Here is a 72,089-nt window from a genome sequence, read left to right on the forward strand (position 1 = left end):
CATTTGCTACTAAGACGCTATCCAGAATTCCTCTACCCTCTAGGAACACAGACTGTCTGGAATTTATCACCTTGTGTAACACTTTTTTCATCCTGAGAGACAAAATTTTTGCCACAATTTTCTATAAGCATCTGACCAAAGAAATTAGTCTAAAGTCATTCAGATGTTGTGGATTGTCGACTTTAGTAATTAAGGTAATAAAGGATGCATTTGTCCCACTTGGCCATCTTCAAAAAAATGGATTGCTCTTATGATGTCATCCTTAATCTCTTCCCAACAAAATTTGATAAACCCGAAGTTAAAACCATAAGGACCCGGGCTTTTATCACTATCACAAATCCACATTGCCCTTTTCACTTCCTCTTCTGATATCCTACCTACCAACAAGACATTATCTTCATCTGAAATACTATTGAACCTTGCGTTATCTAGCCTGACTCTCTGACTGTCATCTTCAGAAAACCGTTGTTCATAGAAATCTCTAACCTTCTCCTTCACCACACTTTGCTCTTCATACCATTGACCCTTGTTTCTCAGCCCGTACAAACCATTCCTTACTCTTCTCCATTTGATAACCGAATGAAAGTATTTTGTGTTCAAGTCCCCCTGCTTCAACCATCTAAGATGAGCCTTCTGCCGTAGAATAACTTCCTGACTATGACTATTTCGTCTTTGTTCCGCTAATAACCACTTTCTCTCTTCCCTTCCTGTTTCGTCCAACTCGCTTTCATCATCCTTTTCATCAAGCTCTTGTATTCTCCTATGAAGATCCTCCCCTTGCTGGAAAACATTGTCGAAGACCTCTCTATTCCAGACTTTTAAATCAGACTTCAACCTCTTCATCTTCTCTTTAAAAACATAAATACCACTTCCTTTCATTTCGTAACTGCCCCGTTTATTTCAAACGAAATCCTTAAACATGTTGTCTTTAAGCCATACGTTCAAACACCTGAAATAAAAAAGGATATAGAAACACTTAAACAAAAAATTGTTACTTAGAATCAAATTGATGATTAGGAAAGACTTTTTTTTTCTTATAACTTTTTTCTTTATTTGTATTTTTACAATCCTGACAAGGATGCGTGTCTTAATAATGAATTCATTAATTTCTTTGCGCCCTAAATTTTTTTTCCATTTCGTTACTTTTTTTTTTCATCATGATATTTTCTTTCATTTTTCCTATAAGTAAATTGTAATGAATATAAAATTTTACAATAGAATATAAGTTAGTAGTGACTTTTGAGTTGAAAAAACTAAGTATTATCATAGATAAGATAACTAGCACAGAAGAATTTCTTAACAAAACTCGTTTTTAGGACAAACTATTATATAATTGTAACACTCCAAAACATATTATATATATATATATATTAAAATCACAATTTCAAATACATAATTAAAAGAGTGCACTAATATTTAATTAAAAACAAAATAATAATAATTAATAGATGAATAATGTCATATAATGTACATTAAAACATTCACATATAAGTATAACATATGACTATTTTTGGAAGAATAGTATTAAGTTGAAATTTAAAAATTAATATTTGCTACCAATTTGGATGACAATTCAACATTTTGGTATAGACTTTATTTGACATCCTCTCATAAGAGGGTGATTTCTATACTTTTAGTAGAGTACTAATGATTTTCACTCATAACTTAGTTCATGAAACATTTATTGACTCTTTATCAAAGAATATCACCCTCTAATCTAGTCACCAACTTTTTGTCTAGTAACTAACTACTTTGATATAGACCTGAAAACCTCCCATGACATAGTGATTTCTATATTTTTATTTGAGTATTAGTAACTTTCACTTTCACTCTCATAATTTACAAAAAATTCAACTTTTTACCACGTGATATCATTGTTTATCTAACTCCGTGTATCATTTAGGTTAATCAAATTCCTTAACTTATACTTACACTGCATCTCAACATTTCAATAGTACATTCTTGACAACTATTGTCACATACAAGTTATATTGCGATAATACCTATCAAGTAAGTACTCACATCATCATTTATCATATACTCACTCCTAAGTCATTATGTAACTTCCCAGCATAATCATATCTCACATCATTCAATACATAAATCTTTAAACATTTTTACCTAATAATGTTCAAATATATTATCAAATCTAAAACATTTTAATTTATTATATGGGATCACTTCAGTGGGACCTTTTTTGTTTAGGTGAAAATCAATTCAAGAAAAATACAATTGACTTGTTATGATTTTTTATTAAGCTAAAAAAAATTATTTAAGCGAAAACCACATGAAAGAATATGTTTGTCTCAACTTTTTTTTCACTTGTGCAAAAAGAAAAAAGAATGTAGAAAATAAGACTTCAGTAGAATCTTAAGCAACTATCCAATAATCCTATTTTATTTATTCTAAGATGTTTTGTAACCTCATTACAACCTACAATTGTAATCAAAATCCCAATTACATCATGAAATCAAATTGTAGTATACTAATTCAATAATTCAATAATAACAGTATAATTTACACTTAAACATGTAGTTTCAACAAATCCATCAATCTCTAGCATAAATAAGCTAAAATATAACTTGTCCATCTTCCACATCTATTCAACACACTACTTTCTTCCAAGTTATTCAACTAAAAAACTTGGTTGAACTATAGAACTCCCCATGATTAAGACTCGTTTTCCCTTTAAGTCAAAGAGATGTCCTAAGTAAGGAAATAATCTAAAACTATTCCTAAGAATTTTGATGACCTATAAAATATTTAAAACATAAAAAATTAAATTGATGAAACTTCATCTTCTCAACTCATAAACTTGTGAGAATCTAAAATTTATACATGAACATAGAACAAACTAGATAAAGACTTTATAAAGTAGAAATGAACTTGCTCTAAAATAAAGTTTGATTGCTCATAATTGATCCTCACTCCACCATTGTCTCACTTGTACTGATGCAATACTTGGAAGGATAGTAAGATCTTAGTCAACTCAAGAGGTTTTGGAGAAGTCAATAATCGAGGGAAGACATAATAAACTTATGAAAGCATGAATTGGATTCAAATACTATATTGATTGATTGCAAAGTATAAATAAAAACTATTTGCAAAAAGGAAATAAAAGATGGATTAAGGAAAGGAATGGAAAGAACGTACCACCTTTAAATGAAATTTCGGAGGATAACTTCAAGGAGGATTTGTCACTTGAAGAAACTCTCCAAGATAAGAATCAATATTACAAGTAAATCACTATCAAGACACTCAAAGTTGCCTCACAAAATCAATTTGTGTTTAATCATTCAACTATATTTTACAAGAGAGTTTAAACCTTATTTATATATGAACAATGTAGCCTAAGAAGAGAATAAAGTAGTTTCAAGTTGGTTACAAGAAATGGGAGCATAAGAAAATAAATCTTAAGTCTGAACACAAAATAACAATGACACCTAATGTAAAGACAAGCCTAATTAAGCAGACGATTACATTTGTGTCTTATTAATCCTATGTTTAGTACTTAGTTAATTTCTAATCTTGATTATCGCATGGATCACCCTTAATTAAGGAGAGGCACATAAGGCATCACTTTCATAAAGGATTATGCATTAGAAGTGATTGCAACTTTTACATACAATTGAATGTGACGTGTACAAGTACTTACATAAGTAAGTGACTTTGAAAGGGACACGTGGAAGTTAGAAACGCTTAATGTTTCTTTTGAATCATCTAAGTTTTGTCAAAAAAACATCTGGGAGAAACATGTGAAATAGTTATAATCAATACATGTTGAAAATAACATGTGAAGGTAGTACAATCATCATATATGTTCAAAAGTGACATGTGAAAGTAGTTAACTCTTGCATATGTATCTTCATGTCTCCAACCAACCCTTTCTTCAATTTTAGAATATTATAGAATATTTTGTTATACTTTTAGAATATTATATAATATCTAAAATTTACAAGCTATCTTTTTTTTTATACCTTTCCAACTTCTTTTAAAGCCTTATTTTTAATTTATACACTAGATATAACTTAAAATTTTATTAAACAATAATCACTTTAAAAAAACTAAAGTAATATTTACAATTTTAACTAAACCTTTTTATGATTAACTTTTGGTATAATATTTTCTTTTCTTTAATTCAATCTTCATCACAAATTCCTTCTCCAGCTTAACACCTTAAGTTAATTCACGAAACAAAAGTATCAGTAGTCTTTATATATTAATTATACTCTTCATAGTTCATACTACTAAAATTTGAATATACAATTTCAAACAAGAAAGAAACTATTTTTAGAAAAACTAACTCACAATAATTTATTATAATAATAAATCTATTAACTAGGTATTACTGTTTAATTTTTTTATTAAAAAAAACACTCTTCTTAATAAAAATAATCATGTATTACAAGTTTTTTTTTTATGTTTAGAACTTATTTTAACAATACAAAGAAATAGTCAGAAGACATAAAACTATTTTGTATGATTTATGAATATATAAAAGAACTTGGTTAATAATTTGAAATAATTTTTTTTTATTTAAATAAAAATATTGTTTTTTCATTTAAACTTGTCAATATTAGAGTGGGGAAACCTGGGTTAATATCACACTTGTTTAACCTCTCTAGTTGTGATTGTAACTCAATAAGCAGCTTCAGTATGCAATATGTTCACTTTAAGAGTGACTTTTACAACATTTGGTTTCTTGTTTGGTAAGAAAAGGCATGTTATTTTAAAGTTGACTGAAACACCCATACACTGAAGATGTTCTGGAAAATGGTTGGTATCTCTAAAAGGCAATAAAAATCCTACAAGAGTGATTACAATATACCAATTAAATGTCCATCAACAATGCAACAATGTGTTTAGCAAATAATAGAAATGTTCAATTTAATTTTTTTTATAGTAAATTGATGATGAATTATTACTTCTTATAATAATATAGGAACACAAATGAAGAACACAAGAACATGAAAAATAACCACATACTGATGAAGAAAGAAGTCAGTAAAAAATAAAGTCTTTGTAAGGAAGATGTAAAAAACTAGTTTACAATAGAAAAGGAGATCTATTTTCGATATAGAGTGTGAAATAACTTGGTAAATTGAAAACACAATTTAATGTATTTATTTTATTTTTTATATTCTTACTTGTTATTAAGAGAGTTACTTTATTTTTTATCAAAGACTTTTTTTTTTATCTTTACCTGGTGTAAACCACCTTAGAATTCTGTCTATTGTATAATCCATTATTAAATAATGGATTATGCTTTAGTTTTTTATTCTTTGTAATATATATAATCTGTTACAAAATTATTTAAGTTTATAAACATTATTAAAAACTTGTTTTTTACAAAACAAAAAAGTTATTTTTTTTAAATTTATCCTACTTGTCAATTTGATATATTTTTAAAAAGTATACTGCTTTTATATTCTTTTTAAAAACTACTACATTTTGATTTTTTTTTTTAAATAGGAAGATCAATATTGAGTGCATTTTAAACTAGTAACTAATCTACTTTGTTGTATGCTTCCTGCTTAAGGTGAATATAATTGACTCATCTAAATTTGTTTTCTCTTCAATGTTATATAAACTTTAATAATAGCAAATCTACTTTAAGAAAACAGAGAATTTATTGTCCATATTTCTTAATCTATACAAAATATAATGTTTAACATTAAATTTGAATATTATTGAATGATTCAGGGATGAACACTAAAATTGGCAGGTAAACAAAACACAAAGAAACATCTAACCAGATAAGTCAGTTTGGTTAAGATACAAAAATTATTATTTTCTTTATCACTGAGAACCAACACTAGGAGACAAACAAAATACTTTAACTTGTAGAAATTCTAATAAAAAAATAAAATTTTGTAATGAATGTTAACTAGCAAATAATTTTTAACAAGCAAATCATAATAAAAATAATTCAAAAGATTGAAATATATTTGTTCGAAATCTTTTCAAAATACATTTTTATAATAGTGAAGTAAGGAGACTGTATTCTCTGTTAGAAATAAAATAGTCATTTTTTCATTAAAATTATCTTATAACATATAGTAAAAAGATTAATATTTCTTAATTTATATATCTTGATATAACCTTTTGAGGTCAATTTATAAGGTAGTTTATGAGCTCCAAATCAAATAAGTGTTGATTGTTATATCTTTATTGAATATGAAATGATTAAAACCTAATTTAAAAAGAAAAAAAAAATTTCAAAAAACAAAATAATTTTTTATTAGATCAAACTAAAAATAAAAAAAGAAGACTATGTATGTATTGTTAGTTGTTGAAGCAATTAATTAAACATAATGGCAAAATGACTAATATAACTAAAAAATAGTAATATAACTAAAAATAGTGAAGGTTCATTGTTTCTCCCATACATTTCACAAAGGATATAGTATATGCATAAAGTAAATTGACAACAATGTCTGAAATCTTTGAACTATGTGTAAAATTGAAGCCACAATGTTGAAATCAGAAGTATGAATATGAAACTACAAAACTTACACTAGTTTTTGTGAATTGATTTAACTAATATTATTTTGAGGGAAACCACCAAAATATTCAATATCTAAGAAAATGTCAAATATTAGAAGTTGTTTATATACTAATTTATGTTATTACTCATTTAAAAAAATGACAAATATTAGAAGTTGTATATGACTTTAAAGTGGCAACTTTCTTTTATCAGCAACTAAAAAATAATTGTAGGACATATTTGAATTATCAATAAGTACATTTATATAGATAAAATGATTACTTTTCATTGTTTAAAGACACTACTTTTCATTTCTAGAAAAATATGTCACTTTTTATCCAACTGATTCTGTTGATATCAGTTCATATTTTTTCTTTTTTGCAATTTTGATATATATTAGTTGAAATATTTATATTAGTTATTTTCAATCTCAAATTTTGTTTATTAGATTTACAATATTTTGAGAACAATTAATTTATAAACTCCTTTTTTTTAGATAAGTTGATTAATGACCAGCCTGGAAGGAATATGAATATTTATAATTATAAAAAGAGTATTTCATATTACACCAATATTTTAAAAATTGTGTTCAATTTTTATAATAAAAAATATTTGTGTATTAGTGAACAATGTTTTTCTTATATTTCTTTCAAAAAAAAATACTAAATAATAACTAAATTTAAAAATAAAAAATAATTAATTACTATACTAACTAAATTAGATATTATTTTAAGAATTAAAAATTTATTAATATTTAAAATTGGTTATATTATTAATAAAAATTATAAAATAGTTTCTAGTTGATATATAAGGTAGCTACCAAAATTTTAGTTACTAATATTTTAGATTCTAAATTAGTTTTTAAAATTTAGAAATGATTTGATAAATTTTTATTAAAAATATAAATTATTTTAAATATCAATAACTTTTTTATAAAATAATTTCTAATTTAGTCATAATTACTTATTTTTATTTTTAAAATTAATTTTTATTTAAATACTTTTTTTAGTGTTTAAAAAGTACACTACAAGGAAATCTTAAAATAGAAACCAATTTTTAGAAACCAAAATAATTAGTTGCAATAGTAATTAAATTAGAAACCATTTTAAAAACTAAATAAAAAATTGGTTTCTAAATTAGTTTCTACTATTAATAAATAGTTTTTAAATTGGTATCTAATTAGCAACCTAAGTTTTAATTATAAGTATTTAATTGATATAAAGTTATTGTTAATATAGTAGTATACGTTATATCATTTAACATTTATAAATACAATATTTCAGACATTGAATTTATCAAATATTATTCTCTGCCAGATTATTTATAAATATGAAAACATTGTTTTTTAATAGTATTTTTTTATTGATTGTTTGTAGAAGAAAATACCTTCAATAAGTGAAAGGATCTATAGACAATTATTTAGGAAATAATCCTAGTAATCTGAAAAACAAGGTATCACATTATAGTTTGGGTATTGTGTTTGATTTTTTTAGTTTGAAAATTATTTTGACCAAAGACAATTACAATATTACTATTGTGATAAATTTCAGATCTAATTATGGAAAAATAACTAGGAAACTGAAACATCTAATAGGAGAGGAGTAATAAATAAAAAAACAAAATACATTTTTAGATATTATTTAATTAAAGTTATGATGTATAATAAATTATGTTTTAAAGCAATATAAAAATCATAATTTTTATTATCCTTTATAATTAACTGATAGTGGATAATAAACATTTTAAATAAAATTCATATTACAAAGTCAACTCCATTTAAAATATAGTTAAAAATAATGATAAATAAGTTGTCAATATATTATATTATTGACTAATGATAGAAACGTGTTGTTAAGTGAAAACAACCGAGAAATAAATTATTTAAAATCTGAATTTCAGTTGATTCAAGAAGATAACCAAAACAATAAAAGAACAATAAGAGTCTAAAAACAAGAGAAGGAGACAAAGATGGTTGAATGAAGGAAACTGCATAATACCCAAAAGAAAGATGAAACCCAAAGAAAAAGAGTCAAAAACATGATAAAGTTTTTAGTTCTTAGCATAAACAGTTAAAAGTGTTCTTAAACAAAGATATGGAGACAATGTCTTAAAGAATGATTTGGATGAGATGATTTGTTCAGTATAAATAGGAATGATGAGCAACTCTAGAAAATATGGCAATTGATCTATTTTAATATAATTAATTTTTTTTTTAAACTTTAACAAATAAGTAATGCCCAAGAGACTATAAAAGAAAAGAGAATGAAAAAATAAATTATTTAAATTATAAAAAAAAGTAAAAAATATAAGTGATAAATTTTTAAATTAATTTAATTGATGTAAAAAGAGAAAATAATTCACTTTTATGCACTATACTAATTATCTTAGGCGTTAATGTAAATTTAAATATGTGAAATAGAAATGATCTCTCCTACTAGTAAAGAACAACAAGTATGTTAGTTTTGTTGCATGAGTAATTGGTTATTTCCCTAAATAATTTATTATATTTTTAAGTAATGAATCATTTTATAAGTGCTTTTATTATAACAACTCCCGACATTTGAAGTTATATAACCAACTATAAAAGAATCATAATAAATGTTTTAGCTTTAAATTGACCATAATACCGATGTAAAGCAAGAATAACAAGATTATTAATGTTCATTCCAGTACAAATAATCTGGTACCAAGAATACAATGTTATATCATCAAACCAAAGCAGCAACAGAGAGTAATTTGAGAAATGAGAAACATCAATCTGACTTTTATCCTATTTCAAGGTTAAAATAATCCTCTCTTCTGTGCATTTCAGTTCAAAGTGAGTAGATCCCTTCACAGCATTTCTCTTTCATCTTCCTAAATAATATATACATGGATTTTAAATCTTAATTTATTTTGTTAGTTATTATGTATTTGAGTGAAGCAGTTGTACAGTGAGTTGAGAGAGTGTTGGAAGAAAGTTGTTAATGAAAGAAGGCAATTAAATTAATGTAAGATAGGGACGTTAGGATCTGAAAAAGCATGTAAAATAGAGTATTAATTATGCAGAGGAGAGGAGTGTGATTAATTTAGTAAAGTTGTAAAAAATAGTAATATTGTTGTGCATGTTGGGTAGGGGTAACAGAGAAAAGAAATTGATGGGTGGTTCTGAAAATGAGGGGAAATTGGTGTGGAGTGGTGTGGTGGAAGAGTGGCGCCCAAAACAGAACCATTTCTCTTTCCTACGCAGCGGTCACGTGCGGTCTGAGGTATTTCCATCGTGCTTTTCGCTTGGTCTCTGCAACACCACCCCCACACTTCTCACTCTCTGCTCGCTGGCTGCCTCCACTGCACCACCACCACATCCCAAAACAAAACAAATAACATTAAATAAACAAAACTATTTCACTGTGACACTATCACACTCACACACACAGCCATTGCATATTTCATTTCATTTCATTGCCTAAACGAAACCTCAAATCTCAATCAAAGACTCAATCAAGACCCCTCCAACTTTGCTAAATAGGTTCGTACACAAACTTGCAGTGGCAGGCTTTCCCTCAGCCGTCTTTACTATTTATAATTAATACCCTTTACCATTATTATTTCCTTACACACCACACCATGCACAAAAGATGTGCCTCTCTCCATTCTCACCCTCTCAGATTCTTCTTCCTTTTTTTTTTTTTTTTTTCCCCTTCCCACTCGTGCCCTCTCTGTCCACTCCACAATAATGACTCTCTTTCTACCCTCATTATCACTCTTCTCAGTTACTACTCTTTTTTTTTCCTTTCCAAATTCAATTCAGCTCAAACCCCTCAACTCAACTCAAGTTTGGATTTTGGTTTAATTATTAGTTTATTAGTATTTTTCTGGGTTCTGGGTGTTTCTTAATTATCCCTTGTCAGAGGCCCTATTTACTGCTCCTGCCACAGTCTTTTCGTATGGTATTCACACCTAACCTCATTTGCCGCTTCTTCTTTGTCACTTACCATTACTGTTACTTGTGCCCCCTTCCTTAGTGCATCAACAAGGACTTCTATTACTGCCTGCTACTCCTGCCATTTCTTGTTCTGTCCATTTCACCTTCCTCTCTCTCTCTCTCCCTCTCTCCTCCTCTCTCTCTTCCATGGCCACCACTCCCACCCTGCGTTCTTCTTCCCTCCCCTCTCTGCCTCCTCCCTCCCCCAAATCCCCGCCGGAGTACCCAGATTTGTATGGAAAGCGCCGTGAAACCGCCAGGGTTCACATGCTCGAGAGGGAAATCACTTTTCTTGAGGTGGGTTTTTCACTTTTTGCTTCCTTTCCAAATTCCACTCCCCTCTCTTACACACCCTTCTTCTGTAACTTCAGTCTTCGCTCTTTGAGAATGTGAAAAGGAGGGAGTGTAATGTAATGCAACATGTTTTCTCTAACGATCTTTGATGACAAATTGGCATGGCATTTTCGTGATTGCCTTAGAGCACGAAACAGAGTAATTAATGTGGTGATCTCTGTCAGGGTTTCTGGGTAGTTTTTAGTAGTTAGGTTACATGTGAATGTAACTTTATCTTTAAAAGAAGGAGAGAAGGTTTTGAATCTTTTGACAAATTCATTGCCTCTTTCAGTGATCTTCTACCTTTGATGTTTTCTAACGGTTTGATCAATAATTTACTCTTTTACTGTGGTTAAGGTTAATGTGATGAGGTAGGTAGCCTTACTAACTTACACAAAAATGCTGTTTTTGCTTGTGAAATCTTTTAGCCGTGGACGGTGATTGATTGTTTGAAAACAATAATGACGGATGAAATGGGTGGTTTGAGAGCATTTTTGTGTAATTATTTGCCCCCCCTTCTTGTTAGATGTGGTATTAGAATAGTATTAACAACTTGTAACATGATGGCACCATTATTGTACAGTCAAACTTGCCAACTTCGTTTGAGTTTTTGCAGTTTCTTTCTGGCACCTTTTGGTGTTAAAATCAATTTACTGACAATTTTGCATCTAGCAGGAAGAATTGAAATCTGTTGAGGGCCTTCAACCAGCTTCAAGATGCTGCAAAGAGTATGTTTGTCTGTGGAGTTGCTTGAATGTCATTTAGATTATGAAACTTGAAAAATTCGTCCCTGATGTTTCAATTATTATAGCTGATTGAATGTCACACAATATTACAGGGTTGCTGATTATGTGATGGCAAACCCAGATCCTCTGTTACCCACGTAAGAACTGCTCTCATCTTTCATCATTTGTTACTGTGTCAAAGAGATCATGATTCTTATGTCTGCTTTTCTTTCAAACAGAACCAAGAAGAACCGCCGGTCATGTCGTTTCTGGAAGTGGCTCTGGTACCACATGTTTATCCCGTTCTTTATGAGTATACCAATCTTAGAAGTAGAATAATTTGGTTTCAATGCAAATAGATTAACTGTCTTTTTTTACTAAATGGTTTGTAGGATTTTTTGCATTTCTTGATATCTATGTGATGGAATACTTTTTAGTTTGTTTTCCCACACATGCAATTATTTGTTAAAATGAATGCATGACAAGGAAGAGGTTAATCACAATCTCAAGAAAAAAAAAAATTCTCTTCCACTCTTGCCCCTTTATAAAAACTTTATCTTATGTATATAAAAAACTAATGACTAATGAGGAGCACCCTTTCTGTGAAGACTGTGGTTTAGCTTTAAGGAACAACACACTTGTGCTATTCCGAACTTTTAAGATTATTTCATGTTATTTTGTCTTCTTTTTATTCTCTGTATCAAACAAACAAACACGTTTGAATGTTGCTGAATCATGCATTCTGCTAAGGGTAGTGTCTGTATACCTGAGCTGAGATAAATGGGAGTTGTCATCAGAAAATGATTGATACGCTGGTTAAATTTCATTTATCGAAGCTGCACACCCTTTCATAGCCTTATTTGATAACTATCATGATTCCTGAATAACACAAGTAACCTTTTTATGTGCAGTGGCATGCCCTGTTTTAACCTCTCTTGGATCTGCTGCTGCTGTTGCTGCTGTGAAGGATTATCTTTACCACTAAAATTGCCACGCTGCTGTGGTGACTGCAAACCATGCAGTTGCAGTTGCAGTTGTCTTCCATCCATCAAATGCTGCTCCTTACCAAAGTGGAGCTGTTGCTGCTCTTGCCCCAAATCATATTTCTGTAAAGAGAGCTGTGGTTTTGGAAATTGTTGTACTCTTCCACGTAGTTGCAATTTTGGGTATCCAACTTGTCCATCTTGCCCCTCTTGCTGCAGTTGCAAATGCACCTGCACTTGCTCTTGCCCAAGCTGTCCAAAGGTAAGCTCGTGTTGCTGTTGTACAAAGTCATGTTGGAGACCATGTTGTTTATGTTGCTAGTATACTCTTTCCAAAAGGAAAAGCAGAAAAAAGAATCTGAAGCTTTTGTTATCAAAATTGCATTCATAATAGCTAGAGTATAAATTTTGGAAATATAAAGGGTTATAAATGTTGTAAGTTAGATTGTGCACTATATGGATACTCAAAGCAAAGTAGTAGCTCCGTTTGTAATTGTGGGTCAGATAAGTTCGATCCTTTGCTGTTGTCGATCTCCAATGTTGCGCGAGTGAAATGAAAGACCCAATAATAGAAAATGGCTATTGATTGCGTTTGCCTGCTTTGATAAGCTTAATCCATGTTTGTTCCATTTTTTTAAATGCAGAAAGAAGTATAAGTGTTATATATTAATCACTTGTTTTAATGGACCTTGATAACTAAGCTAAGGGTGTAAGGGCTCTTGTTACATGTTGTAACCCCTGTCAGCTTCCTGAAAACACATAAGGATAAAGCGTTTTATCTCAGAAAACAGAAAAGAAAAAGTGTTTTCTTTTTTGTCTTATTGATTTTTTTCCCTTCAACTTTCAATCTCTGTGGTCCTACCAGAAAGTTGATGATCGACTAAATAATCAAATGGCACAGCAGGAAAATAAGTGATTGCTGTGAACTACCTTTTTCTGCATAACTGACAGAGGACACAGGACACAGGAAATGTCTTTTCATTCGGTACACCGATTAGTAGCCATTCATGGCCGAGATCGTTTGGAATAAGACCCTTCGAAATAACTAGTAATTAGTAATTCATAGGAAGCGTTAACTTTGAAATGACCGTGTGTAGTATGTACTGCGGTAGAACATGCCACCACCTTTCACTGCACGCCTGTACCAAACAGGAAGAAAAAAAAAATGCATCAATTGCACATGGGGTGCTCAGGAGCGCAAAATTGTCCGTGATCTGTTACCATATTTGTGAAATCGGTCACCAGATCCCGGGATCAGTGAAAAGCTCAAAAATATAGTCGTTACTTACATCTCTCTCTGCCTTTTTTTACTCCACCTTGTAATTAATAAAGCTTTAGTAAAAACTTAAAACACTTAAGGGAATTTAGAGTGAGATGGTGAAAATCTGAAACTTTGAAATTAAAAGTGGAAACCATAGTTGCATTATGACACGTGATGAGGTGTTATGTTAAAGACTGTCATGTTGCCAATAGCTTTTAGAATCTGTTATTACAACAAGTTCAGTCTGGAGTGATGGCAACAGCAATGTGCCTAAAGACTAGTAAAGTCATGCAGCTTCTTTCCTTTAAACTCTACACCTATGGCCTATTGCTGTTGGGCTATAAATAATAATAACAGTATGCAGTCAACAAAACCTCAAAAATATGTCCATGTGAAAGCAACCGGGCTCCTAACTTCGTGTTCTTCATTACTCCACATGATGCTACCAAATTCAGACGCAACCGAATCACTAACACTCCGATTCGACACAAACGTCACCTTGTATGTTTGGCATTCTCCCACCTCTGCAAACGAAACCCTGTTAGGATTCACTGTTATCTCCACAGTGGACGGCGTACTAACTACCACGTCATACACAGATGCCGCCTTCCCCACGTTGGTCAACGTGCGTGTGTATTGTACAACCTTATTGCTTCCGAAAACAACCGAGAAAGATGGATAATTGAGGTCACCCGGGTCAGCAAATTTTGTAGAACAATTGGCATCGGAATGCTTAACAACAAGTCTGAGATGGTCCAGGGTGTAGTTGAGGGAACACAAAAAGGCAATGTAGTCCTGTGTGGAGGCATCATAAACAAGTCCAGGTGAAAGGGCTTTTTGTGGGTTCACATGACCGGCCCCATAGGCCCATGGTGTGGAGAGTGCTTCTTCACCCGTTGCATCACGAAGCGGAGATTCTGTGTTATCGTGGGTATAAGCCGTTGTCATGAGTGCAGATTTGATCGCACTTGGACTCCAATCTGGATGCGCCGCTTTCAACAGTGCAGCCAACCCACTTATGTGAGGACAAGACATGGAAGTACCAGACATGATGTTGAACCGCGTTTTGCGAGTGTCTTCGGACCCAGATGGCCCAACAGCACCGGACCAACCTGCTAATATGTTCACTCCAGGCCCAATAACATCCGGTTTGAGTATCTGGGCCGTCACTTCATTGGGCCCACGGGAGCTAAACGCTGCCACCACAGGCGAGGGCCTCACGTTCAACACGGTCCCACCGAAGCTGAGAACAGCGGTTGGATTAGGATCCAACGAGGCATACTCTTTAATCTCATCACCCGCGCTTTCCCCCACTGCCACGGCGGCCACAAGGTGACTGTCCGCCACCAGTCCCTCCCCGCTCATCCCCGTGTTCGCGAGTATCATTCCCAGCCCGCCCGCGTCGCGCACAACTGTGCCTTTTTCCACGCGCGCGTTAAGCCCTCTGTCACAAACCACCACCTTCCCGCGCACTGTCTCAGGGTCAAGTGAGCCAGGCATGCAAATACTGCTCGACGAGTTCGACCGGTCGCTGAAATAAATCAAACCAACCGGTTTGTCTCCCATTCCTTCACCGCTGTAGAGCGAAACGCCGGCAAAACGTTTCCCGTTGCCAAGAGTAACATACGCCGGAAAATCACGGTCCAGTGTGCCGGCTCCGACGGTCATGATCCATGGAGCCACATTAGCAACAGAACCGCTCCGAGGTCCAGTATTCCCTGCCGAACACGAAACAAATATTCCTCTCTCCATTGCTGCGAAGGCTCCGATAGCGATGGTGTCAAAGTAGTAAGGAACGGAGGAGGATGAGCCGCCGAGGGAGAGCGAGAGGACATCGACGCCGTCTTGGATTGCCTGATCCATTCCGGCGAGAATGTCGGAGGCGAAACAGCCGTCAGTCCAGCAGACTTTGTAGGCCGCCACGCGCGCCTGCGGAGCCATCCCGCGCGCGGTGCCAGTGGCGTAACCGAGAAGCGTGGCGTTGGAGACGGCGGAGCCAGCTGCGATAGAGGCGGTGTGCGTGCCGTGTCCGTTACCGTCACGAGGCGAAGCAAGGTCCCTGGGCTTTCTGGCGTTACCAGAAGCCATGCGGTAGCCCTTGGAGAAACTACGAGCGCCGATGAGCTTGTTGTTACAAAGAGAAGGATCGAAGTCAGGTGCGGAGTCGCAGCTACCCCGCCAGCGCGTGGGGATTTGGGGCATTTGGGAGTCGTCAAAGCTTTGGGATTCTGGCCAGACGCCAGTGTCAAGGACCCCAATAACGACGTTGTGTGAGGCCTGGTGAAGGTCTTCCCAGAACTCAGAATGGGCCTGGAGGCCCAAGAACTCGGGGGTGCGTGTGGTGTGCAGCGTGTAAAGCGTGTCTTCGTAAACGCCCAAGACGGAGTCGGAGGTGCGGAGCGCGTGGAGTTGTTGAGGGTCCAGTGTGGCAGCGAAGCCGTTGTAAACAGAGGTATAGGCATAAATGAGAGAGTCTGAAGAGGAAAGGAGCGTGGCAGTGTACCAGTCAAGGTGCGTGGGGTGCACGCCAGGATCATGGCGCTCTTTCATGTGTACTATGTAACTCTTCTTGGCAGATACCAGTGTGAGTTGTTTGAGAAGAAGAGGGAGAAGAAGATACAAAGAGAAGACGGAAGAACGCCAAACTGAGAATGATTCCATAACTTCCTATTCTTTTTCTTAAATCAAAACCATTTCATCATCTCTTATACTCATCTCTCTTGTTTAAAAATCCCGGGCTTTTCAGTTTTTTTTTTTTTTTTCAGTTTTCCCAACGGCTTTGCCCCTTCAACCATCATCATACAAAACTCTTTTTTTAAGTCTAAGCTTCTGTGGATGAGGTCACTCGGCGGATGGAGGAACAAATTCACGTCTTCACACAAATACGCGGATTAGAGAGAGGATTACACTTGGGAACCTACGTTTTTACATTGATACCTTTATCTTAACATGTGCATGCATCACATATTTATCAGATTGAACACTTTGCAAGGAATCAAAAACATTTTGAAAAAGGTAAAATCGATTTTGCATGGAATGTGTAAATTGATTTTGTCATACACAAAAATCAATTTTTGTTGATTTTGTATGGAAAGAAGAATTGATTCTTATTTAGCTTTTAGTCATGAAAATCGATTTTCGAGACTTTGTACTCATGAGAGAATTGATTCTCATGTCTTTGTAAAACACTCACAATCGATTTTGCTCTCTTTGATGCCATTGATAATCGATTCCTCTACCTTTGTAAAACACCCACAATCGATTTTGCTCTCTTTGGTGCCATTGAGAATCGATTCTCCTTGCATTTGAACTGTATAGAAAATCGATTATCTTACTGTGTTTCTTTTTTTATTGTTTTTTTTTTTTAAAAAAAAATTATATTTATATTTTCTCTTGCTTTTCATGTTAGATCTTAAGTGGTTAGAGTTGTGTAGTTGAAACCTAAAAAAAAATATTTGATAGTACTTCAAACCTAAAAAAAAATTATCATAACTATTTTTTTAAAATATTTTTAATAACAAGGGTAAATTTGTAAACTTACATTTTACATCTTTAAGAAAAATTATAAATTTCATTTCAACTATTACATCACTCACAAATTTCAATCCAAACAACTTCATAAATCGATTCTATCATCCTTCAATCCAAATAATCTCACATTCTCACACATCTTCTCTAATTTTCACAAATTCACTCTCTTCCATCCTCACAAATCTTTTCTCTAATCCAAACACCCCAGTATGTTTTCTTACAAGTTCATTAAGGTTGTACTTACTATACAAGTTTTTACTCTTTCAAATAATCACAACCTTTTTACTTTTATATAATTTTTGGATAATCATTTTAAAATAAAAAACTTTATATATGAAAATATATAATTAAATAATAACATAAAAAAATCTTTATACAATAATATATATTATCTATTTATTTCATCAATATTTTCTTTAAAAAAATTAATACACAAGTATGTTCATGAATATTAGAGTTAAAATAAAAATATGTCAAGTATAAACACGTAAATAGCAAAGTTTATTCATGGGACTATTATAATGAGAATTTAAAGATAGAAAAAAAATGGTATTTCTATTTTTTAACTTAAGAGATTAGTGTTTGATCCAAATAAATACTAAGATTGTAATTATAAAATCAATGAATTATTCTTTTTTAACTTTTATTTTCAGACAAACCATAAATACCTACAGGGAAGAGATAGAGAATTAAACATTCAATATCAACATCACAGTGTCCATCTCACTATATCAATATATGTCTAAAAAATTTAGGTTAAATTTTTTTTTTGAATTATATTTTCAAATTCTTTTCATATTAATTTGTTTAAATTTTTTCTTGTAAAGTTAACTTTAATTTATAAAAAATATCTAAATATTTGTGAAAAAGTAGCTTATTAATAGCCATCACATTCACTAATCTTTGGATGCTACGAGTTGAGTTTGTGAAGAATATAGATTTGGAGAATATATTTTTGTCTTTATCAAAGCACAAACATGTATGTATAGATGAGGACATGAATTTCACAGCTGGAAACGCGTAACTCCTCGCAATTCTTTTCAATCTTTTGCTCATCCAAGAGAGGTGTGTTTTGTTTTACTTTAAACAAATTAGATAAGATAGATTATGTAAGTAACTCTTAAAGCCATTAAGTATTTCCTATATGAAAAATTACTTTTCAGAGTTAAGAATGTTTAGGATGTCTTTATTTCTCAATTCATTAAATATTGGATCATGAAAACATTATATAATAGGTAGACCAATACTCACTTATATGTTTTTTACTTGACTTCCTGATCAATCTGACACTATATTTGGTTGAAGATCTCACATCGATTAAAAATAAGAATATTTCATAGTATATAAGTATGTGCAAATTTTATTTTAGAAATTGATTTTATAAGGTTGAATTATGTTTAAACTTCACTTATAATAAATATAGTATCAGATTTATTTAGAAGATATTTTAACGAAATTTTTTGCACAAATTGAAAATCTCGACGTAAAAGAATTTGAGGTTAAATTAGAATTAAAATACATTTTTTAATACACCTTACAAAATTAACATGTCATTTGACAATTATTACACGATAATAATGTGAAAATCTCAATCAAAAGATAATTAAACTTTATTGAATTATGTGTGCATAATTTCGTACAACAGTAAGCCCAATCCACAATTAGATAAATCCCCTTATAACAAAATAATAAATATTATATCCAAAATACTACTCTATTGCACTCATATTTCTAATTGACTTTAATGTTGAAATTTTAATGAAAAAATATTGGATGTAGGGTTGAATATTTTTTTTTCATTTGTTTTTAAATGTATGATTTTACATTTCATTCCAAACTGATGAGTAATATTTAATAAAAGACTCCCATGTTTTTCTGTTTTTTCTCTTCTTTTGTCCTATCCATTCACGGACTTGGTAATAGAAAACAGCAATATAACAAAAAAAATTATAAAATGGAAACAAAACAAAAAATGGCACTACGACAAGGATGATCAATGATGTGTGTGCATATTATTAATCTGTTCCAGTAACAAGTTCCTTGTTAGACAGTGGACATCCCACTCACGTGTTCTACAGTGTACTGGTGCTGGATTCAAGTTCAATATTCCTTTCACAAGTATTCACGACAAAACAAACAAGGAGATAAAAAAAAACAATTTTTTTATAGGCTTAAAATTGAGCTGTGTACTTTAATTTTTGGAAAAAGTGAGATATGAAATATTTCCCAAAAGTTAACATATCATATGTATTAATTTGACGATTTGTTATAAACATTTAACTAATTATATACGTTTTACTTGTGTTTATGTTGTGTAAATAATATTATAATTATACCGATTTAATTTGGATTTTAAAGTATAGAAAAGAAGGAAGAAGGATTAAGGGAGAGAAAGGAGATTGCCTCATAATTGAGACAACAGTAATGTGATTGATTGATTGATTTTGTTGTTGATTATGCTGGAAAGTTCAAGGGAATCAGGATGAACTAATTTGCTGAACGGATAAGTCAAGTGTATGATTAAAATGAATTTAGGACTTTTAGCAACCTGTTTTTTTTTATAAAAAAAAAATGTGATTTTTAGTGATAAATATTCAAATTTAAATTGTATATGAAAGAATATAATTAAGAAATTTAATAATTTGTTATTTATTTTTTAAGCTATTATATTTTAGAATTTTTTTATCTTTTTAACTCTTTTTCTAGTCTTTTGAAGTAATTTTTTTATTTTAAAAGACATTTTTATTTTATCCTTGTAGCTATGCTTGTGAGTGTTTTGTGCTTTCATAGTTTTAATAAGTTAAAACAAATTAGTATATCAATTAATTAAATTCTTATTAATGATTTGATGTGTTAGGTGATATTTTATAAGTCTTTATCAACTTATTGATATTGGAAACTAAATTGAATATTTTTGAAAACTGAATTTTAGATGTATTGAATAACGTAGTTAAATATGGGTGGAGACTCTTGAGAGTAAATTATCAATCCAACTATTTTTATATAAAGTTTGATTTCTAACCGAACAAGTATCATAGATGTATTGAATGACATAGTTGAATATAGTTGAGATTTTTGAAAATAAATTATCAATCCAACTATTTTTATATAAAGTTTGATTTTTAACAGAATAATTGTTATGGAAGATTATTGCCAATGATATCAATTCTCTCATGATAAAAGGTAAGGTGAGTTCATTTTCAAAACTAAAGTATGACGTTTGGACTATTAGGTTCTTAAGGAGGAAGAATGGTACTCTAACCATTAGTTATAACTTTTGACCTAATAGTAAGAATTATATCCAATAATTTTGATTAGAAAACAATGAATAACTAAATATGATTTTTTTAAAACCATTTATGTTATTTTGACTTATTTTAGATTTGAATAAGGATAGTTGGAATGGACTAACACTCCAAAGTAATTATGTACATATCAGCCTTCATTTGATACTCAAAACTAGTTAGAATGATTAGAACTAGTTTATTTTTAAATGATTTTTTTTACATGAAATTTTCCAATTTGCTAATTTTGCATAGTTGAGCTACTAGCTTGAGTGATGCTCAAGCCGTGTGTTTATTGTAGTTACAAAAATATTAAAAGTTAAGTGTTTAGTTAGTCACTTAAGCAATAACAAGTTATGACTTGAAGTTTGTGTAAGGGAGATGTCAAAACAATTATCTCGTTGAATTTTGATTGCTCAAGCGATAAGTGATCATTCAAACAATGAAAATTCAGTAACTTTTTAGAAGTTTGTGATTTAATCAAGAAGTCAAATTCTTCAAACGTTGGTTGAGCATTTGGGTGACGTTGTTTAGTGTTATTCTCTTTCCATTAGGAGTATATTGTTCAAGTGTTAGTCTTTTTGCTCATGTAACAAGGACTGTCACTGAAACGACATACTCAAAATTTTAGCAAGAAATAAACTAAAGCTTTATTTATTTTCTAGAAGGATGACACTCAAACAATAAAGCTTTGCTCAAACTTCATTTCTATGTGAGTATTTTTTTTGTGTCGTTTTAAATTAATTATTTTCGGTTGGTTAATTTAACCTAATGTTTTATTTATTTATTTTCCTATATTTTAAAATGTGTTGATTTAGTAATATATGATATGAGATTTTAGTAGTAATCGATGAGGTTCTACTACGTGAATATATTATAGGGAGTATGAAATTAGAGAATTCAACAAGATATTTAGGCTATAGGGATACACATTGAGTTATATAAATAAAAATGTCAAGTGGAGAGAGTTGATGAAAATTTTAGGCTACTTAATTGAGGATTACTACGCTACTTAATTGAGGATTACTACGCATACCAAATATTTAATTATGAAATATATTTTTTAAATAATTAATTTAAAAAATATTTTTATTAAAATTCATATAATGATATACTATATTGATATATAATTTACTTTATTCCCTCACTTGATAATTCACATGGATATTATGTATAATCTCTCACTCTACCTCATGCCTTATATAATGTAAATTATAAATAACCTAAAAATAATGTTTAAAATTCTAGCAAAATATTAAAACTTCAAAACTACAAAATTTCAACACACATAAAACATGCATTATAAAAAAATCATTAAATAGCAACAAATCTAGAAAAAAAAAATTAATCATTCACTAGATAAGAAAATGATAAAAAATGGTAAGAGGAAGAGATGTTTCTTATTCTCTTATGTCATCACTTCATGTATAGGATATATATAGGGAGTTTCTCTCCCCAAATTACAATATAATTAGGTAGGATACTAATCATGAGATTCTATAATTATTAAATTAATTGCATATAATTGGGTACAATATCGTCAAATATTGCATACAATAATTGCATATAATTTGATAAATATTATTTTCTTAATACTCCCCCTCAATTTGGTAGGTGAAGATCAAGAATCCCCAACTTGTGTCGTAGCGTCAAAAATCGTTCCTTGCCCAATGCCTTCGTAAAAATATCTGCGAGCTGATACTGTGTCGGTACATATGAAGGACTGATTATCCCAGCTTGTAATTTTTCTCGCACAATGTGGCAGTCTATCTCAATGTGTTCTGTGCGTTCATGAAATATTGGGTTTGCTGCTATATGTAATGCCGCTTGATTGTCACAGAAAAGTGGAGCTGGCAAGTTACATGACACCTTTAAATCCTGCAACAGATATCGCAACCAAACTATCTCCAAACAAGTATTGGCCATTGCGCGGTATTCTGCTGATGATCTTGATACGTTTGTCTGTTTTTTTGACTTCCATGAGATAATAGAGGAACCAAGAAAAATGCAATATCCAGATACTGATCTCCGAGTTGTCTGACAACCTCCCCAGTCTGAGTCGCAATAAGCTGTCAATGTCAGATTGTTTTCGGATGGCAATAGCAATCCTTGTCCTGGTGATCCTTTGATATACTTTAGGACTCGAATTGCGGCATCCCAATGAGGTTTCCGTGGATCCTGTATATATTGACTTAGGGTCCGAACCGAAAATGCTATGTCAGGCCGAGTAACCGTGAGGTATATCAGTCGTCCCACGAGTCGCCTGTATTTGACTGGATCCTTTAATAGCTCTCCATCGTCTGGTGTGAGTTTTAGGTATTGTTCCATTGGAAATTTGTCTGGACGAGCACCTGTGAGTCCCGTATCCTGCAAAATATCAAGCGCATATTTTCTTTGGGACATGTAAATACTAGCTTTGGAACGGGAAAATTCAATCCCTAGAAAATATTTTAGGTCTCCAAGATCTTTAATGCGAAATTGTTGTAATAAACAATCTTTAACACGCTGAATTTTTGTCAAATCATTTCCTGTCAAAAGAATATCATCCACATAAATCAAAAGGGCAGTAAATGATGAGTTATTCTGTCTTGTGAATAGAGAGTAATCTGTCTTGGACGGTTGAAATCCTACAGATTTAATCACATGAGAAAATGTTGAAAACCATGTTCGAGATGCTTGTTTGATACCATAAAGGGATTTGTTGAGTCGACATACAATGTTCTCCCCCTGTCGATGATGCCGGGTGGCAAGTCCATGTAAATAATTTCATGCAATGTGCCATGTAAGAAGGCATTTTGCACATCTAGCTGGTGAGTAAACCAATTTCTGGCTGCTGCAATGGTGAGGAGACACCTCAAAGTTGTTAATTTTGCTATTGGTGAAAAAGTTTCAGAATAGTCGACACCTTCAATCTGAGTGTACCCCTTTGCGATAAGGCGCGCCTTATATCTGTCGACGCTACCATCTGAGTTGTACTTTTTTTTATAGACCCATTTGCATCCGATGGGTTTCTGCCCAGCGGGTAACGGTGTCAAGGTCTACGTTTGATTTAGCTGCAAGGCGGAAAGCTCTTCGTCCATTGCTTTTTGCCAATTTGGATCAAGGATAGCTTGAGCATAAGTGTGAGGTTCTTTGGTGGCTGTGATGTTAGCAAGATATGCACTATGTGTAGAAGAAAATCGTGAATTAGAAAGAAAATGATGCATAGGATACTTGGTTCCATTCGGTCGGTCTTGGGCAGTGGTCGAATGATTGACTTGGGATCCCGTTACGTAGTCTTGAAGCCAGGAAGGTTGGGTTGATGTGCAACTGGATCGTCGAACAGGAAGGTCGATTGGAGAAGGTTTGGTAATGGGTGCTAAACTTCTTGGCATGGGAGAAGAAGGTTGGTCTACTGAAGGTTCAGGTGTATTATGACGAGTAGGAGAAGAAGGTTGGTTTGATGGAGGTTCAGATGCATTGTGACGAGTAGAAGAAGAGAGTTGGTTTGATGGAGGTTCAAGTGTATTGTGACGAGTAGGAGAAGAATGTTGGTTTGATGGAGGTTTAGGTGCATTGTGATGGGTAAGAGAAGAAGGTTGATCGAGTGAATGTTGGACAGGAGTGGGTAAGTCAATGTCAATACTGGGCAAAATACCTTGTAATGGAGGTGATGATTGTGTCTGTGACTGTTGGCAGAATGGGAAAACACTTTCATGGAAGATGACATCCCGACTTGTAAAAAAAGTGTCTGCATCTATATCAAATAATTTGTATGCTTTTTGACTCTGAGGATAACCAATGAAGATGCATTGTCGGGCACGCGGATCAAATTTTTGCTTAGGTGAAACAACAGTTGCGTAACAGAGACAACCAAAAGTTTTTAGGTGAGAAAGTGAAGGTGGTTGATTATATAGTAGCTCAAAAGGTGATTTATTTTTTAGTAAAGGTGATGACAAGCGATTAATGATATATGTGGTGGTTAAAACGCATTCTCCCCAAAATTCTAATGGTAAATTGGACTGAAATAGGAGGGCTCGTGCTGTGTTTAAAACATGTCTATGTTTGCGTTCTACTACTCCATTTTGTTGAGGAGTGTAAACGCAAGTGCGTTGACATTCAATACTTTTTTGAGAAAAAAATCATACATTGAAATAAATTCCAGTCCGTTGTTAACGCGGATGGTTTTAATAGATGCCTGAAATTGATTTTGTGCAAATGTAATGAATGACTCTAAGAGATGTTGGGTTTCAGATTTGTGATTCATAAGAAATAGCCAAGTACATCTAGTGTAGTCATCGACTATAGTGAGAAAAAAACGTTTTCCAAAATGAGTTGGGGTTTTATGAGGACCCCAAATGTCACAATGCAATAGATTAAATGGAGAATGAGATTTTATTGTGCTCAAAGGAAAGGGTAGCCTTGTCTGTTTAACTTTGGGACAAATACTACAATGATTATGAATGGGAATGAGATTTTTACTGATAGGGATAGGTAGTAAGGAAGATACAAGTTGTAGACACGCCGGAGAAGGATGTCTAAGGCGCTTGTGCCATAAATCAGGATCGGTCGATATTTGAGATGTGTGGGCTTGGTTTGGAAGAGGGGACATGTAGTATAAGCGTGCGTGTTGTTTACTCGAGCCAATCATCCTCCCCGTAGCCAAGTCCTGTAAAACGCAACCATGTGGAGTAAAAACGACACAACAATTTAGTGAACTGGTTATCTTACTAATAGACATGAGATTTAAATTAAAAGAAGGAACACAGAGAACATCTTTCTTTGAGAGTGATTTTGTCATTGAATTTAATTGTGCCTGTAGATGATATGGGCGCAGTTGAGCCTGTGGGCAGATTAACATTTGAAATAAATGATGATGAAATGTGTGTGAAAAATTGTGAATCAGATGCAATGTGATGGGTTGCTCTGCTATTCAAAATCCATGGTTTCGTAAAAGCATAATTAGAAGAGGAGTTATGGGCAAGCAGACCTGCAGAGCTAACAAACGTGTCACTTTTACCGTTATTGTTGAGCGAGTAAATAGCCCTTGCCAATTGCTGAATTTGCTCGGCACTGAAGCGTTGTACGAGGTTTCTATCGGACTCGTTACTGGTGCCTTCTTTGCCAGACATGATTTTTTATTTAGGGGATAAAAATGGAGAGGCTGTCAGGGCACAAAGATTGGTGCTCTGATACCATATAAGAAAATGATAAAAAATGGTAAGAAAAAGAGATGTTTCTTATTTTCTTATGTGTATATTACATCACTTCATGTATAGGAAATATTATATAGTGAGTTTCTCTCCCCAAATTACAATATAATTAGGTAGGATACTAATTATGAGATTCTATAATTATTAAATTAATTGCATATAATTGGGTACAATATCATCAAATATTGCATACAATAATTGCATATAATTTGATAATTATTATTTCCTTAATACACTAAGTTACTATATTATTAACTAAAAAAATTATTAGTATTTGAGATAATTTTTATTATTAATAAAAATTTATAAAGTAATTTCTAAATTTGTATCTAACATTAACTATTAAGATTTTAACTACTAATTAATTTATATTTTAAATTAGTATTTAATTATAATTTGATAATTAATTTAAAATATAAAATAGTTAATAACTAAAATCTTGAAAACTAATAATAGATATTAATTTAAAAGATAATTTATAAATTTTTATTAATAATAAAAATTATTTTATAAACCAATAATTTTTTAATTTATAAAATAATATTTAAATTAGTTAATATAAAAACTAGTTTACAAACAATAATTATTCAGTTTATAATATATAAAAAAAACATAGCTCTAAAAAATATAGAGTCCATTTAAATAAACTTTTAACAGACTAATTTACAAGAGAAAAGAAAGAATATTACAATCTATCTATACCAAAGTATAAATTCATGATATATCATTGTTAAAAATTCTAAATCAATATTCAACAATAAGGTATATTTTGAATACTTCAACATTTGTTTACTGCACAGAAGATAACATTCAATAAGTTAAAATGTCTACTTAACATACATAAAAAATCAAAATCAAAATGTATCAAATCTATATTATTAATCTTTTTAGATATATTATCTACTTGACTAATACTCACTAAATAATTGTTTTTCTACAATTAATAATTAACTATAAGTAAAAATTACCTTAAAAATAAATTATCAGAAAATGCCCCTTCTCATTTAATAGGAATTTTACACTATATGAAGACATGAAAAAACAACTCTTCGTCGTCTCACCCTAAACTCTAAATTCTAAACTCTAAATCCACTAAACAAAACAAGATTGTACAAACTACAATTCATCTACATTTCTCCACCTCATTAGTTTCTCCTTAACAATGGAATCTGAGTATATAATAATAATAATATATTATTATTATTTTATTATTATATTATATTATTATATTATATTATATTATTATATTATTATTATTATTATTATTAGCGAAAACACATACGCTCATGCGTTGTGTGTCTGCATTTTTTATTTTTATCATTAACATTTCCGAAGCTATAATATTATTAATAAAGAAAAGAATGATTCAATATTTTATATTTATTAATAATTCTCAATTTAATGGAACAAATAAATGAGGCTCAATTTCCTATCTAACACCATTTACACTTTTATTTCCCCAACTAGCACCCTTTTGTTTTTATTTCTCTATCTAGCACCCTTTTGATTTTATTTCCCTATCTAGCACTCTTTTGTTTTTTATTTTCATATCTAGCACCATTTCAAAAATAAATAAATAATAATTTTTTTTATAACTTTAATTTTGAATGCATTAAAAAATAAATATTTTTAATGTTTAAAATACTTAGAAATATAATTAATGAATAAAGAAATGAGTTTTTACAAAAAAAAAGTAATAAATTTAAAATGTTTAGTTTAAAATTATTTTTTTTAAAATGAATAAAATAAAAAATTAAACCCTACAACAACATAAAAGTTGAATCTATAAACATAAATTAGTATTTATTTTTATTATTATTGATGATATAATCATGTTAATTTCAAGTAAAAGTACATGACATAATTATAAAAAAAACCAAAGTCAATTAGTATTAATTAATAGTGGACACACAAATAATATTGAAGTGTCTACCTTAAATGCAAAATCCTAAAAAAAAACTAATGCAAATGTTACACTTAATGTTTAAAAATGAGAAGAAAAAATGCAAAAATAAATAAGTCTAGAAACTAAAAACAGCAACAATAAAATAAAAACAAATAACAGAAATAAATAAAGAATGGCAGAAAAAAAATAATAACTAAAAATATAAAAGATAAAAAATAAAGGCAAAACAAAATAAGATAAAAATAAAAGATATCAAAAAATCCAAATAAGATAAATATAAGAGATATAAGAAAATACTAAATAAGTATATGTTGATCATAAAAAGGAAAATAAATGAAGGATGATCATTCATTTAATATTTTCTTCAATGGTACATTAAATACTTTGTGCAAAATGAAACATAATTAATGACAAGAAGTGCACAATCCAGTAATGTTGGGACGAGTTTTTTATGTGTGTCCCTGTGTTTGACAATATGAACATTTTTTTTGTTCGTTGTTCTCTTATGTCCATATCAGTCTTTATTCAATTTTTTTTTTATAATTATGTCCTGTATTTTTTACTTGAAATTAACATGATTACATCATTAATAATAATAAAAATAAATATTAATTTATGTTTATAGATTCAAATTTTATGTTGTTGTAGAGTTAAATTTTTTATTTTCTTCATTCTTAAAAAAAATAATTTTTAAACTAAACATTTTAAATTTATTACTTTTTTATTTTTATTTTGTAAAAACTCATTTCTTTATTCATTAATTATATTTCTAACTATTTTAAACATTAAAAATATTTATTTTTTAATACATTCAAAATTAAAATTATCAATTTTTTTTAATTTATTATTTATTTATTTATTTTTGAAATGATGCTAGATAGGGAAATAAAAAATAAAAGGGTGTTAGATAGGGAAATAAAAACAAAACGGTGTTATATAGGGAAATAAAAACAAAACGGTGCTAGATGGGGAAATAAAATTGTAAATGGTGCTAGATAGAGAATTTACTCAATAAATGAAAGGAAATGAAAAAAATGATCAATTTGATAAAAGAGGAATAAAAAGCGAACCTGTCAAGAAGAGGGTGTGCACACCGCCCCAAACAATGACTTTAAAGGTCTGGCTGCAAAAGGCAGGACAAACAACAGGTTACCATTGCAAATCCAAGTTACAAAGATACAATCTTCCATAATAGTCGTTTCTCCATAATGCAGTGAACATCTTCCCTGCCTCGTGTTAGAAAGATCGCGTCATTTGTAATGAGAAGAATAGGTGTTGACGGAGGTCACGTTCACATATTGAGTCATCGGTGAAGAAACCGCTGCTGCCATTCATTCATATTTTTTGTAAAAATAGAATAAGAAACCAGATGATAAGAAGGATAACAACTATGATTTTTAAGAGAGATGAAGACATGAGAAAACAATTTTTCTTCGTACAAAACGTTTAATAAACTGGTCCACATTTAAAATTTAAAATTGGTAATTATTTTTTACAAAATGATAGAATATTAGTTTTAAAAATAAAAAATAAAAACAGTTTTAATTAATTATAAGAATAATTAGTTATTTATTAAATGCTTAAAATAATATTGAAATGACTAAAATGTCCAACATAAAACAATAAAATAAATATTAATATAAGAATAAAATTGATAAACACCAAAGAAGCAGTTAAAAAGGAGAAAATCCAAGACCTTTTTTCGAATGGGAGAAGCCTTTGGTGGATCAGTTTTTGCAGGTTTTGCAGGTTTTGCAAGATGTTAGATTGGTTTTGGGAGAGGCGGATAATTGGATTTGGAAGGTCGGTGGAGTTCAGACGTTTTCAGTTAATTCTGCTTATACTCATGTTAGAAGGGATAGTGAGGTGAAAGGTTCTCCGATTTTCAGTAAGTTGTGGAGGTGTAAAGTCGTGCCTTCTGCTTTATTTCCTGCTTGGAGGGTTATGGAGAATAAGATCACTACTAGGGTCAATCTGGAAAGGCGAGGGGTGATGGTTGAAAATGCTTTGTGTTGTCTGTGTGGGAAGGAGGAAGAGTCTTACCGTCATTTGTTTTTCGATTGCAGTTTTGCTTGGCGTGTTTGGTGTTTTTGCTATAAGTGGCTTGGAGTGTCGTTTGTGTCTCACATTGATCCTATGTCCAACTTTGCTCAATTCAGGATGAACCAGTCTTCAGACTCGGTTAACATTGTGTGGAGTACAATTTGGGTGAGGGTTGTGAGTGAAATCTGGAATCACAGGAATTTTATCATTTTCAAAAGGGGTGTGGCTGATGTGTCAGAAATGTTTGCAATGGTGCAAGTAAAGGTTTGGTCTTGGATTTCTGCCTACAAAATCTCGTTCTGCTTCGTTTTCCTATTCTGATTGGTGTTTGGAATCTTTGGCGTGCATGAGGATGGTTTATTGATGTTTTTAGATTGTTTGTTTGGCTAGTACTTTTGTTAGTTAGATAGACAAATTATAGTTAGAAGTTGGTTATTGTGTAATTTTGTATAAGAGTTGAACCACCCCTAGTTCTCATTTATTTATTGTTTACTGCTGATAAAAAAATCATCTTTATATATAGGTATAAATTATTATTATTATTACTATTATATTATTATTATTATTGTTATTTTATCTATACTCCTATATTTTAAATTAAATTAGGATATATATTTTTGAAGAAAAAAAATATTTTCTAACATAATAATCACTTTATTATCTTATCTGATAATGTATTTTATATATTATTATTACACTATTTTTCAATAATTTTAAATTATAACTTATTTTATGTCCAATATGGATTGCAATAGTTTTAAAAAATTGTTAATAATTAAAAATGACATTAAGTTTTAATTTAAATTAGATATTATAACTATGAAATATAGCACTTATATATTTGAATGTCCAATGAGAAAAATTACAAGAATTAAGAAAAATATGTAACATAAAATAATAAACGGATTAGTCTATTAGTCTACTAGCTAACTTGAACTTATCCCATGTGGCCATCAAATCAAACAAGTTATGCTAAAAAAATCTACTTTTATTTAGGATATTATTTTGAAAAGACTACCTTGATTTGAATTATAAATTAGAGGGTTAACTCATACAGTGAATTTATTTTATTAGTGATACAATTTATTACAAAATCTTAATTGATTTTCTTCAAGTTTGATTAGCTATGATATTTTTCAAGTTTAAATCTTGCTATAATCATTCTCTTTAACTTCAACATCTTGTTCCATCAATTTTTATCCATTTCATCTATTAACGATAGATCACGGTCCACCTTCTAAAGAAATTTGTAAATAATATATAACTTGTTGAAACTATATTTCTCATTATCTCAAAACTATAATAAGATTCAATTCTACTAGTTATAATGAGAAATATTTTTTCAACACACCAAATGTTATGACATTTGTAATAAGTAGTAATGAATGATGATGATTAAACAATTCTTGTAGGTTTTGTGAATCTTTTTGTGAATACTCTTTATAGTCGTATTCAACATCGTGATACAATGTAATTCTTTAACATAAATCTAACATCTCCAATGTAGTATTTTCCTACATATATTGAAGTTATATTGATTAGAATTTCATAATTATGTCAAAAGTCATGACATATATCAAATTGAGATAAACTTACCTTCAAGTATTAATTGATTATTTGTAATAATGACATCTATCAATATTCTCAAATCAAATGTTATCCATTCTCATTAAGCTAAAACATACATGATTTTCACGTCGAAATCACAAACTAGAAAACATTTTGCATTGGATAACATTTTCTTCCATGAAAGCAAGAAAAATCTACAATGAGGACCTTAACTCATACATGAGTTCCATTTATGACCCGTAAACAATCCTAAATCGTAACAAAATGATAGTTATTTGTTATAATCATTCTTTACACAATATATGTATGTCAATTAACACAAGAGGTTGTCATGATATTACCTTAAAACATGGGTAAAATCTATTGTTGTTAAGGATATGTGATTGCACATCTTGTCCTATGATTGAACTAAAATTTTTCCCTCTAACATAATTATCCCATCCATTCAACACATTATGTAAGTGTCAACTAATTATTTCTCCTCATTGATGGAAACAAATGATACAATTACTTTATGTCTTATTATATACAAAAATTTAGTCACTTTTCTTTAACTGTTGATCTAAACACATATTTCACCACATCGAATACCCTTAAGTGTTCACCTAGGTTAATGAAAGTATCTGATCTCATGCAAATAATATCATAACATTAACATTGTTCATGTTCAATATAAAAGAGGTACGAAATAAACTCTCACATACATGATTATCTAAAGAAACAAATTTTCTAATATTATTAAACATACGTAATTCATGAGTTATCCACACAAATATTATAATTGTGCGTACACATTTTTTAAATGTTGCTGTGGTTATGAAATTAAATTTAAGTTATCCATATCTTTTTCTTTTAAATTAATAATCTAGTTTTTTCCTCTCATGTCAAAATTCCTTCTACATATACAAAATTTTATAATATTTAATTCCTAATTAAAAATCTGATACACAATTTAATTCAATTTCCATACTTAAAAATTATTAATTCTTAATTTAAGATAGTGCATTAAAATTAATTAATTTAACCATAACTTAAAATTACAATTCATTCATGTTTTCAAACAATTTAATCCATAATTTTAACTTAATAATTTGTACTATAAAATTATTAAATCACAACTTCAATAAATCAGTCCAAATTTCATTATTAAATATGTAATTTAAATAACTCATTACAAACTAATTTTTTTTTACACATTCATATGTATACATATAATAACATAATTTATCCTATCATCTACCACTACCATTCTAGATTCCAGACATACAAATAATAATGTATAAATTAAATATCTGAAATATAAATTAATTAAATTTAAACCCTAATTTCCATATTTGATTTATAATTAAAACTTACACAATAATGTAATAATTTATTGTTATTAATCCTTTTTTAATTTTTTATCATTAATTTATATAACATAAATAAAATTACAATTATACCATATGTAAATGAATTACATACAGACTTAAAAAATATCACATTCATAATATATAATCAATTATGATTAGAACTATAATATATAATCAATTATGACTATAACCTTATCATACTGTACGAAAAAAAAATACATATATTAATTATAAAGTAAATATAATATATTATCTTTAAAGAAATATCACATCATCAAATTATGACAAAGACTTTAATAAATTATATTAATAAATTATGTGACTTTTTTTCATCAATCTTTCACATATATAATAACATATACCTTTTAATCAAATGATTGTCATCCAATTTATATAACATAAACACATGTACAAAAATGTTCATTATTTAACCACAATATTGTAAGAAAACATAATATGTTTCTGCCATACAATCATTAATCAAAAACACATGCATGTAAACCAAGAATCAACATGCATGTATTTGTGAGTTCACATTAAACCATCTTCTTAGTCCAATTAAACCATTACTAAAGGAAACAACTAATCTTAAAGGAAAGGAAACTGCAATACTGAGAGTGAGAAAAGCAATTTCAAAGTAAAGAGACAAGGAAGAAGGAATCAATGCAAGTGTGAAAGGAAAAACAAGGATTTACTACTTTTTAATGTCAACCTCCAATGGTTTTATTAGTTTGCCATCATCAACATGAGCCAGTGTTTTTGTCATGCACAGAAAAGGAATAACATCCCGTGATTTTGCAGTGGACAATAGAGCAGAATAATAAAACCAAAGATAAAAACGCAAAACCAAAATGTCCAATGAATTTTTGTCTGGTTTCTCTCATAGTTGTGGATGTCGGGGAAAAACATCTCTCACAAATCTTATAATAAATAAATGAACGGATACAAATACTCATCATCTACACTTTTCTGTGTGCTAACTTAGTACTCATACAAAAACAAACAAAGATTTAAAGGTTTGTTTCAGTGAATTAAAAAATAAAACTATTAAAAAAATACACAAAAACTATTTTATAATAAGGGTATGATCCAATACAAACCTATTTTAAATAGTCATAATTTTAAGCAGAATTAGTAAATTTGAGTCTGAATTCCACCATTAGTAAAACATAAATAACATAACCATTTATAAATACATCAAAAAATAAAGGTGTATTTAACCCTTCCTGATCAATACTAACACCATTAAACATCCTTAGCTGAATATATGTTAGCATACTAACTCTCTGTAACAAGCAGATATGAATTCAGTTGGTCTGTCATCTCATATTGAATAAGGTATAAGAAGATAGTCTCAATTAATTAGAAGTTTGAATGCTTCTATTTGATTGTGATGATTAATAGGAGAATCACTTAATAATGAATGGTTAGTGAAAGAAAAAGGTAGGAGACTAAACTATCCTTTTTGATTCCCTTCTTCTTATGAGGTGATATATGAGAGAGTGTGTTCCCCAAAGATTGTGAATGGAACAAAAGAAGAGGGTGTTTCATGGACAGTGCTTAACCGAGGGAGCCAGATAGAAGTACCAATCACAAAGTTTGCGTGTCTGCATGCCTTGTTGCTGTTAGCTACTTCTGTGTTTCATCTTCCACATGCACATGCTATTATTCCAGTTACTTTCTTTTCATCCACATAACTCTCTTTTCACTTTATCAACACAACTGTAATAGAAAGACAACAATCATCACAACATTCTTGTAACATCACCACCACCTAAATAATAAATAATATTTTATATTATGCACAGACTAAGTCCAATACCAAAGGTGGAAGCCTGTTATATCATTTTGATACTCATTTCTTGTATAAGCACAGACCTAATATCAAATCTCTAATAAGACACAGGATTATGCCAATTGTGTCATTCTTATGCATGCTTCTATTCACGTGTACTGTGACCAGCTCTGTATTTTACACAGATGCATAATTTGAATCTTACATGTTTAACAGATACAGATAAAAATAATAACAGTTTAAAAATCAAGTATATCATTAACATTTTCATTCAATGTTATGTTCTTGTCCCCTAGCTTGTACAATTATTCATTGACATCTTTTTGTCTGACACATAGTCACGGGTTGTTTATATGAATTAACCAAAGTTGTAATTGTCTTAGATGGATCTAACTCTTAAAACAAGATAATAAGTTAATTATAAGTGATAAGTTAACTTCTAATCAATAAGTTTTTAATTTATAAATTCTAAGCTAATATATTAATTTATTTGATTAAAAGAATTTAGTTAAGTAACTAATAAATTAGTTAATAAATATAATATAACATAAAAAATATACCAAAAGATATGTATATAGAAAGTATTAGGACGCCTGAAATTCTTTGGCTTCTTCAATATACATTGGTATTTCTTTTAGAGGAATAATGTGTCTTGGAAGACACTTTCAGAGTTAATTAAGTGGGTGTTCATGAATCAAAGTTAATATAATAATAAATGAGTAATAGTATCAATAATAAATAATAAATAATAAATACCTGAACGTAATTGTCTATTTTTATATTATTCTTAATGAATTTTTCTTTACATGTATTCTCTGTGACTCATATCATTCTTAATTTTAATTTAGTTGCTATCTGAGCATGATTATTAGGTTTAGATATGTAATATGATTTGATTACTTACTTAAATATTGTACCAAAACATTCTCAATCTCATCTAATATTTCTAAGTTAGGAAATTTCCTGTTTACTACTAGATCCTTAGGTTATATAAGAATTCCTTTATTATTGAAAAATCTCTAAAATATGTTTGGAAGTTGGTCAAACACAGATTGAGTGTGAGAAGTGAATTAGAAAAGATAGTGGTTTGAATGGAAAAAATCACATGGAATTTATAACATGTTTGGAACAACAAACCCTACATAAGGATAAAAAAAGTACTTGATTTTGGATAGGATTTTCTTTGTAAAATCATATTAAAAAAAATTGACTAGTCCAAGGAGGATGATTAACAACCCAAAATCATTTAACATTTAGTGAAAATTAAAATTATTACCATATATTCACATTACGTCTATTTATTACTTGACAAACTACAAATAGAGTTTGAAATATTGTAACTCTTGACTTGGAATTACCTCGGTTCATCAAAACTCTCTTAGGGAACACTTTAACCAATTCTACCGTCTATGCTTTAACAAGGAGAGAAATATAAGTTATGGAAAAGTATGTGGGTATATATCATTTGGTGTATATGGAAGTAGAGAAAAAAAAATATTATCTTTAATCAAGGTTGATGCAGAGGAAATACTAACTTTGACACAATTATAGATTTGGGCTTGGATGAAACGCAAGGTTCCTCAAGTAAGTTTTTCTTACTCAGATTGGATCTTGCCCTATAAATTGACAACAAAGTAAAAATACTTATCTTTCCATCAGATCTGGATACAATTTTGTCAGTTATATTTTAAAGTATTCCCTCTAAGTTATTTCATCCAGGTACCTCTATCTGAATGTGATGTTATTTTTTGTTCTTCTGACTCATTTATTGTCTTTTATGATTGTGTACAATTATACTTGGTAAGGATAATTTTTCCATAACATTCCATCAAACAAATTTGTCTAGATATTATTCTTTGCAGGATAAGTTCTTCATGGGAAGTCTGTTGGATTACTTGGGACACTTTCAGATTAGTGAAGAACGACAAAGGTTGCATTCCACATGGTTGTTGTTGTTTTTTAAAATACACCTTTAAAACAAATTTACAGATTGAGCACATTTGAAAAGCAAAGGTTTTTTCCCCTCTTTATATACTAATACCCTTTTATTTTAAGGAATGAATTGGTAGATGAGTAGGTTTGGAGGTTATTCGAAGGCTCTTCCAGTAGATTGTAGAAATTTGATGTTTATTATTGTTTTCATATTGTCTTTTTACCTCGATGTGTTTCAGTTTGAAGGATGTTTGATATGTTTTATTTTTTTCATTTTTGGATTTCATGATTATCCTAGAAATTCTTTTTTATATAAATGTTAAAACATTTCTCTTTAATTTATTTTATTTTTTTGTCGATTAAACAAATATAATATTTCTAGTATTTATTACTTTTCCATAAGACTATTTAACTTAATTTAAATTTGTAAGATACATTGTACTATGTGTTTGTTGAACTAAACTTTCTCATATTACAAACACTTCCCTAATGAAATAAATAACCTATTATACATTTGCTCCATCAATTTCAAACCTGAAAAATAAACATGCTATGATTATTTTCAAATATCATTAGCATGAGCGAAAACATATCAACTTTTGTAGTGAATATATTACAACTATAAAAACTAAAGTGAAATATTCTCATTTAATAATATTTGAGAAACATTCTATCCTTTAATAATGTGATTTCTCTTATTTAGATATACTTAAACCAAATATTAATTTTTTTTTATGTTGGAGATATCACATTGACTATAAGTAAGGATATTTCATAGTATATAAATGGGTGCAAACTTCATCTTACAAGTCAGTTTTATAAGGTTGAGTTAGACTTAAAGTAATTTCTTAATATGGTATCAGAGTTATTTAGAACCTATTATAGCGATAGTTTGTTGGGCTTATCAGGTCACTCGTTTTCGGATCGCTATCAGACCACCCATAAATATATAGTCTCACACACAAGTTGACAGTCCCAACGTGGAGGAGAGGGTGTTGGAGATCCCACATCGATTAGTGATAATGACATTTCAATTCAACTCAATGTTTTCCACAAGTATTCATTATATTATTTTGATTTGATGATATTTTGAATTAATTTGAGATGACCATTTTGTTGGATTGTATTGATCCGATGTGATGATTGTTTATTTTGAGATAACTTTGAATTAGTGAGATAGTGATTTAATTTCAAATGACTTCATACTATTTTGTATGATGTAATGATTGTTTATTTATAAATAATTTTGTACTATTTTGATTTGTTGTAATAGTTTACTTTCAAATAATTTGGCGATACTTTATAATCTGAAATTTATTTAAATTTATTTTTCTAAAATGTATTTTAAATTTATGTATAAATTTATAAGAAAAATATTTTATATTTTTCTAAATTTTCTATAAATATTTATAAAAAAAATCACCTAAGTATACCTAATTCGAGAGTATGGGTAAATTTATTTTCTCAATTAAAACTTTTTTATATGAAAAATTAGTTGGAAGTTTGGAACATCAACTTAAATTTATTAAAAAAATTTGAAAAAAAGACTTTGAAGGAACATTTTTAATAAATTTATTTTTCAATATAGTTTTTTCTCTTTCAGTTCAGTATATAATAATAACTAATTATATGTAGTCAATTATTAAAATAATACAATTTTCGCCATAATTAGAATCCATTATTTTATGATATTTTCATTTTTCTCACTTTGTGATTTTGTAAAAAAATAATCTTCTTTTAATAGTACACTTCACACACGATCTATATAATATTTCTGTACAATATTTATATCAACTATTAAAAAATACTTATCTTTATCTTAAAATTAAATTTCACAAGTTTTAAATAGTAGTTTTATTTAAGAGTAAATAGTCAATTTAATATTAAATTTGGTAATAATTTTATCAAATTAGTTATTTGAAATAATAAATATGTTCTAAAATTACACATGATCAATTATTTGTGTCCGTAAAATTGTAAAGAATAGTGAAATAGAAAATTTATCTAGAATAAACAAATTGATTACTAGAATTATAATAGTTAGTTCTTAAAGTTATAATGGTTGAAAAATAATTAATGATTATAAAATATAATTAAACTTAAATCTTTATAATTTAAGTTCTAAATATAAATACGTAATTAACTTGTTAAAATGTGAGATTAATTTATCTCGCTATATATATAAATCGGGTGCTTGAATAGCAATGAGGGCGTGCAAATATAAAAAGGCTTTTATGTTTCTATAAGACAGGCCCATGATTAATAAACTAGATTCTTTATTGACTACAGTTGTAACACATCAACAAGTCGCTTTGGCCGAGTGGTTAAGGCGTGTGCCTGCTAAGTACATGGGGTTTCCCCGCGAGAGTTCGAATCTCTCAGGCGACGTTTATTCTTTTTTGTTTTAATTTTGTGACATTTTTTTAATAGTAAAACATACTTAACAATAAATATACCACAGGACGAGAAAACCAAATTGTTTTTGTTCCTTTTTTTTGTACATTTTAAAACAGTTTTATTTCTTCTCAAAATACCATCTCAATATTTCAAAATAAAAAAACTTCAATTCTCCAAGCACCCTACTTAATTAAGATCCTTTTTTTTTCACTGTTAATTTAAGTTAATTTTTTAATTTCTAATGAAAGATTTAAATCAAGAAAGTATAAAAAAAATTAATAGATTACAGAATTATGAGCATTTAATCAAATGAGATAGTAAAATTGAGCATTATTATGTCATATTTTACAAACGTGATCGTAAAATATGTAGAGATTAAAGAATATTAAGATAAAATATTTAGTCTAAATCTAGAATACTAAAATCTAAAAAAGTCGAAAAATGGATGAGATAAACTATGAAATAGTGAAATAGGGAAAATTGTAAAATATCCAAAAATTATATGTATTAATAAAAATAATATACCGAAAAAAAATGCAGTTCCACTTTCATTACCGAAATTTGGATAAAGAAAATAATGTACTATATATTAAAAGTTGAACTTTTACCAAAAATAAATTGTTCCATGAAAATTAATTTTACTCTCAATAAATGGGTTTTTGTGTAATGTTAATATCTTGATGTATTTTTAAAAATGAATTGTATTGATTTATCTTACTTACTTAGAGGTTCAAGCAGTGCCAGATTGGGTTGAATCTATTAGAAATTGCTTTACATCTACTTAATAATACGACATGACATAACTAATTGCTGAGAAGAAACACATTAATTTAGACTATTAATGGACTAGAGCATAACAATCTTATTATAAAAATTAGTGATGGTAAAATGCATTAACATTGCCGACCAGAAAAAAAACGCTATACTTAATTGAATTATATTTTTTATTGACGAATTTTTTTTAAAAAAATATATTAAAGGAATGACTTAACCAATGTACGTATGGTCAAATTCTTTACAATCGACTATATCATGGGAAATCCATAAATCATTACTAAGTTTCTAATCTCACTGAGTTTTAGTTAGGTTTAAACTTAAATTCTAAGATAAATCATTACTAAGTTTTTAATCTCAGGCACATAAGAACTAAGAGAACTAGAAAATTAACAATGCTGCAAAGAGTTACCTATTAGCCTATAAATAAATAAATATATATATATATATATATATATATATATATATATATATATATATATAAAATAGCTTCTGTATTAGAGAAAAAAGAATAGGGTGTTATGCAAATTCAAGGAAAAATACTCCTTAAACCTTTTACTTCTTTACGTAATGTTTTGGTTTCGTGACCTTGAGCTTCTTTTAGCTTTGCTGGTTAATTATTTTTTTAAAGAGTTTGTGATATTTTATGATAAAAAATGTTATTTAGGTAATTATTTTTAAAAAATTGAAATTTTAGAATTTTATTAGAATAATTAAATCGCATAAATTTCTATAATTTTAAATTTCACTTAAAAAATACAAATTTAAAATTATAGTAATTTATTTTATCAATAAATATCAAGAATGATTTTTTTTTATTATCTACAATTTTTTTAATCGTATATTATGATTATTCTTTTATCGATATAACAAGTTTTGTCATAGATCATTGTTTAATTAATTTTTACTATTACTTGCAAGAAGAATGACTTCAACATGTTGTAAATTGTGTTGCATGCCAATATTTTATGCATGTAATTGCAAACTATATACCTTCTTCAAGTATTGCACATTAATTCTTTTTTATGCCAATAAATAAATTAAATAAAAAATATATTTTAGGATACCCAACTCATAAATAAAATATCTGGTCACACCATAAATGTAGAGAAAATAATTTTATACAGAAAACACAGACTAATATGCTCAATTAGTAAAAAAAAAATGAAAAACACATTATATTGCTTTTGTTTGTTTTTGGCTAATGGTCTTAATTGGATGATGAGAAAGGAAAGATACCTTGTTTTGAATATGAAATGATCAAGCTTTTAGTGTCCATTGTTAAATTTAAATATCGATTTGCAGTCAAAGACACAAACCCTTTAACAATGAACTATTTCTTCACATCGTTATTAAAATGTTCACAAGCATAGTGTGGTATTGGATTGCTGCAAAGTCCCGCGAAGTTTATTTTTCCTATTCCTGTTGGGTTCTGGATCCTTTGGTTTGTATACGGCTGATTCGGTAAAGCTAGTTAGCGCTTGGTTTGGTTGATCTTTTGACCGGCGGTTTTGGGTGTCGAGTTAGGAGTTAAATTGTATGTGTATTTGTAAAAGGGTTGGACCACCCCTGAAGTGATTCTCATTTATTGATTTTTTATTGCTGATAAAAAAAAAAATACCACACTGAAGGTGTTTTCATATGTGAAGTTATAACGGTAATAAATTTTCCTTATGCTCTATATTTAAGGCTCTCATTAATAAATAAAATATCAAATTCTTAAAGTCTTTACAAATATATGGGGAAAGATACAATATCAACCACATCAATTTTTTTTTTCTAGTACATCAAATTGTTCTCTTAAAAAGACGCAACAATCTTTTTTTTAATGAACCCAGAACTCGTAATGAATCCAAAGTTTAACTGTTTTTACAATATGAAATTTACAACCAGTTAAATATATTGAACTAAAAGTTCACAAGTAATTAATTTGTATTATCTTGAAATTCATAAGGTAAATTTGACTATGAAGTTTTAATAAAAGTTTTAAATATAAATTTATTTAAAAATCTTAAACTAAAATCAAATTTTGAAAAGACAATAAATTTTAAAGTTAAGTATATAAACTCTCCCACGTACAAAATCAATGTCCCACATATATAAAAGTCTAATTGAAAGGCTGAGTTGTGACTTATATCTCATAATTGAAGATATCTAATTAAGTGCATGCATGTTAAATATTTCGCTAGAATCATGAATCAGGTTGAAAATTAATTTATATTGTTTAAGATAAATATTTATATGATTTTTAAATAAGAAAATGAAACAAATGATAAAAAGGACAAGAAAAAAATATTTATATTTATTGATTTTAGTATCAATGTGACTAAGTATAAAAATACAACTTCTTTTCATAAGAAGATTAGTAATAATATTATAGATACGTTGAATGGTTTTTTCCAAAATACCTACATGTAGAACATTAATATAGATTTAGAAACAATGTATGTTACAATAAACTCATCATATCTCAAAAATTAAACATAACTAAATCAAGACTTATTCTCTTGTAGTTTAGCTCTATAAACAATGTACTTATAGGTGTACAAAACTTATAAAATTATACATTCAATTGTTTATATATTACAAAATTTAGAATTAGTTTTAAACTGAATAAGCTTTATGTAACTTTAGTTTAATAAATATCCATATCAAATTTTAGTGTTGGTGCTACTTTTACAAAAGATCCATCACCATAATTACTTAAAAATTAATTTTACAGAATGAATTATGTGAACGTTATCTTAAATACGCACTGTTACACATTGACTTAGGGTTAGTAGGTGGTGTCGGTGAATTTTGTGTCCATTTTCTTTCCTCATCAACAAATAAGAGTGTTTGTATTTGTATAAAGCTTTTGCAACCACTCATTAATTTAGGCAACAAAATTTATTGAATTTGGCTTTATATTAGTTTGCTAGCTAGATAACGTCATAAGTTAACTCATAGTAGAAATCGAAAATCATCGTAGTCACATTCTGAGTAGTAATAAAAGGAATGAACATGCTGTGTGTACATTCTTAATTAATAACCTTTGAAGACACATCTGGTTACAATTTTATGTTTTGCTTAAGCTTGGTCAAACTAGTCTGCACAAATGTTTCAATTGAATCCAATTTCTGTAAACATAAACCTTCAGCATGGATCAACATAAACGCGTAACTTGCAAGTTGAAACCACAGCTATTATTTAAAATTAACTTTTTTAGTTCACTACAAGAAGCAAAAAAAAAAAGTGGTTGTCCACTTGTGGGACTAAATAGTGTCAGCTAAGCCTTCACAATTAAAGAAAATAAAATAAAGTGGGAGAAAACGTGGATTATACTCACACAAATTTAAATAATAATAATAATAAAATTTTAATTTTTTTGAAGGTTAAACCCATGCTATTTCTACTTAAATTTGAAGGTTAAGCCACGCTATGACTACTTTAAATTTTGAAGGTTAATCCTCCGCTATGCATTTCATTTTAAAATTAAATTTAAAATGAAAGTCAAAGTACGTTTCATTTTTTGGGTTTCATTTTTGGGCGTAAACTCATAATGTGAGCACTGAGCAGTGGAACGTGAACTATTGAGCTTGAGCTTGAGCGATTTGAATGTGAACGATTGAGCTTGAGCAATTTGAACGTGAGCGATTGAGCGAATGAGCGATTGGGCGATTGACCGTGTCACAGTGAGTTTCGTTCTTGATTTCTTTCTTCCTTTCTATGTTTTTGAAGTTCTTTCGGATTGTGTTGGATTGTGATTTCTAAAACCCTAATAGTGACTTAATTAGATGTTAAGGGGTCTATATGGATGTTAATGGGTCTTTGTTAATTCATTGATAAAGGTTGAAAAACCAAGCTGTGTAGCATCGTGACTTGTGAGTGGCTTGTTATTTTAAGACTATAACATCGTGACTTGTGTAGCATTGTGCCTTGTCTTATTATTTTTTTCATTCCTACTCTGCCAATTCTATAGAAGATAACTTCGTGATGATATATCAGAACACATTGAAGAGAACTATTTATATAAATTTTGTTTGCTTAGTTTTAAGAAAAATGTGATTTTGTTTGCTTGGTTCATTCAAGTTTCACATGTCACCTTTCTCACTGAGAACATTTTTATGACCAGAAGAACATCCTTGCATTCACATGAGACTTTGAAATTTTTTATGTCAACAATCCTCATTTGCTAAAATATTGAACAAATTCACATCTATGAGGCACTCTTCCTATAAGATAAACTGCATGGTTACATTCAGCATATAGTTTGCTTCGAAGTGGTTGAACTTCTATGTACTAACTGGTATAAAATAGAGTACAACAAAATATACTATGTTTGAGTTTTTAGACATTGTATGATCTGCGTTTTCAGACATTGTATTAATCTGATGCTTGGAATTGGGATAGCTCATAATATTATGCATTATATTTAATTTATTAGCTTAGAAGAAATAAATATTTTTTAGATGGTTCAAAGAATTCCATTAAAACCAGTTTAGAGATACACATCAATTGTTCAAATATATTTTATTGAATAATTTCTACCCAATTTTAAAACATAGAGGCACGTAGTTAGTGGCATGTTGACTTTTTGTTGAAAAGTTACTCAATTAGAAGTTTATGTTTTCTTATTCTGGGTGTAGATTGAAGAGCTCAAGCTTTGCTCCTCTACTGAGGTAATTATTGCATGAGGTACCTGTTGGGTAAGAAGCCAGGACCAATTGGGTTGGGCTGAGTAGACACCATGTTTTAGTGAGTGAACTTAATCACTGTGTCCCTTTATTATCTTTATTTATCTCTATTTAAAGAGATCATTGTACTTGTAATTGGTGTGCAACAGGATAAAATGAAAACCTAATAGTTGCCCGTATGGATGTAGGTTGTAGTTGGCGACCGAACCACATTAAATTATGTGTTGTTTATTTTCTCCAGTTGATTTGTGATTGTGTGTGTTGCTTCTGCGTGCATTTTTTCCATCAAGTGGTATCAAGAGCCTTGGTTCGTTTACACACCAGAGATCCGATCAGCACAAATTAATCGACGAGACGTGAAAATTGCGGCTGCAATAGCGTCCCAAAGCTAGGGTTTTGCAGAAGCAACAACAGCTTCCCAAAGCTAGGGTTTTGCAGGGGCTTTAGCGACATCCAAAGCTAGGGTTTCACAGAGGCGACAATGACATCCCAAAGTTAGGGTTGCATGTCGCTCTGCAGGTGTGCTGGTCTGAGACGGCACGAAGTGTAGTGCGACGGCGGTGACCAACGACGGTGGTGGTGCGGAGAGCGAATAGCAGCGGTGCGCGTCCTGGAAGTTGCGGTCTAGTGCGGCGAAGCGCCAGTGCATTAGAGACTACGACCAGGTTTGTTGGTGACTGATTTTGGGTGGTGCAATTTTTGTGGTCTTGATTTAAAAAAAAAATTGCCAAGATCTGAAATTAGTTGTACCGAGTATCTCGACTAGTTGTTTGAGATGGTAGAAAATGGGAAGTTCCGAATTGAAAATTCGATGGTACAAATTTCAGTTGGTGGAAAATGAAAATTGAGGATTTGCGAGTTCAGTTACTGAGCACATCAATATGATCTTAGCCAGACTTACGTCAGTGGGCATTAAGTTCAATGATGAATTTCAAGCTTTACTACTGCTATTGTCTTTGGCTGACAGTTGGTCCGGAACGATTACAGTAGTTACCAGTTTAGCGGGATCTGATGGATTTACTTTTGAGAAGATTCGTGATCTCGTTCTTGGCGAGGACGTCAGAAGAAGAAGTTTTGGGGACTTATCTAGTGAATCGCTATATGTCATCAGAGGTAAGAAAAATACCAGAGATAGTGGGAGCAAGAACAAAAGAAAGAGTCAGTCAAAGACTCGGGATTGCTCAAGTGTAACATGTTGGAACTGCAAGGAGGTGGGGCATTTCAGGAATCAATGCCCAAATGATAAACAAGTCAACATTACAGAAGACTCCGCGGACGAGGACCTTTTAATCTGTTGCATGGATAGCAGTGTGGATTCCTGGGTCATGGATTCTGAAGCATTGCAGAATCTAGTTATTGGAGACTTTGGAAAGGTAAGACTAGCGGACTACAAAAATCTTGATGTTACAGGCATGGGTGACATAGTGTTGAAGACACCAGTTGGTTTATGGACTTTGAAGGATGTCAGAGTTGTCCAAGCTTGAGGAAAAGTTTGATTTCTGTTAGGCAGTTGGACGAACAGGGACATGAAGTGAAGTTCGGAAATCAACAGTGGAAGGTTGTCAAGGGAAATCTTGTCATGGCCTGCGGAAGAAAGAGATGTTAGTTGTATATGGTCAGATTACCGCGTCTGAGGGAGTGACCATCCCAGTTCAGAAGATAAACAAAGTCTGGTTCACAGAATCTCTTGGGCAGAAGAGAGTTATCTTTACAAGAGAGAAACCCAGAGCCACAGGTCAGATTCAGGATTAGCGAGCATAGAAAGGTTCAGGTAGACCAGTCAGAGGTACTTGTGGCAGTGGGAACACGGGTTGTGCTTCAGCTAAGGTTCCTAGACGATAGTGGGTTAGGAGAACCAGTATTCCAGCGGTTGAAACTTCTCCATAAAATTTCTTGTTGAATATGGAGAGTGTTTGTTCTCAGGTTGTTACAGGATCCGGTAGTTCCTGTAAGTGGGAGTCGGTAGGAATAGAGAACGGTTCAGTGATTGACGTGTTGAAACTCAGGGGAGTTTTAACGAAGTCTTCAAAATGATTAAGAAGACTGGTGGCAACTAGAGGTGGAACATTGAGTTTCGTCGACATATTATAGAAGTACATGTACACAGTTGAAGCGCAGGTGAACATTGTTCTGTGACTTCAAGTGGGAGATTGTTGGGTATGAAGTCAAGACCAATTGGGTTGGGCTGACAAGACACCATGTACACAGTTGAAGCGCAGGTGAACATTGTTCCGTGACTTCAAGTGAGAGATTGTTGGGTATGAAGCTAGGACCAATTGGGTTGGGCTGAGTAGACACCATGTTTTAGTGAGTGGGCTTAATCATTATGTCCCTTTATTATCTTTATTTATCTATATTTAAAGAGATCATTGTACTTATAATTGGTGTGCAACAGGATAGAATGAAAACCTAATAGTTGCTCGTGTGGATGTAGGTTGCAGTTGGCGACCGAACCACGTTAAATCATGTGTTGTTTATTTTCTGCAGTTGATTTGTGATTGTGTGTGTTGCTTCCGCATGTATTTTTCCCATCAGTACCTTTTGTGAACTGGAACTAAGTTGAGTTTTTTTGGTTATATTTGTTGATATTTCATGGATTTGTATGTGCTGCTGGATTCTCTGCAACTTAAATGTATGGCTAGTCAAAAGTGTGATTTGCACCCCTGTTAGTTGCATCAGCCTCTGATTGCCACGACTAATGCTTGTTTGTTTTTCCAAACCTTATAATTGTATAGCAATTGAACAGTGAGGCGTTCCATAACAACATATATACGTTATGTATTATTGAAATGGACCCTACTGCAATGGAATATGAAATGCAGATACAACCAAACTAAAAGCTATATGGAGCCTGCTGCAATGTAGCAGCCTTCATGTTATGGACTCATTAGTTCAAAAATCTTGCCCTCTACCTACATTTGATCCTATTCAATCTGCAATATTTTTTTGCAATGTGCAATATTTTTCTATTTTAAACTTTGAATATTAATAATTATGTTAATAAAATGATAAAGGTTTTATCATCAATAAATTGTACAAGTAGCATTTTTTTCTTTGAATTTCTTTTTGAATGATACAATATAATTTTGTTAATTTTCATTAGAACTTTAACTTACAAAATGGGAGATGTCATATGACAGGACGTTTTATATTCTAGGATCAATATTCCATTGATGAGGAATTGAACTTATCACACTCAAGATACAGGTTGAATGGTTATTTGTGATTGGAAAGTACCTACTTAGATCAAAGGAAAGTTTGATTGTATTGCTATATGTTTAACAATACTCTTTGGTAGTGAATTGCTAAGTGTAGATGTAGGAGAAATGAGAATGTTAAGACAAATGTGTATACAAGAAAGGATGGGATACAAAATGAATGTATATATTGTGGAGTTAGTCGTGTGACTCCAATTGAGGACAAAATCATTGACAAAACGTTAAAATGATTCGGACATGTGCATAAGGTCACTAGTGGGGAGAGAATACATCATATATTCAGTCTTCTGAAAAGGGATAGAGGAGGACCAGGGATATTAGAGAAAATTGTTAAAATTTAAAAGAGATCTCATGGTGCATAACATTCATTAGAGTTTGGTCCTTAACTAAGCCGATGACATCATGTGATTTATGTAGCCAAGTTCACATAGTATAATAAGGCTTTTGTTGTGGTCATTAAAGCTTTATGTTACCCTTTGAATGTAAGAAAACATTATAACAAATGTAATGCTATGATTAATGGAAATATAAAATTGAGGAGTTTTCAAATATGAATGTGGTTTTCATAATACTAATGCTTATTTTTTTAATTGTTGTATCTAATCACTTTAATTATGTTTACTGATATGTGGAACATTTTGTTAGATTGGTATTCATTGTGTATAAAAGAATTATTTGGAGTTATTTAAGTACATCTATTTATCAGAGCATATTTGATGCAGACCATTCTCCCTCTGAGGGGTAAGATTCTGAATATTGAAAGGAGGGATGAAGTAGTAATGTACAAAAATGAAGAGATCCAAAATTTAATTCTGAGTCTTGGTCTCGGTGTGAAGGTTAAAATACTTCCTGTTTCATTAATTTGCTATTAACGAAGGAGCTAAAGCACAAAATGAACTGATAAAAACGCAAATGAATAAATATACATGATTGAACATTCTGAAAAATAGGCCACAATGAACTGTAAATAAATTATAAAATATTACTAAATTTTGATCTCTTCAATTGCTAAATTGTTAGTTCTGTCTTATTTATTTTCTTATATTGAAACTAAAGTTATCGCCAGTGATATATGATCCATCCAGAGTCTAGTGAAAGAGTGACTTCCATACAATTTGCATAAAATTTAAATTTTAGTAAATGCAATCTTTAAACTGTTGAGATTTCCAAATGGAGGTCAACAAAACAACCAAGTTAACAACAATTAATGTGATTTTCAAAGTGAATTTAGAGTAAACAAAATATAAATGCGAAGGTGAGCAGAAAGAGAATATGGTAATTAGGGGAGACAACAAAAGCATTTGGTATTGTTGTCATGTTACAAAGGAACCCAAAGTAATCTTGATTCCACTTTATACATAAAAGTGTCATCTAGAAGATCTGAAATATACATAATTAAATTGTTTCCACTTTCTTTTTTGTGATCAAATTAGGATAGGGGTTGTTGAAGAAGGCTTTTGAGCTATCAGTTATGTGTGATGTTGAGGTTGCTCTCAGGTACCATTATTTCTCCTCCTTCAACTTTCCCAAAGAATTTGATGCATGTAAACAAATGCATGGTTATTGCACAACTAACACATGGTTGTTGATCAGATCTAACTACTAGTTTTTAGAGGAATGCAAAATGAATTTTATATATCTTGTTTATGCTTACAGGTTAGCTGGTGCAAATTTGAAGTGACCGTCGACTCTCTTAAACACATAAGGACTTCAACTCCTTCAAAAATCACTTAAAAGATTCCTCCAGTGGTAAGCCCTTCAGGTCAATTTTGTATTTTTTTTTTCTGTTGAGATAAGTATTTAGGTTTTGTTTATTCCATCTAATATATTATTGAAGCAAACATACAAATCATGTGGTTTCACAAGACCGTCCAATTAAAAAAAACTGGTTTACAACCACTTTTTGACTAATATTTTGAGTTGAAAATCACTTTACAAATCAAAACTGATTTCACACCATTGTGATATGGTATGATAGTTTTGTTTGATAATTCTTATATACCACTACTCATAGAGCAGTGTTATATTGGCTAATAATTTCTTCTCTACTATATACATATATTCCATGTAGAAAAATGGATCGAAGTTGGATGTGTGAACGACTTGATCCTTCAAGAAGACTTTGCAAACAATTCATTATTGGAGTGAGTGAATTTGTTTCAAAGGCAATGGATCAAACTTTTTATACTTTAGAAGGAAAGATAAGGTCTCCTTGCATTAAGTGTGTCTGTGAGAAAATTCTTCCACCATCTCATGTGAGGGCTCATTTGCTACAATATGGTTTCAAACCTAACTACAAAGTTTGGGTTCAACATGGAGAAGAGATGTCAAGTGAAGACAATGCTGGTTATGCATCCAGTGGCCATGGAAGAATGAAACCTGTTGATAACATTGGTTCAATGACCAATATGGTGTATGATGCATACATGCAAGAAACAAACATAACAAGTCATTATGGTCACATGGACAACGAAGATGAATATGTAGAAGAGTCACCTAATGCGGAAGCCCAAAGGTTTTATGATATGTTAGCAACTGCAAATGAACCGATTTATGATGGTGCCACTGAGTCAAAATTATCAATACCCATCAGACTACTAGCAGCTAGAACGAATTGGCATACACCTGAAAAATGTTTAGACCATTTCATAAAATTGTTAGTTGATGTAGCTCCCAAAGATAATTGCATACCAAAATACTATTATGAAGCTAAAAAAATTGTGTCAAGTCTTGGATTGAAAGCCCAAAAAATTGATTGTTGTGAAGTTGGATGCATGTTATATTACAAGGATGACAACCATTTAACTGAATGCAAATTTTGTCATCTTCCTCGATATTTTCCTCCTAAGGGTGACAAGGGAAGATACAAACAAATTCCAAGGAAGAGAATGTTTATTCGCCAATCATCTAAAGATTACAAAGACTGTATGCATCAGTAGAATCTGCTAAGCAAATGAGATGGCATTTTGAAAAGAAAAAAAAAAGATGGCATACCGCGACATCCATGTGATGGGGAAGCTTGGAAGAACTTTGATAAGATATATCCGAATTTTGCTATTGACCCACGACATGTGAGACTTGATTTATGTTCCGATGGGTTCACTCCTTATGTCCAAGCTTCAACATCCCCATATTCTTGTTGGCCTGTATTTCTTACTCCTTATAATTTGCCCCCTGAAATGTGTATGACCAAACCATACATGTTTCAAACTTGTCTCATATATGGCCCAAGTAACCCAACTAAAAAAATAGATGTCTACTTGCAACCTCTTATTGATGATCTTAACCAATTGTGGAATGAAGGTGTAATGACATATGACATCTCTACAAGAGAAAACTTTGTCATGCGAGCTTGCTTGATGTGGACAATCAATGATTTTTCAGCTTATGGCATGTTGTCAGGATGGGAGACTAAAGGGAAATTAGCATGTCCTCATTATATGGAGGACACAAAAGCTTTTACATTACCACATGGTGGTAAAAGTAGTTGGTTTGACTATCATCGTCGATTCTTGTCTACCGATCATCTATTTAGGAGAAGCAAGAGTAGATTTACGAAAAACAGGATTGAGTTGGATGGGCCTCCTAATTTCCTAAATGGAGAGCAATTGTGGGAATTTATTCGAGACTTTCCAAAGGTGACTGATGGTCCATTTGATACCTTATTAGGGTATGGACAATATCATAATTGGACAAAAAGATCAATCTTTTGGGATCTGCCATATTGGAAACACAATTTGATAAGACACAATCTTGATGTCATGCACATTGAAAATAACTTTTTTGATAATGTCTTCAATACTGTGATGGATGTCAAGGATAAAACAAAGGACAATCACAAGGCAAGAATGGATGTTGCTTAATTTTGTGGACGTGGTGACTTGGAATTGGTTCAATTACAAAATGGGAAGTTAGGAAAGCCAAAGGCAAACTACACTTTCACAAAAAAAGATGCAAAATCAATTTATAAATGGATTACGGAATTAAAAATGGCTGATGGATATGCCTCTAACATTGCCAGGTGTGCAAACATTGATAAAGGGAGTATGCATAGTATGAAAAGTCATGATTGTCATGTCTTCATGGAGTGTTTACTACCAATTACATTTCGTTCATTACCAGAATTTGTTTGGAATGCGATAGCTGAAATAAGTCGATTTTTCAGAGATTTATGTTGTAACTCTTTGAGGATGGATGATTTAATTTGAATGAAGTTTAGATGTGGCTGAAACATTAGTGATTGATGTTATAAAATGATCAAAAAGTTTATTTTCCTTTGGTGGGTGATTAGATAGTAGCAAATACTTATTTACATGACATGCTTAGTATTCATTAGGATTCGGATATTTGAGACATCTCTTGAACCATCATCATCTTCATGTTATGTTCATTTCTTTTTTGTTATGTAGTTACAATAGTAGTCTTCTTGTTTCTTTTTATAGTTCAGTTGTTGGCTTGCTTTATGGAAGTCATCTATTTTTGTTAAAATTTATCTTTTCTCATTTGCGTATACAAGCACTAATTAAGTATAACAAAAGTAAGTATTTAAATGAAATATGCAGTATTGTTTTCAACCTTTCTACACTTTCAAATCTATGCCTCGATACTTGTGTTTTATAAGAGAAGTTGTATAAACAAAAATTATTTATTATCAAAAGTTAGTAACATATGTCATATCATTACACATTTTATTTATAGAAATTGACCCTTTGTATATATTAATAAAGTATGTTTACAAAATTATAATTTTATTTAATATATGTATTTATTAACTGGTAACTAATGCTTTTAATAGTGAAATAATTATATATCGTTAGTTGTTAATGAAACTGTTAATAAATATTTTTTAAATGGACTATTTTTAATAAATTATTTGTATTTCTAAATAAAAGATATCAATAGTGTTTTTTATTGTTAAAATTTATGTTAGGAATCACAATAAGTATCAATAGTGTTTATTAATAAATCCTATTATATTTTTTTTAGAGAAAAAATGTTATTTCTATAATAGTGTAGTGTGTAACCTAAAGTAAGTTAAATATGAATTCTAATGAATTTCCAAGTAAAAAGTATAAAGAAAATTTATAAATAAAACTTTTTTATTAAGAAAAACATTTCTTCATCATATTATTCCTAAAAATAATTGTATCTTTAATAATTAATTATTAAAAAAAATGAAAAAGGTCGGATAAATGCAATAAGAAAGAGAGAAATAGAGTAATTTTGAATTTCACATTAGTTAATGTAATTTTAAAATTGATTTATTTTAATAAAACAATATTTCTTTTTTAATTATAATCAAATAAATTTAAAATATTTTTCAATAAAAAAAATTGCACCCCTTCTTTGTGTGCTAGGCTAAGCATACACTTCTTCAAATAAATAATATTCGTGGACAAGAGAAGGCTTAGCCCACACTTATTTAAACTCACCTACTTTGTGTGGACATCTTGAAGGTCAAACCCACGCTAATTTATGGTCACCTAGCCTACGTTTATTTGTGGTTTTTGTGGGTGATGAGCATATATATTTATTCACACACAATAGTCTTAATCATATAATAATAAATAAATCCATTGTTTTAATTAATATTCATATAATTGGATTTATTCGGGCCTTAAGTATTATCTTTGGTAATTTTGTGTTTTTAAGGTAAATTATTTGAAGCATCGACCTTTGTAAATGGGCCAAACATGCAAAAGTCCAAGTTGCTTCTTTGAATCAAAACAGAAAACAAATTCTGAGGAGAAGAAAGAGAAAATAAAAGCTACAAGATTCCAAAAACAGAATTGGAAGCCAATCTTCTGCAAAATAAAAGGAATTATGGAAAGTGGAAACTGTTTACAAAATCTAAACTGCAATATTTTCCCAAGATCCATGGAGCAGAAAAACCTATAAAAGGACACAAGCATCAAGGAGAAAAGGGAGAGCTTCATAGGGTTTTCTTAGTTTATTTTCTTCTTTTTAATTCTTTTGTTTTGCCTCCGCATGGAAGGCTAAACCTTTTTGGTTGATTCCTTTGTAATTTCCCATTGAGTTCTGAGGTTTTGTTCAATAAAAGTTTCGATTTTTAATTCTCTATAGCAGTTGTTTTAATAGTCTAATCTCCTGGAAAACTGGTTTTTGTGAGAGGTTATACTTGAACGCATGATTGAGAGTCTTCCTTGTCTTAAACTTTGGTTTCTTAGTTAGTTCGCATTGTTCTAATTAATTTCTTGGGCGCATGATTCAAGAGAGAGGAGGTAAGCATTCCCATGGAGTATACGCATGGAACAAAGTGGGTATGGATTAAACCAGTAGACGCATGTTTTACTGGTGAGTTTCAGTTGAATCAGATCGCCGCATGTTCAATCTGGTTTAGCCTGTTGGAGGATTGAGAAAAGATTAATCTTTAGAGAACCTGTGAAGAATTCAATGGTAGAAGAACTTGGGATCAACCGCTTTTTATTTTCTATTTTAATCTCTTTTATATTTTCTGCACAACTATCTCAAACCCCCTTTTTATCTTTATTGTTATTGCTAACTTTTATTGCTTGCAGATAGATTTTAAACCCTGATCAACTGATTTTACTATTGGATTTGTTGGGAGACGACTTAGGGACATTTATCCACAATTATACTATCATCTCTCTAGTGTTAGACAAGTATACGCTAGAATCATATTAATTTGATAGCAAAACGACAACTATCAGTGGGCAACAGACTAAGGCTTAGCCCACGCTATTATGTGGCATCTACGTAGGCTAAACTCACGCTAATTTAAAAAGTGTGCACACTTTGAAGGCTAAGCCCACGCTAGTAATATTTTTGTGTGGGTAAAACGTAAGTCAAACCCACGGTTTTTTATGAATTTGTGAACCCTTGTAGGCTGAGCCCATGCTAGACCTACGCAAAAAGCACCGCCGCACCCCCCAGTATTTTTTATGTCGAGTACTTTAGCTTCAAAAGTGCCATTAATGATATGCCCACGCTAAATACCATTTTGCGTAGGTCTTTCATACTTAGCGTCCGTTTTTGGCCCATTCTAATAATATTTTTTTTTTGTAGTGGTTAAAATTTATAATTATATAAAACAGAATATCTAACGTTAATAAACAATACAATGAGGACACTACCTCTTGTATAGGGTTTTTGATGAGTACATCCAAATCCAAGGGGCATGGTGAACAGGAACTTGACCAAGACATTTCAGACTTAGGTGGACCCATGATAAGAAGAAGGCTTAGAAGGGTCAAAGAAACATTGCAACATAGGCTAATTCTTCCTACACTAGATCAATTGTGATCTGCACCCATCATTGTTTTAAAATCTCAAAGTTCCCTTGTCAGCTTTTCCACATTTTTGCATCCGGAATGAAAAAAAAAAAGCTTCTAGATTTTAGCATGTAGAAGGCTTTCCTGTGTTGTGGATGGTCATATTCGGAAGGCACATCTCAGTTCTGGATTTGCATGTCTGGAACTGTCTTATTTATGTTGCAAATATAGATATCCAAAAGAGAAAGGGTAAAACATGTTTGAAGTATTAAAAATAAAGTAATATTATTATTTTGCTTCAAGAAGGATTTGAATCTAGAATCAGTTAGAAAGTATCAACTTAACCAGTGAGACAAATGATCCTTATTGAAATAGGGATTGTATTTGCATTTTATTTACTTACAAACGAGAAAAGACTTATAACTAAATTTGTATTTATACACTCTTGGAATTCAAAATGAGGACGAATATTTTGGTAATTTAAGAAAGAATATTTCTCTGTTAGGGTTTTTCCATGCATCTTGTGATCTTCTCAAGAATCCACCAATTATTGTGGCGATCATCCTTAGGCTTATCAAACTTTGTTTGTGACACCTTCCTCAATCCAGGTTTTTCATTGTTACTATTTTTAATTGATTCTGTTCCGTAATCCTAAATTTCTATTTTCGTTGTCAGATCTATTTGGATTCATATCATTTAGTATCAAAGCAAAGATTTGAGTGATAATACATTTGTGCATCCTGTTTTTTTTTATCACTGTTCACGGTATTGGTCATCACTGTTCCAAAGTGTTTGTCAAGGAAGAAAATTAATTTGATTAGAATGGTCAACAACCAAAGTGTTGTTTTTGCAATAAAGTAAATAAAGAGGTTTGCTAGAAAGTAACAACTTCTTCACTTCATTCACTTCAGTGATCCACTTATTTTTCTCTCATGTGTTTCTCTCTCTTTTTAGGTGCATCTCTCTTTTCTCTTGGAGTCTTTTTTCTCTCAATTTCATTTGATCCTCACACACCTCTCTAGGAGATAAGAGTTTCAGAATGATCTTCTTGTTATTCTGCATGAAAGAGATTTTATTGGTGATATCATCATAAATAGCTTTGGTGTCAAACTGCCATGACCTCCCTAACAAAATGAGAGTTGCCTCCATTGTAACCACATCACACAAGATATTGTCATTATATTGTTCTATGGACAGGTTCACCTCCACTTGCTTGCTCACTGTCAACTCTTCATCTTCACTAAGCCATTGAAGTTTGTGTGGCCTTGGGTAGGGTTTTGTCTCCAAATTTAGTTTGTTAACTAGTCTTGAGCTAGCTACATTGGTTCAACTTCCTCCATCAACTATGAGTGAACATATTTTCCCTTGGATGGAACATCTAGTATGGAAAATATTTTCCCTTTGGGTTTGGTCCAAAGCTTGCATTTTGCTTCCCATAAGCCTTTGAATCATTAACAAATCACCCTTCGATGCATCCAACTCCACCTCTACATCTTCCTTCTTTTCTTCAGTTGAAGGTTCACTGTCTATTTTTCCATTTGATAACATGACATATTCTTTTTTATTGGACATTCTCCAGCACAATGTCCTATTCCCAAGCATTTGAAACATTTTACCTCACTTGTCTTCCTTTTAAGTGGTGAATTATTATATCTATTAGGGGACTTTCCACTTGAAGATGTGGTTGATCTTGAGGGAACTCTTTTATCCTTCATAACCTTATCCTTCAAGTTGGAATTATTATTATTGTTAGAATTCCTGCTCATGATCCCTTTCCTCTTGAGTTGTTGTTCTACTTAGTTAGCCTTGTGCAACAAGTCCTCCATGTCAACATACTCTTGCAACTCCACAACATCCCTAATACCATGGTTCAATCCATTCAAAAACCTAGCCATGGTTGCTTCGTTTTCTTCATTCATTCTAGCTTTAATCATGGTTACCTTCATCTCTTTAAAGTACTCTGCCACACTTCTATTCCCTTGAGTCATTCTTTGAATTTTGAGTTGTAAATCCCTATTGTAGCTTGCTGGAATATATCTCTTTCTCTTAATCCTTTTCATTTCTGTCCAAGAGTCCACCATGGGTTCCCCATATCTAATTCTCTCCCTTTGGTATCTATTCCACCAAGTTAAGGCATAATTTGAGAATTTAGCTACTGTCAACTTCATCTTTGCTCCTCATTATACTCATTGCAAGTAAACACATGCTCTACTTTAATTTCCCACTCCAAGTAAGCATCAAGATCACTTTTCCCTTTGAATGTGGGAATATTTAATTTTATCCCATCAAATCTCAGTTGTCTTTATTCTCCCTCATTCTCTCTTCTCCTCCTATCTCCCCCTTTATTTTCTTGATTTTCTTGTTGTGCTTGCTTCATTTGATCCAACCTCTCATGGAGTCCATCAATTTGTTGTTTCATTAGTCTCTCCAAATGTTGTGTTAAGGCTTGCATTTGTATTTGCGAAAGTCCGCTATCTGACATTTCCCCTGCCATGCTCAAGTAAACAAATTAAAAATAACAATAAGTTTGGGTATCACACCACTTTCTCACGTGTTTACACTCAACATTCGTGTTTCACACAATAAGGCTTTTTTTTAATGTCACATTGTCTTTTACCACTCGTTCTTTAAAGGTTCTTACAAGAATAAGCAATCAATAATCAAAAATCACTTTCAAAAGTAGCAATCACAAGCTTAAAATAAAATATTTATATTTAACATCAATGAAAAAAAAATAGTGAAAAAAAAATTCACTACCAACAAACAAGCAAGACAATTTCAATATATAAAGCAAAAAAAAATGTAGACAGGACACTTGAAATTTAGGACTTTGAACAAACAGAAAGTATGCATTGGATGATTCTATTTTTGTGGTTGTTGACAGATTTTTCAAAATGGCTCATTTTATTCCTTGTAAAAAAATTGATGATGCTTGTCATGTAGCTGACTTTTTTTTAGGGAGGTAGTAAGACTTCATGAACTACCAAGAAGTATTGTGAGTGATAGGGATACAAAATTCCTAAATCACTTTTGGAGGACATTATGGGGTAAGTTAGGTACCAACATTTTGTTTTCAACTACTTGTCATCCCCAAACAAATGGACAAACAGAGGTAGTGAATAGAACTTTGGGTACCTTACTTAGAAGTATTTTGAAAAAAAAATTGAAAGCTTGAGAATAATGTTTACCTCATATTGAGTTTGCTTACAATAGGATTGTTCATAGCACAACAAATTGTTCTCCATTTGAAATTGTGTATGGATTAAATCCTTTAACTCCATTAGACTTGTTACCTATGCCTAACGTTTCTGTTTTAAAGCATAAAGATGTACAAGCTAAGGCTAACTATGTGAGAAAGCTACATGAGCAGGTCAAAGCACAAATTGAAAAAAAAAGTTGAAGGTTATTCTAAGCAAGCTAACAAAGGAAGAAAGAAAGTAATTTTTGTTTGAAGTATTAAAATAAAATAATATTATTATTTTGCTTCAAGTAGGATTTGAACCCAAAACTAATTAGAAAGTACCCAAAATCAATTTTATAAAACACCGTGCCATTTGTACTTTGGTCGAATACTCATGGATGACCTGGTCAAGACTAGTTCTCAGGATCTAATATGTATCTTTTTGTACAATATAATTAACATAATCATGGTACAAAATATTACCTTAACTTCAAGATTAACCTGATGACTCACCTTAATCTAGACCCAGTATCGGAGACCTACTATAATCCTATAAATATGCACACCAACCAAGACAAAGATACGCTGAACAATATTTATTACATTCACCTACCATATACCGAATGTTAACTTAGGAATCAGAGTAGCTTTCACAAATACTCCACCCTCATTCGCCAAAGACCAAAGTCTACGTGTTATCAATGAAAAAAAAGTATTCAAAGGAGTAAGGACAGCACATCCTAATCCATATAAAAACAAATACAATCTAGAGTGATCTATTTAAAAATAACACATTGCATCCTCCATGTATTTAATTACATAAATTTTTCATCTAAATATGGTTTTTATGTGTTAAATAAGGAATTATCTCCTCTCCAGCTAAGCAAGCATACACATTAATTTCACTTTGCTAAATTCGACCATGTGGGAATCTGATCTTGTAGAGAAACCAAGGACTATCTATTAATGGCTAAATAAAGCATCTGAAAATTGAAATTACTTAACGTGACAAGTTTGTGTAGGAAGAGAGTATTGATTATACAGCCAAAAACAGCCATAAGATAACCAGTTTTCAACATTTTCTAGCCACCAAGACTTCTTGAATCGGCTTAACAGACAACCTAAGTTTCTTTAAATCTGAGAAAATCTTCCATCCAAGAAAGTAAACTTTCTCTATGAAAAAGACAAAGTATGTTGTTTAAAATTCAAAAGCTACTCCATTCCAAAACTATGATTATTTTACAAAATTTAAACAACGTTTTACAAAACTGTTAGATTAAATAGAAGTATTTTAGTTTATAAATATCATAATGAATGTTTTCTTAATGAATACGCATTAACTCTACGGTTTTGGAGAGGATAGAGGACTTCGTAGTTTAATTTAAAAGAAAACTTGTAGTTTTTGGATAAGCCAAAACTAAAGTAAAGAAAGGAACACAATTAGAACCAAAAAATTAATGTGAAGTATGTCATTTAACTGCATGCTTCATCCAATTACAACACTTTTATTTATTTATTTATAAAACAATTACAGGACTATTACTCCAAAGAAAAAAACTACCTAACTAATTAAGAAAAAAGCCATGTCCAATACCTTATTTTAATAAAATTCAACATTTAAGATCAAATGACTCATTCTTAAAAGCTCTATTAGTAGGTATGTAATAGCAGATGGAATAAATGACTGCATACTTATTCATACGCCCAACTTATTTAATTAACCTTGGAAGGGAACCACTGTGTAGCAGATATTGCTGACCAATATTAACTGCTATATTATCAACAAAGAACAAATGAGCTCTACCTTTTGTCCCCTCTTTTTTAAAAACACGTATCTTTGATTAATTTTTCCTTAATAGAATGTCTTCATTAATTTCATTTTTATAACCTCTTGCTCTCTTTTAATAATAATCATTTAAAAGTACTACAAGTTAAGGCTAAACCCCTAATATTTTGACAATTATCAGCACCTAATGTTGAATTTTTTGCGCAAATCATAGAACTCAACTGTTTCTTATATTAATTAATAACGAATATAAATTGTATACATATACTGTGTCATGCAAGTTTTAAAACCTACATATATAATTTGCAGAAGCAGCCCTTATTGTCAATTTGTCATATATTATATATATTTTTTTCTGCATTATTTCAATTTGTCTTTTACAGAATTTATGGACATAGTTTTGCTGTTTGGTTTCTTGTGGAGTGGATTTCAGGGCTATTGTTTCTATCATGAGTACATTTTTTCGAATAATGACAACTATAATATAATAATTTTATGGCTAAAATTTGCATTCAGAGCAGTGGTATCTGCCATCACACTTCTTTGATTTTGCCTCTAGAGCACTATGGTGAAGTTGGTGACATTCTGTCATGCATGTCATCTTGTTTAATAATTGATATTCCCTGTCTTTACATGTCAGGGCCACATATTTCCACAACAATCTTCTTTCAGTGGTAGAGAAATTGTGTTCACACTATGGAAGCTTAATCACGATATAATAAGAAGTTTTGTGTTAATTAAGGTTTCTATGACGATAAAACTTCGGTTATAGTTGCTTAATTGTTACTTATTTTATAATCGTCATCATAAAAATTAAGAACGAAAGTAAAATGAATCTTATGTGGCGTAAACTAAAAAAATAATGATGGGGGCGGCGTTCCTTCCTGCTGTCTTGCACTCTGACCAAATAAATTACTATCATATGGATTTATTTACGTGTCATTTGGTCAAACTACTTAGCTGTACTCTCTTTTGTTGCAGATCTTTTTTAAACATGTAGTTGGATTGAACTAGTCTTTTGATTCATAAGGGAAAAAAATTCATCATTGTATACACAATTCAAAAAAATCAACTTCCTCAGGAAACTGGACAAATAAATAAATTGTAAACAAAAAAGAAGAAAAAACTCAATCCTGTTTTCCAATGCAAGGACCATTACAATGTCACTCTTTTCTACTTTTCCTTTGCATCCTTTTCTGTCTTTTATTTGCTTCAAGGCTCGTTGCACTTAGCCTGCTACTAGTACTAGTACTAGTATGTATTACCTCTAATAAGTATTTACAGTATGATCTATGTGTGTCTACTAACCCATGCTTCCTTGTGTTTCTGATGCAATGGAGGTGTCAGGTGAGTTTGACCCACTTCTTCTACCATTTCGGTGTTCATTGCTCTGTGACTCCGATGATGAAATTGGTGTCTTGGGCGATTTAAGTGGATGAGGCCTATGCCCATTGTGGCGACGATTTCGGTGGTTGTGGTGGTGACCATTTGCATCTTTATTGGCCTCATCGTGATCATGATGTTTATGACTATTGTGATGATGATTCCTGTGATGATGATGACCATTTTCCCTCTTTCTCTCCTTGGGTGTTTCAACCTCTTTTGCCATTTCATTGTGATCAGTGGGAACAGTGTAAACAAAGGGTCCAATTGGAACATCATCAAAGTCCTTAAGAGGCTCAAGAACACTAACCACAGTGCTCATCAAGGGTCTATTTCTTGGCCTGTGGCTGAGACATTGGTAAGCCAATGCAGCTGCTTTTCTTGCCCCTTCCTCAGAATACTGTCCCTCGAGTCTTGGATCCATTATTCGGCTAAGTTTCCGGGGATCATTCAAAACAGGCCTGGCCCATTCCACCAGATTTTGTTCTCTTGGCGGGCGCCCTTTGTCAACTGATCTTCTTCCTGTTAGAATCTCCAAGAGAACAACTCCAAAACTGTATACATCACTCATTGCTGTCAAGTGTCCTATATGGAAGAAAAAAACATTGTACGTGTAAGAATAATTGAGTGACCAATTAATTCATTGATTGCTGTTCAAGTGAACCATGCTCATTGTGTTTTACTTTTAGTGAAATTATTTTTACCTGTCATGATGTATTCTGGGGCCGCGTACCCTTGTGTGCCCATCACTCTAGTTGAAACGTGTGTGTCATCTCCTTCGGGACCATCTTTTGCCAAGCCAAAATCAGAAAGCTTTGCATCATAATCCTGAAAGAATGAATGGCCAGAGTGAGTTAATAAACAATTAAGGGGTTCAATTGTTCAGACGCAACACTAGAGTATGTATGACAGAGAAAGTGATCAATTCATTACTTACAGAGTCTAACAATATGTTTGAAGCTTTGAAATCTCTATAGATGACTGGTTTTTTTGCTTCATGTAGAAAGGCTAGACCCTTTGCTGCTCCAGCAGCAATTTTCATTCTTGTTGACCATGTTAACGACGCCGTAAATCCTGTAAGCCGAAAAAAATTAAGGTTTAGTCCTTCAACACTATGCAAAGTGAATATAATAATAGAAAAAAAAAGTGTTCTTAAGAACTATGTTATTGTCATAGAAATCTTACTTCTAAATAGTTGATTCTCTAAGCTGCCTCGTGGTAGATATTCATACACCAGAAGCCTGTGTTCTTCTTCACAGCAATATCCAATCAACTTCACCAGATGTTGATGCCTTAGTTGACCCAGAAACACAACTTCAGTCTGTCATCAGAAAACCAGAGGGAAAGGTCACAAGTCAGAACTATGTGGTACTAATAAATATTAATCAAGCAAATCATAAGCAATAAATGAAAAATTAAACCATGGTAGTACCACATTATTAATAATAGTCTAAGCTGTTAAAAGTGTTCTGAGGATATTATAAGTTTTTTAAAAAGGTAAAAAAGTATTTTATAAAACAAAATTATCCACTCTTATTTTCTCATGGCATTTGCATCAGGTGGAAAGGGGTACTCACCAACCACTCTCGGTGCCCCTGAGAACCGTCCAAGTCCAAGAGCTTGACGGCCACCGGTTGAGCCTCGAGGCCAGGCCTAAGCTTGTCATCAATGAAGCCCTTATGCACAGGTCCAAAACCTCCTTCTCCCAGAAAGTTACTCGAAGAGAAACTCTGCGTGATGATCTTGAGCTCGGCGAGTGAAAAAACATGGAGGTTTGACCCCACTAAAGAAACGGAGAGATCCTCCGACAGCGTTGAGCCGGGAAAACTCAAGTCCATTATGGAGACCCTGTTGGAAGAAGAACCCTTTGTAGCCACCTCTTTGGTGGGCTTGGGAGAAAGAGAGACAGAATCACTCTTGAAACAAATGGAGAAGATGGATCCCCATGCGATTGTCATGTCAGTTACCCTTGTGTTTTTATCTGGGGTGTGTGTGAATTACCTTCAATCTGATGAGTCTTATGCTGCAAAAGTTATGTTTCTCTGGGAAGAGAGATATGTGTTTGAAGAAGATAGATAGGGATGGTGTGGCAGAAATGCAAAAAGGTTGAAGATTTTAAAGGGAAGGTAGAGGGATAACATGGATTTAAAATCTTGAGCTGTGGGTGTTGGAGGAGCTACTTTTCTAGCCGTGTTGATTTTCCTCGGCTTTTTTTTATTAGTAGTTGTCTAGTTTCTTTAATAAATGGAAATTTTCTACTTTTGTTTAGATTTAAACTGAGAAAAAACGGTGGTTGGTGTTTGGCGATGATGAAAAGGCCAAAGATTTGATCAATAATGGGAAGCGAGTAGTAGTGTGGAAGTCTAAGGTGGGCTAAGGCAAATGACGCGGCTACCCCTCCTTGACTTTGCACCATTATGTGCTGATAAATTTGGAATGCTTTAAGCACCTTCGTGCCTTCCAGATTGCATCCTTCATTTTCTGCTAACAACAGATCCTCAATTAAAGAAAATGGAAAACTCCAATGACGTTCTTGCATTATTAGTTCTTTACAATTACTCATTCATATAAGAACTTCTATGAATTTCTCTAATCAAAATACTAAAATCCTATTTAAGTAATCTGAAAGTTGATAAAACTTTAATATCTCTTATCATTAATAACTTTATTAACATTCTAACATTAATGTTGGTGGTTGAAACCATAAATTTCTTTACTCTTAAAAAAAATCAGTTTCAAACTAATTATTTTCAAGTTGAAGAATAAAGATAAATTGAAGTTTCACAGCCAAGAAAAAGAAAACTATCCATAAAAACAACATAACTACTGTATTAATAATATGGGAAAACAATTATTTTGTGGTGCAAAGCTTTACAAAAAAAAGTGTCTTGAGCGAGAGAGTAGGTATTTGGATTTCAGGGGACGGATTAACGTTGTCGTTTTCTTCACTCTCTTTATAAAAGTCAATGCATGTCAATCTCAGAGAATTAAAAAAAAAAAACAAAAACCAAAAGATAAGGGCAGGGGTACAATTTTATTTCACTTGGACAAAGATTGCATATCAATAATATTTAACTGCTGATTTGGTTTGTCAATTTTAATTATACTGCATGATACTATATTGAAATTAAATTGTGTAAAAAAATTCACTACACTTTCACTAACATAAAGACCTAAAAAATTGTGATAATTACTTATCTAGAATTGATAAAAAAAAAAAAAGTCCTTTTTTACAGGGTAATTGGATTTTCCTCCCTTCTTCCAAAATATGCGCAAACAGGAAAACTATTTTTGAAAACATAAGTAGGAACACACTTATTTAGATTAAAAAAAGGATCTATTTATATGAAAGTGTCTTAATTATGACATTTCCATAAAAAAAATATATTAGTTTCCTCAAAATTATATCTATTACTATATTTTACTTTTGAATAATATTTAAATGTTTAATCTGAATATTTGAAGAAAAGTATCAAACATTTTTTTATACTCAAAATGCATTATTATAACCATAAATTTTAACCTAAAATAATAATTCTAACAGACTCTCAACCCCAGAGTAGTTAACTGTTTAAGCAAATATTGTTATAACAGAATTAATTATAAATTACAAAACTGGTTTTTATAAAAAGTAAAATAATTAAAAAAAAAAAGTTGTGCCTGTGAAGTCATGGTGGATATCTCTCTTGTTTTAAAAGACCAGTGTTTGAATAAATATTTGATGAATAAGTATTTGGAAAATAAATAATAATTTTCTTATAACACTTACATATCTATCCAGCTGGATACAAAAGACAAACAACGCGTTTTATTTATCAAAAACTCTGAAACAAACATGTGAGGGTGAATTGTACAGTCCCCACAGAATCACATTCGTTTGCTATAAAAAAAAGTACAGCTAAATAAAGTAAACCATAAACAAAATTAATACATTTATACTACCCGAGTTTATGAGTAAAAATAATTTAAATAATTTGTTGATATATTTCTTGTTTAGTATAATAAAAAAATTATTGATTTTATATTAGTCAATCGAAAGCAATGAGTCTTAATTTATTTGATGTGAATGCTTCATGAAATTTGTGATTAATGATTGTTGAAATTATTCATATATTTAATAAAAACATTAGTTCACTTTATTGATTTATATTGTTGTGATCCTTAAGACTATGAAAATGGATTGCACCCACCCAATAGGTTAGTCATGTGGCCTATTATTCAGGTTATTCAGGTTAGGCCCTTAAAAAATAGTAACCTAAATAAAAATAAGTTATTTTTAATCTAATTCATTTAACCCATGTGAATTAAGGTCAAACTAAAATGTAAACTAATAGGTTGATCAAATTATTCTTTTATGTTATATTTTTTTTTTCATAATTTTTATGTTATAACACAGAAGCACTAGCTATTGCCAATTTTACAGTGATATGAACTATTGTAAAATAAAAACAATATCAAACTTTACGTTAAACTGACTTATTAGACTTAACCTGTGATAGTTATATACAAAGGTCAATTATCACTTAAACAAATTATAGAAATATAAATATTAATTTTAATAAATCAAATAATTGTATAATCAAATTGATATTTTTTTATTTTATTTTAATGATATTTCCATAATTTTTTTATTTTCAGAAATTTAATTGATACTACCCCCACAGTTTAGAAAAAAATTTAATACATGCCCAGTTTTCATATATATTAAGTTTATTGTTGTTTGTAGTGATTTATGCTTTTAATATATATCAAGCCTTATCTTTAGTATTACTTTCACATCAATTACATATTAATTCATATATACTAATTTAAATGTAAATAGACTTAATTATTTTATATTTATACTCCAATTATTTCAACCTAATTTGATCAACAAAGTCTAATACATACTTAATTTAATCAACTATTGAAATCAAACATTTATTTGAAGGCAATATAACTAAAATCAACAATCATTTCTTAATTTTCAAACTCTATGAAAAAATTACTCTTGCCAACCACATGATTCATTCTTACATCAGTCAAAATTATGACCACATTCACTCCACCTTTCAAGACAATTTTCACTATATCAATTCACAATGAAAATGTAAAAATATTATTTACATAATGTGACCAAGTTACATCCATGCAATTTAAAATGCTATCAAAATTTTATAGTTATTCTAAAATAAAACTCTCAAACATCATGTTTTTTTATACATGGCAAATATGCTAAAAAAAATTCTAAAATATCAACCCAAAGATTTCAATAAATCTTATATTAGCAAAAATTCTTTTTATCAATAAATTTCCACATACAAACACATATTAGACTTATATCACGCACGTGCAAACGATTTAAGAAAAATAAATAAAAATAAACTTATTTCACATCAAATTATAATTGAAAGAATATTTTCTAGTATGTGACTAAGACAAATAATTAATATGGAGAAAGATGAAATGTGAATTCAGAAATTTTAGGAAAAAAAAATGTTAAATAAAATTTAATTAATTAAAATTTTTATTTATAATTTTTTAAATTAAATAATAAACTATTTATATTTCATTTTACTTAAATCACTTATAAATATAATATAAATTTGGAAGATAAGATACTTTCTAAAAAAAGGTAAGTTATAATTGAATATTTGAGAAAACATTATTACATAGTGGTTGAAGCTGAACAACTCACATTATTTAGTATCGGAGACCGACTAACTAGATGATTAATTACATTAAAGAACAAAAAATATTTGACAAGTATGATAACATCCTACAAATCAAGATAACAACCCTATAAATTCGGACAGTATCCTGATAAATTCAGAAAATATAAGATAAATCAGCTAGTAGTGTTTTATTAAAGATACGTGCTACATATAACTCATGAATGAAATAACTCACAACTAAACACTATAGATAAACCTTCTATACATGACTAAAATACACTTTTATCAATTACATCATAAATCCTTAATTCAAAGTATTTACTTGATCTAACCTTTTACATGTTAACTTCAATCCAAAGTATTTACTTGATCTAACCTTTTACATGTTAACTTCAGATCAAAGAATTGAAATATTGAGAAACATAAGAGGACAAAAGAAAACAACAAAATAAAAAAAATAAAATGTAACGACCATGAAAAATGAAAGACAACTATTATTATCAGTCTTAATTTCAAATACTATTTACACCCTTTTAATTTATACAAATTCATATACCAAAAACCTAAACAGAGTAAAAAAGTTTATACAAGTAAAATAGTGTGTCCTGTCACTTCAGTGTAGCATTAATCGAGAAACCAGAGTATAAAAGTAATTGTTGGGAGTTGCATTGGATGGTAGATGCGTTATTGCGCGTGGTGAGATGTCTGTAACACACTAACCATTTGATGAATTGATTTGATCAAAACAAGGTAAACCAACTGGATCGCGTCAACGTCAACGTCCTCCTCCATGCAATGGGAACACCAATGCCATTGGAGTTGTCTTTCTTGGACCACACATACCCATAGATCATGAATACATTAATACCCAATTCCTATGACCAAATCACCATTCAACGGAGTTACATATTTTAAAATTATGCATAAACTTTGCCTCTGGGTGTTATGAAACTTTAACACCAACATTTTTTTATTTTCCTCTTGGCAAAATGGGATCCACCAGCATTATGGTCAACCCAATCTTCTCAACTCTAATTGATTGGATGTAAACCAAATAAGTGGACAAGGTTGACCACTTACTCATAAGTATGCAAACCCTTCCTGCCAAATATATGTTGGTGTTGTTTTTTTTTATTATCGACATAGGTTGGTGTTGGTAAGCATCTAACTTCATTTCAAACACATTTTTTAGCTGATTTTTTTTATATATTTTAAGATATAGCTCCATGTTGTACTAGTTTTTGTCAACAATAGTGCATAAATTTATTAGTCTTTTGAGAAACATAAATTTAGTTTTGAGAATACTATCTCACTCGATTCATACTTGTGTTTTCTCTTTTACATATACGTGCAGTATTGTTCATCGTGATATCATATTTAGTGGGAACCTTATTGGCTACAGATGTTTAATAAAACATTATTCATGTTATATCTTTAATAAAATAATTAACAATTGTCAATGTTGTCATCATCAGACAAATTAAAGATATGAAAATTATGATTGGATTGTTGAAAGGAATTTTTTTTTAGACTTCTCAACTATAAGAAGGGAAGAAGGTGGTTTTTTTCTTCTAATTTTTAAATAGAATTTTTTTTTTGTGTATTTAGAATTATCTTTCATATATTTTTAATAGATGTACCAGTCGGCACTGTACGATCGAAGGGTCTTCATTGAATAACTTAATTAAATAAAGAACGTGGTTACACGCGAAACGAGCAGTTACAACTTCTGTTGAACAAGTCAAGCACGTGCTCTGGAGCACTCCCTGGATTTCAAGAAACCACCAAGCATGACCCAGAGACCACTAAGGGTGTCTCTAGCAGTCAGTTGCTTGACCCACAGGGCCAAGGCCCAAGTCAACCTACTAAAGGGACTTCTGAGATGGGAAAAAGGTATGTTTTTCATATTACCAAAGAATTCTCACTGAATATTTTCGCTGACTTGAGCGTCGGAGCACAATCGCAAGTACCCGCCGGCCGACCGAGGCATGCGTAGAGAAAAGGAGACTTGAAGAATAGGACAACCAAGAGTGAAGTAAGCATCATGTATCAACATGGATCAACATTACTCAGTCCCCAATATCCATACAGGTACAATAGATTAATATTCATTTTTTTAAAATATTATATATTAACTAAAATTTAAATAAAATTTTTTGAGAAATTTTCTCAAAAAAAAAAATTGTAAATAAATGAGGATTAATGGAGTTTTAGAAAAGATGTCAGAAAGTAATTGACTTTCAGTGTTCAATGTCTATAAAGATAGTAGATAATTGATTAGTGATGTTGGACTTTTAGAAAAAAAAAATGTGAGTAACGTATTTAATTAGTTTAAAATTGTCAAAAATATTAAATATAATTTTTATTAAAAATAATTTTTTTAAGTGTTATTATTAAAATAAAAAGCATATTTATTAAAAAAATTTAAAAATATAAATATTATTTTATTAAAAATGAAAGGACTAAATAACTATCCTAGAATTACAAGAGATATGATTGTTATTTAGTATAATAAATAGACAGCATTACTTATTTATAACAATTATAAATATAATGAAAATTCTTTCAATTTATATAAAAAGAGATTAAATAAAAAAAGTTACAGTTATGATAGATAAGACTTACTCTCATTAATATGATATATTTTTTATATTTTAAAAAATAGAAGTATACACGTCTACACAAGATTGCACTTGAAAGTGTCTCTTATTGTTAGGCAAACGGATAGGTAAATTGTTTTATTACCGCTTATATATCTTTATATTTTTGTAGACTTTTATGTAAATACATACTTTTGAGATATACAATAATATTTTTTCTGTTTTTTAAATGAGTGTCTGTGATTCATAATATGATATCCAGAGTTTTTCTTTTTAGTTGTCGCTCTGCCACGTCCATTACGAGTGTCTCCTCTATCACTATAAGCACACAAACAAATGTTTCCCTACATCACTTTGCAACTCCCATTTTCTTAAAGCTTATTTGTTGTGAAAACAGGTTCTTGCAACCATTGATGGCCTTTCATTATCCAAATTTTTGGATGACTCTCAGATTCCACCCCACTTCCTCCTCACCATCGATGACAATCCTCCTCAAATCAACCCAGATTTTCTTCTCTACCAGCAACAAGATAATTATAATTTGATCGTTGCTTGGATGTTGACATCGATCCATTCTTGACAAAAATGGTGGGCCTCAATTGTTGTCTCAAATCAAGAAATTTTGTTTGCGTCTCAAGACTTCGAAGGAAGATCGCTCCATCAGAACTTACCTTCTCGACATCAATAAGATGGTCGATTCTCTTGCCGCAATTGGTGCTCATGTGTACATTGCGACCAGGTAGAGGTCATTCTTAATGGTCTTTCGGAGGATTACGATCCTTTTGTTGCCTCCATTATGTCAATATCGGAACCCTACACCATAAATGAAATAGAGGCGTTGTTGCTAGCTCAAGAAGAAAGATTGGAAAAACATTGTTTTGTGGATCCGCTTACCTATTCCACTGTTGTTGTTGTAACTTCTTGGATCCATCGCATTCAAGAAACAAGAAATAATAGTTTCCTTTCCTCACGTGGTGGTCGTGGTCATTATCGTCCATCTTCCTCCACAGGTTCGCGGTCTTCTTCATCTTTTCGATCTACTCCCACTCAACCTTGGAATGCTTGGACCACTACTTGTCCTACTTTTCCAAATCTGTAAGAAACCTGGCCACTTTGTCGTACATTGCTGACACAGGTATGAACAACCTGCTCCTCCAAGTCTCACGCCAACTTCTCTCAACTACCCATTCATGACACTGCCTCTCTTTTGGGAGCCCTTTCATGGGTAATGGCAAAGGTTTGTTAATATCTCACATAGGTTTTACGAATTTTCGTTCTTCTACTTCTAAAAAATATTTATTATTAACTCATCTTCTTCATGTTCCAACAATCACAAAGAATATAAGGATCTAGAAATAAACCTTAGAGTAGAAGTGGTATATTTTAAATGACACATGAATATTTTATTATTAAAATGAAAATAGCATATAAATATAAAATTCAGTTATTCAGGTTTCATTTCAAAAGAATGATCGTCTCTCTAGAAGTTTCATTTTCCTTTCATCTCCCTTCTTTCAAAGATTCTAACCTTCTCGCTCATCAGTTTGACAATCAGAGTCCGTCATTATACTCTTGACAGCGAAGACTACAAGACTGTTCAATCAGAATCTCTAATAGAGTAAGTTCAACTTTACTTTTCTATTTTAGTTAAATTTTGAACTTGTACGTCTGTCTCGATCTAAGTTTATGCATGTGACTCTTTTAGCTTTAGGATTTGTCTTTGTTAGCTCATAGTCCTAGTGATATAGTTAGATTTTTTTATTTTGACTTTGTGGTGCAGGTTAAGCTACTATTGAAGCTTTTGGCAGGTTTGGAGCTCTTAGTGAGCATCTTCTCAAGTAAAGGTAAGGGGAGCTAGTTTAAATTCTCAATAGAAACCTAGGCTAGAAGATCTGGATGTGGGGGTGACGTGGTCACCAGTTCCAAATTTTTATTTGCAGGATTTCTTGTTCTGAGTTTATTGGAAATTGATTGAAATTGAAATGTGAAATTGTAGATATAGTAGATGTTTTAGAATGTATATGAGTTTGGAATTGAATAGTTAATGAATGTATTTGAATAGTTTATTGAATCAAGTTAAATAAAATGTTTGATGAGAATTGGTTGTTTGATTTTAAATGATTTTGATTTAGAAATCATATATATATATATATATAATAGCTCAATGACTCAACGAGAGTGCTTGTATAACTCTGAGCAGGAACTGTTAATGTAATGTGTAGATTTATAAATTTAAGAATTGAATGAAATTTTGGTTTAGAATCTAACAGGTATAATAGGTTTATGCAAAAAATTTCTGCATATCTCTCTCAGGCGAGAAGCGAGAATAAAATGAAAAAGGAGGTACTCTCGGGTTCATTTTCACTCAAACGAGAAGAAATCTAGCTCAAGCGAGGCCTGGGATGAAATTTTGGGTGCTCTTGGGTTGATTCACACTCAAGCGAGAAAATTTTTGCTTGAGCGTGACCCATTCTCGTTCAAGTGAGCAAATTCTCACTCAAGCTAGACTCTTTGTAAAAAAAATTACTGATTTTTTTTTATATTTGCTTTTAAAAGGTTGGTTTATTTCTTTTTGTATAATTTCATCTTATAAATTATGTAGACTTTTATTTTATTTATATTTAATTGAAAATCTTTTAATTAGATATTTATGTGATTCTTGAATGAAATTTTGAGTGATTTAAAATTTTACGCTTTGGTATGATTGTGTGATTTTGGATATTGTGAGATTTAGAATATGAATTTAATCAAGACATAGTATTTTTAGGAAAGAAAATACCATGTTAAGATTTTTTAGGATGTGTATTGAC

General features: G+C 30.8%; 4 protein-coding genes and 1 non-coding gene across 7 annotated transcripts; 3 read left to right on the forward strand and 2 right to left on the reverse strand.

The window, feature by feature from the left end:
- Positions 1-9,586: 9,586 nt before the first annotated feature.
- AGG3 (guanine nucleotide-binding protein subunit gamma) lies at positions 9,587-13,106 on the forward strand. Of its 3 annotated transcripts, none has more exons than XM_068607645.2 (5): positions 9,587-9,735; positions 11,460-11,512; positions 11,623-11,667; positions 11,749-11,793; positions 12,421-13,106. In XM_068607645.2, exons 1-5 carry the CDS (start codon positions 9,592-9,594, stop codon positions 12,812-12,814), a joined length of 681 nt encoding a protein of 226 aa, XP_068463746.1. In that variant the 5' UTR covers positions 9,587-9,591; the 3' UTR covers positions 12,815-13,106. The 3 variants fall into 3 exon arrangements, with proteins under 3 accessions (XP_068463746.1, XP_068463745.1, XP_068463744.1); XM_068607644.2 differs by having other exon boundaries at positions 9,672-10,748; XM_068607643.2 differs by lacking the exon at positions 9,587-9,735 and adding an exon at positions 10,025-10,748 and having other exon boundaries at positions 11,457-11,512.
- Positions 13,107-13,935: 829 nt separating this feature from the next.
- On the reverse strand, positions 13,936-16,718 carry LOC137807165 (subtilisin-like protease SBT1.8). Its single transcript, XM_068607642.1, has one exon. It carries the CDS (start codon positions 16,412-16,414, stop codon positions 14,129-14,131), a length of 2,286 nt encoding a protein of 761 aa, XP_068463743.1. The 5' UTR covers positions 16,415-16,718; the 3' UTR covers positions 13,936-14,128.
- Positions 16,719-38,663: 21,945 nt separating this feature from the next.
- Positions 38,664-38,745, forward strand: TRNAS-GCU (transfer RNA serine (anticodon GCU)). The gene has a single exon. It is a non-coding gene; the product is annotated as a tRNA-Ser (tRNA).
- Positions 38,746-49,497: 10,752 nt separating this feature from the next.
- LOC137805561 (uncharacterized) lies at positions 49,498-51,285 on the forward strand. The gene is made up of 2 exons (XM_068605506.1): positions 49,498-50,347; positions 50,726-51,285. The coding sequence occupies exons 1-2, from the start codon at positions 49,498-49,500 to the stop codon at positions 51,283-51,285; spliced, it is 1,410 nt and encodes a 469-aa protein (XP_068461607.1).
- A 9,357-nt stretch (positions 51,286-60,642) lies between these two features.
- RIPK (Protein kinase superfamily protein) lies at positions 60,643-63,363 on the reverse strand. The gene is made up of 5 exons (XM_068607646.1): positions 62,603-63,363; positions 62,211-62,346; positions 61,963-62,099; positions 61,730-61,853; positions 60,643-61,610 (listed from the first exon to the last, which is right to left on the reverse strand). Exons 1-5 carry the CDS (start codon positions 62,981-62,983, stop codon positions 60,946-60,948), a joined length of 1,443 nt encoding a protein of 480 aa, XP_068463747.1. The 5' UTR covers positions 62,984-63,363; the 3' UTR covers positions 60,643-60,945.
- Positions 63,364-72,089: the final 8,726 nt, after the last annotated feature.

This window comes from Phaseolus vulgaris, chromosome 3 (genome assembly GCF_051622355.1).
Source record: "Phaseolus vulgaris cultivar YP4 chromosome 3, ASM5162235v1, whole genome shotgun sequence".
NCBI classification, from domain to species: Eukaryota; Viridiplantae; Streptophyta; class Magnoliopsida; order Fabales; family Fabaceae; genus Phaseolus; species Phaseolus vulgaris.

Excerpts from the sequence above, each read along its gene's own strand:
- RIPK (XM_068607646.1), bottom strand. The coding sequence starts at position 62,983 with ATGACAATCGCATGGGGATCCATCTTCTCCATTTGTTTCAAGAGTGAT. Across the intron at positions 62,347-62,602 it reads AGGGGCACCGAGAGTGGTTG|ACTGAAGTTGTGTTTCTGGG; the intron begins GTGAGTACCCCT and ends TTCTGATGACAG. Across the intron at positions 62,100-62,210 it reads AGAGAATCAACTATTTAGAA|GATTTACGGCGTCGTTAACA; the intron begins GTAAGATTTCTA and ends TTCGGCTTACAG.
- AGG3 (XM_068607643.2), top strand. The coding sequence starts at position 10,599 with ATGGCCACCACTCCCACCCTGCGTTCTTCTTCCCTCCCCTCTCTGCCT. Across the intron at positions 10,749-11,456 it reads GGGAAATCACTTTTCTTGAG|CAGGAAGAATTGAAATCTGT; the intron begins GTGGGTTTTTCA and ends TTTTGCATCTAG. Across the intron at positions 11,794-12,420 it reads CGTTTCTGGAAGTGGCTCTG|TGGCATGCCCTGTTTTAACC; the intron begins GTACCACATGTT and ends TTTTATGTGCAG.
- LOC137807165 (XM_068607642.1), bottom strand. The coding sequence starts at position 16,414 with ATGGAATCATTCTCAGTTTGGCGTTCTTCCGTCTTCTCTTTGTATCTT.
- LOC137805561 (XM_068605506.1), top strand. The coding sequence starts at position 49,498 with ATGGATCGAAGTTGGATGTGTGAACGACTTGATCCTTCAAGAAGACTT. Across the intron at positions 50,348-50,725 it reads ATCTAAAGATTACAAAGACT|GTGTAATGACATATGACATC; the intron begins GTATGCATCAGT and ends TGTGGAATGAAG.